At 45.4% G+C, this 72,089-nt stretch overlaps 1 protein-coding gene across 1 annotated transcript; it reads left to right on the top strand.

Moving 5' to 3' along the window:
• Positions 1-1,856: 1,856 nt before the first annotated feature.
• Positions 1,857-48,473, top strand: PROCA1 (protein interacting with cyclin A1). The gene is made up of 4 exons (XM_077480413.1): positions 1,857-2,362; positions 9,133-9,265; positions 24,690-24,824; positions 47,241-48,473. The coding sequence occupies exons 1-4, from the start codon at positions 1,927-1,929 to the stop codon at positions 47,953-47,955; spliced, it is 1,419 nt and encodes a 472-aa protein (XP_077336539.1). The 5' UTR covers positions 1,857-1,926; the 3' UTR covers positions 47,956-48,473.
• Positions 48,474-72,089: the final 23,616 nt, after the last annotated feature.

The following is a 72,089-nucleotide window of genomic DNA, read 5'->3' on the forward strand; positions in this document are numbered from 1 at the left end:
CCTAATAAAGTGGCCGGTCAGTGTATATAGTGAGAGAAGAGGGAAGTCACTGGTGACATATAACAAAAAAAAAAAACCTTTAAAATGAAAAACCTGATTTAGACTCAACTCCCTCTTTCGTGTGTAAAAATGAAAAAAAGATCAAATAATAAGCTCTCTGGACTAAATGCAAAAATGTTCCTTTAGGGCCGGTTCACACAGCGAGGCGATGCGAGGCGACACGGCTCGCCTCGCCTCGCTCCCGCAAGTCGCCCCCGTTCTGTACAATGGAACCGTTCTGAGAGGAGCGACTCGAGTCGCTCCGACTCAGAAAAAAGGTTCCTGTACTACTTCTGGGCGACTTCGGGGGCGACTTGCATTGACTTCTATACAGAAGTCCTCTGCAAGTCGCCGCTGAGGTCCCCGCAGGTCGCGGCGAGGCAAGTCGGAGACGCCTCGCCGCGCCTCGCTGTGTGAACCGGCCCTTATTACATTATATATCAAAGTTAAAACCACACCAAAAACACCACCAATACATAAACACACATTAAAACATGCGCCTGTCTCTCTCAAGAGATGATCATCCCTACACATAATATCTCATCCTGTATTATACTCTATTAATAAGGTTATAATGGTAAAAGTTTGAGTCATCCTGTGGTGATTTTCCAGATGGAAACAGTGTCATGCACTGAGCCAGTCAACCAGCAAACAAGTCCAAGGTATAAACATCTGCTGAGTGTGCAATCCTCAAAAAGGAAAACAAAATCCCAGAGTTTAATAATGGTATTAACAGGAAAGCCCTATAGGGTACACCAATGCCCTCAAGGTGCTCATAGGGCACTGTGGTCTAGAACGTGTGTATTTCCTTTAAATATAGAGATCCAGAACTTTTCCGTGCATTTTGATCTTGTAGTGAGTTATTTACTAAAGGAAAATCCAATTTGCGCTGCAAGTGCACTTGGAAGTAAACTCGCTGTAAACTCATGTCCTAGGGGGACATGCAAGGAAAATAAAAAAATGCATTTTAGCTTGCACATGATTGGATGATAAAATCAGCAGATCTACTCCTCAGATTTACAGCGACTGAACTTCCAAGTGCACTTTCAGTGCAAAGTGGATTTGCCTCTTGTAAGTAACCCCCATAGACTTCAAGTGCTTTTGTGTAAGTTTTTTAACCTTAAGAACAGTTCTCCTTTAAACTCATCCTCCTCCTCTCTCTTCCCACATAGGAGCTCTAGAAACTACACATGCAAAAAATGCCACACTTTAAAAAAATAAGCATGCAAAAAATGCCTGTAGAAAGTACTTTTGATATGCACTTACTAGGTGTGAAGGGAGGCTCATGAAGATGAGAGGAGCAGGAGGAATTCTGTAGTCCAAATGAGAAGTGAGTAGTCTAAGGTGACAACGCTACTCCTCCATAGATATGGTACAGTGAGCGTTGTCACTCTAGGACAGAGATTAGGTTACCAACAACTAATGCAGCTACCACAGGATTTGTAACATTGTTGTTATTGGGTTTAGATACATAGGGCAATCGTTCCACAAAAATTCTGACTGCTACAAAATCAGAATAACACATTTACATCACTATGAGTAACCAGTAGTAGGTGTGTCCAGCTTTCCATTCACTTACTGCATAGCTCAAGATCTCTCTATACAATAGGCAACACATTGAATAGATGAAAGGAGATAGTTTTCCTATTATTAATAAAGAATAGCAGGGGGTGTCCTCAAGAAGGGGATGCTTGTGACTGGCTAGTGCTGTGCAAAGGATCAGTCTGTGGAGTGCTATGAGTAGAAGTAGTGAAGTTTGATGTTGCCAGTCTGGCACCTCCTCCTGGTTTTCATTTGTGTGAAGATCAGACCACCTCATAAGGCCCCTGATAAATGCTGCATGCTCAGGCTGCTGTCTCCTTCTTGTGGTGCTGAACTGAGCCAGACATGAAGGAGATCCTGACTCTTCTACTAAGCTGCATCACTTGTAGAGGGCTGGGGTTAAAGAGCAGCCTTCATGTACAGGACTGTGCACTGCTCTCTGTCCAGGGACATCACACCCACTATCAGGTAACAGATGGCCAGGAGCTGGTGACCTCCACCTGGGACACCAGGAGCCAACTGGTATCATGTTCTGTGGACCAGGATGATGGGACAGTCAGTTCTTTCCTTACCCAGTGCAGCAGGCAAGATGATGTGTTGTACAGTAGCTATGGGGGCTTTGCTGAAGCCAGGATGGCATGCTTATACTACCTGCAATCAAATCAGCCTGTAAGAAGAATAGAATTAAATGATCAACATGCAAGAGTCAAGAGGGGCTTTACCTATCCAGGGACCCTGTGGTGTGGAGCTGGGAATAATGCAGACAAAGAAACTGATCTAGGTAAGAGCAAAGCAATATAATATACCAATTTCAATATAATGTACCAATTTCTATAAATGTACCAATTTCTAGCTAACCTTTAGACAAGCCTTTCTCCGCCAGGGTTCCTCCAGAGTTGCTACAGGTTCCTTGAGCAATGAGCAACTTCTGCCTCTCAGATGAGTAACTCCTGACATCAATGATCATTTTAGCTATCTGTAAGCTTCCTATGACCATGAATAAAAAGAATATTAATCCCACAGATCATCACTCTTATGTATTGTGAGGTGTATATATAGTAATTATTTGCAGGGCTTCCCTGAGCCCAGAAACGTATTTTAAGGGTTCCCCCATGTTGAGAGGGTTCAGAAAGGCTGGACTGGACAGAAAAATTACCTGGTATATATATATATAGGAAGGTTGAAGATGGTTCTAAGAATTCAGTGACTGCTAAATTCAGAAGACTGAATCTTGGCAGGTCTAGGCAATTGATTTTTCAACAGTAAAAGTGGAGGCGTTGTCCTTAGCAACCAAAGAATGTCCTTATGTCATTTCCCCAAAGCAGAATAATTGGCTGATTACAACATACAGTCACCTGCATCAAAATCTAACAGTTCAAATATTTTTTAAACATTTTTTTTAAGACATTAAAGCTTTTATTTCAGATTTATTGAACCAGACAATAAGTATCCTTTACTATTTTTTTGTTTTCTTCCAAGAGCATTTGAATGAATTTCTTTGCAAACAGAAAAGTGCTGAATCATAAAGTTTTGTACTGCTGGAAAGCACACCCTCAGCATACCGTGAAAGTGACACCACAAGACTTTCCTTTCACTGGCTTATTGGCAATCTCAGACAAACTTTTTTGAATGTTTCAGTAGGTGTAATTTAGGAACCGCTAGAAATATGTTTGTGTTGCCCATAGCAACCAGATTTTGTCATAGAAGAATGAGATGGGGTGCTACAGAAGGAACTGATATGATCCGCTGTTCTCCGTTTTAATATTCAAAAAAACCCTACATTTTAAACAAAGTCCTTGTCTAGTTTTGCCCTGTGTTCTAATTTATTATGACGTGATAATTAGTTACAGTTCAATAATATGGAAACTGAACTGTCAAAACCTGGTGATGGTACATATTCGTTGAAGACAAGTTGTCACCAAGAAACCTTGAATAGGACTGCTGTCAGTTGAGGACATTAAAGTTGAAGTAAAGGCAAAAACTTTTTTTTTTTCATTTTGGATAGAGTAAGGGAGAGTTAGAACTCATGTAAGGTTTATTTTTGCCATCTGTGTCCCATTGAGGAGATTTCCCTTCACTTCCTGTCCCATAGCTAAAAAAGTGAAAGAAAATCCCTCTAAAGTGAGGGAATTCCTGGTTGTCACCAGGGTCACCGGAACTATTGTCCCCAATGGAAGATGTACCCTCTATTTATGTTTTGGTGACACTTTTGGCTATAACAGTAAACAGAACAAAAAAAAACGGCAATAAAAACCTGACAGGTGCCCTAATCCCTCTACACTATATCCAAAACTGAATTAAAAAAAAAGTTTCGCCTTAAGTCATACTTTATGGAAAATGCTCTATAATTTTCAGACAGTGTAAAGCTTTCTCAATGACATTCAGAAATGAAATCTAAAAGTACAGAAGCTAGTCATTTGCTATGAAAAAAATGAAAAAAAAGAAAAACACTGAAAATAACTCTGTTATTATTGACAGATTTATAAGGGAGCAAAAGAGATTATTGCCCTGGACCCCTGCCAGATGGGGCCCCTCTTTTTACAAAAATATTCTAGTTAAAAAAAATGTGTTTCTTTTATTAACATTTTCCTTGCAAAGCAATATTTTGCCCATAATCATCTTTTAAGGTTTTCACACTAGACTGGTAAATTCTCTGTTATAAAAAAAAGTTATGCCTACAACTGTGTTTGTGTGTATGTCAACAACTGGATTGTGATTAGCGGTGTGCAGTGTCGGCTTCCTGGCGGAATTGGGCAGGAGGGTTAGGACTAGGATCCCGAACACAGCTGACCCCATCTCTACTAATAGGGATGAGTTGGGTGTGTTCAAGTCATAGTCCGAACCCATGTGAGTGAGCCCACCAGGAAGCTGTCACTGTACTGGGCCAATCATCTGCAGTCCCCTGCCCCACAACCACACGTATACACCCTATGTATATGTGCAGCTGTAGGGCAACAAAAGCCCCAGCTGCAGATGATTGTCCCAGCACAGGCTACAGCTTCCTGGCAGACTTGCTCACATGGGTTCAACCTAGGATTGGACAAAATGCCCAAGTTTTACGACGGTAAAGCAGCGCTTTACCATCGTCTTTGCGGTGCTCATTTAGTGCTTTTAACCCCCACTAGCGGACAAATAGAGCGTTAAAAGTGCAGATGACGAGGCACTTTGCAGGCGCTTCGGCGGCGCTGCCCATTGATTTCAATGTGAATACGCACATTGCAGCAGATGCGTGAAGTGTAATGAACAAGTAATGGCACTGCTGTGTATCTGTGGTGTGTATGTAGAGCCTTTTAAAAATTTGCATAGAGTAAGGAAAGGGTTAACACTAGTGTTATGTTTGCTGTCTGTATCCCAGAACAAAGTTTGCGGAGGAAACCGACAACTGTCCCTCCTTTACCAGTCATGAATTTTAGGTTATGCGATGCAGTATCTTCCAGTTGGAAGAGGGCTATTTTAGGTCTTAATTTATGTTGATAGTTTGAAACTTAAGTGACAGTTGGTTGCACTGGGGCACAGTCATGTTGCACAAATTGTCCAAAATGTCTTTTTATGCTAACGCCTTCAGAGTTCCCTACTGGAACTAAGGGGCCAAGGCCAACCCCTGAAAAACAACCCCACACCATAGTCCCCCCTCCATCAAATGATTTGGACCAGTGCACAAAGCAAGGTCCATAAAGACATGGATGAGCAAGTTTGGAGTGGAGGAACTTGACTGGCCTGCAGAGAGTCCTGACCTCAACCCAATAGAAAACCTTTGGGATGAATTAAAAAGGAGACTGCGAGCCAGGTCTTCTTGTCCAACATCAGTGCCTGACCTCACAAATGCACTTCTGCAGGAATGGTCAAACATTCCCATAGGCACACTCCTAAACCTTGTGGACAGCCTGTTTCTTGTCCATCCTGCTTATTTTTATTGCATTCCCTTGTCTTTGTCTAATTTTTTGTAGTGTATGTATGATAAGCCTTTGCAATCAGGTTGTTTAAACGATGGAGGTATGCTGCGGTGGAAAAACCAATCATGGTTCCTTTAAATTTGTGATTCCTCCCATGGTCCTCCCCTAAAAAAAAACGCATTTGTCACATTACCTGAAGAAGGGCCACGCCCCAATATGCGTAGTCAAGATGACAGAAATCTTTCCTCTCTACTCTACTCAGCTAGCTCTCCTTCCTGTTGTGCTCCAAGCTTCGTTTTGGACCTGCGTTCCCTGATCGTATGATGTCACGTTCGGATGTTCCCGTCCACCAGCTCTGGTCGATGGCTGCCCCCTGGCTGCCTCTCAGTCACTCCTTTGCTTCCTGGCTGCCCCATCATTCCCCCACACATCATTGGGGATCCAATCGAGGCTCCACACTGTCCATCCGGCTCTGCACACACTGGCTTCCCTCTTCCTAGTGACATCCAGGAACACATGAAGGTTTTGCCATCACAGCACTGCCTCACCAAGCCAGTCCACCACCGGCTGTTGCTTAAAGAAGAGTTCCGCCAATTTTTTTTTTTTAAGTCTGACTTTTAAAATATGGACACTTACATGTCCAGGGCGCCCGCGATGTCGGCACTTGAAGCCGATCTGTCCCTCGGCTCTCAGGTGGAGGCGCCACCATTTTTGGTAAGGGAATCAGGAAGTGAAGCCTTGCGGCTTCACAGCCTGGTTCCCTACTGCACATGCGTGAGTTGCGCTACGCATCCTTACCGATCCCGGCTGTCTTCTGGGACCTGTGTGTCTCCCAAAAGACAGCGGGGGGGAGGGAGGAGGGGCTGGACATGGCATAGATCGTCGTGGAGCCTGCAGTGATCTATGTCCAGAAGTGGGAGTAAATACCTGGATTAGACAGGTATCTGCTCCCCCTCCCCCCTAAAAGGTGCCAAATGTGACACCGGAGGGGGGGAGGTATCTGAAAAGCGGAAGTTCCATTTTTGGGTGGAACTCCGCTTTAAGGTACTGTCACAGTGAGGAGCACACTTTGCAGTTGTTCCATCTATGCAAGGAGCTGTCTAGATAATTGTTCATCCAATCATATGTTATTATTCGGCACATGCTTTTATCTCATTGAACATTTTAATTATTTGACTGTTTGTCCTTTCAAGTCCCGATCAGCGCTTTCAATTGTGGTTGCTCCTGAATGTGTTTACTTGTATTCATACCCCTCCTGTTGTGCTCATCCACACAGCTGCTCTTTGGGCTCCTGCAGGACATTCACAAGGTTCTTGATGCAACAGATGTCCCAGTTTCCTGGCGCCAGATTGTTTTTGTCTGTTCATTGCCAGAAGAGTTGAAGCTGTTATAGCTGCAAAGGGTGGGCCAACACAATACTGAACTCTACGGACTAAAGCCCCATTCACACTATTAGATTTTCTGCAGATTTTTGTCTTCAGATTTACCAAAACCATGTAGTGGAAGGGCCTGCCTGAATTTATACAAATTGAAATCCTTACGGTTTGACCTCATATTATATAGTTTTGGTAAATCCGAAGACAAAAATCTGCAGAAAATCTAATAATGTGTATGGAGTCTAAAGGCCCGTACACACGGTCAGAAAATCTGAGGATAAATTTCATCTGATGAACGATCTCCCTATTATCTGATCATTAGTCGGCTGCTTTTGACAGCCGATTGCGAATTTTCGGCAGACAAAAACTGGATGTGCAGGCTTGAAAATTTTTGTCTGATGTGACCACAACGTCCAATTTTCCTTTCATTAGTACAGTTTTCTGACCAAAAAAAAAATCTGAAGAGTAAGACTAGGAATGCTCAGAAATGAAAGAACACATACAAAACAACACATTGCGTCACTTCTGACGTTGAATTCTGTCGTCAGAAAATGTAATGATGGTGAGTACCCTCTTCACTTTCGATTTGAGACATCAAACAAAAAGGCAGGTGTCCCAATACTTTTGACAATATAGTGTGTATATATATATATATATATATATATATATATATATATATATATAGATAGATAGATAGATAGATAGATAGATAGATATACACTGAGCAAAATTATAAACTCAACACTTTTGTGTTTGCCCCTATTTATCGTGAGCTGAACGCAAAGATCTACGACTTTTTCATTGTACATAAAAGGCCCTTTTCTCTCAACTATTCACAAATCTGTATAAATCTGTGTTAGTGAGCACTTCTCCTTTGCCAAGATAATCCATCCACCTCACAGGTGTGGCATATCAAGATGCTGATTAGACAGCATGATTATTGCACAGGTCTGCCTTAGGCTGGTCATAATAAAAGGCCACTCTAAAATGTCCAGTTTTATCACACAGCACAATGCCACAGATGTCACAAGTTTTGAGAGAGCATGCATATGGCATGTTGACTGCAGGGATGTCCACCAGAGCTGTTGCCCTTGAATTGAATGTTAATTTCTCTATCAAAAGCCGTTTCCAGAGGCGTTTCAGAGAATTTGGCAGTGCATCCAACTGGCCTCACAACCGCAGACCACGTGTAACCACACAAGCCCAGGACCTCCACATCCAGCATCTTCACCACCAAGATCGTCTGAGACCAGCCACCCAGACAGCTGCTGTAGCAATTGGTTTGCATAACCAAAGAATTTCTGCAGAAACTGTCAGAAACCGTCTCAGGGAAGCTCATCTGGATACTTGTCATCCTCATCTGGGTCTCGGCCTGACTGCAGTTCGTCAAATGCTCCCATTCGATGGCGTCTGGCACTTTGGAAAGGTGTTCTCTTCACAGATGAATCCCGGTTTTCACTGTACAGGGCAGATGGCCGACAGCATGTATGGCGTTGTGTGGGTGAGCAGTTTGCTGATGTCAATGTCTTGGATCGAGTGGCCCATGGTGGCGGTGGGGTTATGGTATGGGCAGACGTATGCTATGGACCAAGAACATAGGTGCATTTTATTGATGGCATTTTGAAAGCATACAGATACCGTGATGAGACCCTGAGGCCCATTGTTGTGCCATTCATCCACAACCATCACCTCATGTTGTAGCATGATAATGCACGGCCCCATGTTGCAAGGATCTGAAGGAAGCTGAAAACATCTCAGCTCTTTATTGGCCAGCATTCTCACTGCACATGTCACCCATTGAGCATGTTTGGGATGCTCTGGATCAGCATATACGACAGCGTGTTCCAGTTCCTACCAATATCCAGAAACGTTGCACGGCCATTGCAGTAAAACCTGCACATTTTAGAGTGGCCTTTTATTGTGGCCAGCCTAAGGCACACCTGTGCAATAATCATGCTAATCAGCATCTTGATATGCCACACCTGGGAGGTGGATGGATTATCTCGGGAAAGGAGAAGTGCTCATTAACACAGATTTGTGAACAATATTTGAGAGAACTAGGCCTTTTGTGTACATAGAAAAAGTCGTAGATCTTTGCGTTCAGCTCATGATAAATAGGGGCATACACAAAAGTGTTGCGTTCATAATTTTACTCAGTGTGTGTGTTTGTGTGTATATATATATATATATATATATATATATATATATATATATATTTGTATTTTTTTTGTATTTTATATATTTATATATTTTTGTGCGTGTGTGTGTGTGTATATTTTCAGGTGAACACAGAGAAACAGACTCGTGCTGCCGGACACATGACCACTGTGAGCACGTCATCCACCCTTTAACCTCCAACTATGGCCACTGGAACCTCCGCTGGCACACTCTCAGTCACTGCCAGTGTGACAACAAGTAAGTTTCTTATTTGTCATTGTTGGGGTGACTGGCAGGGACTGGTATTTGTATTAAGAAGTTTTGTTGACATATAGAATTGTAAAAATGTTATAACAAGTGGTCCCTGCTAAATCGGTAGAAGTCCTATGACACCTGTAATACTGACAAAGATAATGCTACAAAATCCTTCAAGTGGAAGAAAAATATATGGATGGTCTTTGTGACCAGAAGTACAGTGTTGTACAAGGACACGGCTTCTCTGGGCACAAATAGAATATATAACACAACTCCACGTTATTAAAGCGGAGTTCCAGCCACAACATTATTTTTTTTTAAGTCAGCATAAATAAATAAAAATAAAATAAATACTGTAGCTGCTGACTTTTAATAAGGACAGTTACCTGTCCAGGGAGCCGGCAGTGTCGTATGTCGCACAGTCATGTGGCACTTTCTGAATGGCCACCTCGTCTTCTGGATGCACACAGGTCCCAGAAGGCAGCAGTGGGGAAGGAGGAGGGCTCGCTGCAGAAGAGGAAATTACATAGTTTGCCACAGCCCAGCTGGGAGGAAATACACCTTTTGTTATTCATAAAAGGTAAGAAAAAAAAATATATCCAAAAAACGAGGGGTGGTCTTTTGTTTAAGACCTTCTTGTAAAGTTGGGTGGAACTCCGCTTTAACAATAAGTAACATATCAGTACTTCCTTCACAGTTTAACTGACCAGGACACATCACAAGTACACTTTCATTGCTGTTACAAGGGAAAGAATTGTTCTCGATTTAGGACAAAAGTCATCCAGCCAAGAGTCCAGTCCATCACCCTTGCAATTACAATGATTGCACATTTTTATCATGTGTTTGGAATTGACGCTGTTGTTTTTTACTGATTATGGAAAAATTCACTGATATTGTCTCACCAGTGTATAGAATGAGCCACACTGTACCCAAACAATAAAAGCTTGTCCTTGGTAACATGATTTCTTTCATCTAAAACCTCTTAAGCAGTTTCACAAATAATCTAATAAGCCTAAACCAGAACAAATTCAACAATTGAGTGTGATCTGACACCTGTAATTGGGAGTCTGATACTGTCAGTTACTGTAATTTGCACATGAGTTTTGCCTTTTTTTTTTTTTTTTGCACTGGCTTGAATTAGCCAGGTCATTTTAATAATCAACTCCACTGTACTTAAACGTTAGTTTTTTTTATGTGGATCATTTTCACAGAGGACAAGCAATGCTGCATTTTCATGTTTTATGGGTTCTTGTGCATTCTTTGTTGAAATCCATAGAACATTTTTAGCAAACAATGGTATCTTTTGCTAAACAAAACTCACTGTGAGTTGGTTATGCCTATTGCAGCGCTACTTCCATAGGAGCCACAGGAATTACTGTCCAAATCTTCCTAAACAGACACACAACAGGCTCATTCATTCCTTCACTAAGGACCAGTCTAGGGGATGTTGTTTTTTTATTTTTGGAGAACTTGGATAGGGATTAAGGAAGTGGTGAAATACTCCAAAGATAAGAAATATGTACTGAGGACTTGGTTTTCCTTTAGGACAAGCTATGATGAAGTCTGGGCTTGTAACAAATAGTAGACTTCAGCTTAAAGGAGGAGTACAGCCAAAGCTTGTTTGGCTGTACTTCTCTTGTGGACTACAGGAGTGCAGTTCATTCTGCACTCCTCTGACCCATTTTCAGCTGAAGCCCGCTGTCGGCTGACATCACAGAGCCAGTCCAGGCTCAGGCAGGATCATGACAGTGAAGTCAGGTTCCACCCACATGCCTGGATTGGCACCCGGCTCAGCGAGCCGCTGAGAGGTTGAGGTGGCCACTCTCTCCACAGCCCAGAACTCCAGTGAGTAAGGCGGGGGCAGAGCAGACAGCAATGACTGACAGTCACCAGCTGCTCAGGAAGCCTTGAGATCTGAGCGAGCGGTGGTGTTAGATCACTCAGTTCTTGGTGTTAGAGCCGGTGAAGGACAGATGCAGCATCGGACCAATGAAGCATCCAGCTAGGCAAATATCATTTTAAAATGTTAAAAAAAAGTCTATACTTCTCTTTTAAATAGAAGTGGAGACATTAGAGCAAAGTCCCTTTAAGTAGGAAAGTGACTGGACACAGTTCTTCAGGACACCAGCCAGTGTCCCCTTTAATAGACCCACAACTGACTATAACAAGGCACCAGAGGGGTTGGCTAAAACACAAGGTCCCCAAGATCTCTCAAAGACTGTACCCATAAGGCCTAAGGACAGATGGAGCCCCCTTCCAATCTGCCAAGCGATGCCCCCCTGTGATACCAGACTGATGTATGGCAGACGGCTCACCTCAGTTAGCTTCTTCCAAGCACCTGGGTCTCGGCATTCTTTACTCAGTTTGCCCACCTGAGGTCTCCTCATGGTAGCTTGTGCCTGAGAGGGCAGCGTGCCCCCCTCAGGCTGGACTCTTCCACTCTGGGGCTTTGGACTCCTGTCTACCCTCCTCCACGTACCCTTCCATAAGGACCCTAAACTTGCATTGCTCCATTGTCTTAAACTTGCATTGCTCTTAGGAGTGAGAACACCCCTTCTTTGGAAAGAGGGCTTTGATGAAGACCTGGTGGGCTTTGTGTCCTAAGACTTGCTCCAAAAAGAAGGGTTTTGACCTTCCTCCTGTGACATATTTTATGAATTGGTCAAGTGCCTCCCACAAAAGATGTCTGCCTTTAAAGGGTGTACGTGTGAGGTGCTTTTTGGAGGCAACTTCAGCTGACCAGATGTTCAGCCTCAAGATTCTGCACATGTGAATGGAAATAAGGACCAATCTGTAAATGCATCTTATTACATGTTTTAGGGCAATGATGGAAAACCTTGGCACCTCAGATGTTTTGGAACTTAATTTCCCATGATGCTCAACTACACTGCAGAGTGTATGAGCATCTTGGAAAATGTAGTTCCAAAACATCTTGGGTGCCAAGGTTTGCCATCACTGTTCTAGGGCTTCTGCACAAAAGAGTAGAGCTGAAGGTAGTTGCTTCATTAAAGCATGGTCCTGGAACACAGGATCCTTTTGGTTGTTCATTAACCTAGTCCAGTTAGCTGAAATTTGATATAAGGAAATGGCTGCAAGAGCTGGCTCCAGGGCTGGGCCTGTAAAAGTAAAGCTTAGACACATCTCAAACTTTCTGTCTGCAGAATTATTCAATTGGTAGAGTGAGATGTTTGTTTTAAGACAGAGACTGCAGGATCAATTACAGGAATGGATTACTCTTTAGTGAACTATACTTTCCACTGGTTAGAGTTTGGCAAATATTTTTGGAGGGGTGAAAAACTTTTCTGGAATAATTTAATCATCGTAGATTACTAGTTTTATTGTTTCACGAACAGGGAAAATCTTAATAGGATTTGTATGCCAAAGGGGCATGGTGGGACAGAGGAAAATCAAGAACTACAAAGTTGAGGGTTTTGTGCAGGGCAGGAGTGAGCTTATCCACATTAGCAAGCATGTTGTATTAAACTCCTGCTTCTGGTGTAAAAGCGTGAAGGGGAGAAAAATCTTCTACAGTTTCTGCTAACACTGCTTCTATATCCTTCTTCATTCCCTTCAGTGTCTGACTTCTATAGGGCATATCAGGATTGACTCGGGGGCAGATAGAGGGGCTGGAAAAGGGGCTTGGAATTTAGTAGTCCTAGACAGAAATGGCTGTATTAAAGTCATAAATTGCCCAAGGAAATGTGACATAGATGCTTTTGACAGTGTTAGGTGTGACCTCAACAAGTCACCTATTTGTCAGGTTATGTTACCGTTTCCCAATTGTTAGTTAGAGTTCTTATCCAAGCAAAGAGACACAGAGATATTATTCAGTATTTCTGCTCAGAAGTCCGTCGTTAACTCTGACTGTCTCTGACTGACTGTGGCTCTGAGCTCTTTATTACTTCTCTTTTATAGACAGAAAAGAGCAAACATCAGCAAATGTAAAAAAAACAACATTTTCAAAGTAAAGACAATTCTCCGGGTGTTATCAGCTGATAAGACAATCTTCTGGGCGTAGACTGCTTTTTAGGGCTGATGCGGCCTCTTCTTGATGAGTACGTGACAATAGATGACGAATCCTTATTTTACAGAGAAGGATAGAAAAATACATGTATTTAGTATGACATACGGTCAACCATTTTGTTTAGACACCCCTTAATCCTTACATTTCCCCCTTTGACATCACCCCTCCCTCTTGCCCTGGGTCCACCTGAACAAGTTCTAGTCAGCCTATATCCAGAGTACTCTCCCTGACCGCGAGTTGTCAGAGGGGTATACACCCATCCCCCTGGACAGTACCAACATCTAAAATTCAGGAAGAGTGGCTTTTCTGACAGATGGGTGATGTCAAGAAACTAAATCTACCTATCTTCACAAAAGTTCCATCTTTTCCGCATCATTTACCTTGGCTTTCTTGCAAAAGCACATGAGCAGTTTAAAGCATGCATAAAAGAAAAATACGAATAAGAGCACCACTATAATCGTCATTGCTGCCTTCTTAACCCAAGAGAATAACCCTGAGAAACTTAAAGTTCCACCAAACGGATCCCAGTCGCGACCAATATTTCGGGCCTTCTCTTGTAAATTCTTTACTTCCGTACGGTGTTGTGCAATGATGTCATAATAGTCAGGTACCTCAATGCTGGTGTTATGTATCCAAGTACAGCACTCATAGTCCTCAGTAGTTTCACAGAGTCCTGTCAGTGCTGCACTCATACTTTCAATTGCTAATTCATGTAATTCTAATTGTTGTCTGATGGCTCTGGTCTCCAGATTTAACTTAGTAATGTCATCAGAGTTTTTCTCCAAAACATCATTAATAATTCCTGTATAGTTATTTAGTCTTTTCATTAAGTCTATACCCCATCCTGTCCAGGACGGGAACCAAGCCCATGCCATGTCCTTCTTCAGGAATATTTCTCTTTTACTACGATACCTGAGGGGATATCTAGGATGCATGCTAGCTTCTAATAGGTGATCACCTCGTTCATCACCTACTACTCCCATTACTGGTACTAAACTTGCGAGGTAGCACCATCCCTGAGCTCTTCTAGGTATCCAAGTATAACATTTATCCTCACAACAGATGTATATATTGTTTCCCAGTGCTACTGATCTTGAACTGATATCATTTCTATAACGAGAGGTGTATCCATAGAGGGATAAGTTGGATACTAACCACCTAACATTATTATCCACAATGTTAGTGAGGAAGTCAGATAATGTCTGGTGTGTGCTGGAATTACTGGGATAGAAGCTTCCATTTAATACGACAATGGACAAATTAAACTTGCTGTCTTGGCATTCTCCATTTCCTCCCGTTGTGTTCCCTAGGTTGAAACACCAATCAGGGGAAAAGGCGAGACCATTTGACTTAAACATTACTGTCTCACTGGTATTTGTTTTAATTATGTTAATGCTACTGTTAGCAAGATCAGTATAGTTTATAGGAACTGCCATCAGTGGTATACTTGCTGTGCTGGGGTGTAATTTGCTACAAATCCAACATTTCTCATATCCTGACTTCTGGGCATAAGCATATTTAAACTTCAGTAATAACATTTTTTTAGAAAATCCTTCATCCTTGTGTATTTTATTCTGTGAGGTAACCAAACTATTAGCCAGAATTACTGAAACAATAAAAAGATACATGTTGTCATTTGCCAACTGGCTCCTTTTTACAATGAGAAGCGTGGATCCAGGTAGGTTTCCCTTCCAATTTCACTGAGGTTGCTGTAATCAATAGCACCTGGAAAGGACCTTCAAACCTTGGTTCCAGTGTCTTTCTGGTATGTTTCTTTACATACACATAGTCTCCTGGTTGTAGATCGTGTGTACCTGTGACAGAATTAGGGTCTGGAAGAGAAGAATACACACTCTTGTGGATTTTAGTCAGACGCTGTTGCAACTGTATTACATACGTAGTTAAACTATCACATTGTAATTGCATACTTTGAGGAAAATATAAACCTAATCTAGGTGCACTTCCAAACAGTATTTCATATGGGGATAACCCTGTTTTTCCTGTTGGGGTGTACCTAATAGAGAACAAAGCTAAAGCTAGGCACTCAGGCCATGGTTTATTTAACTCTTGCATAGCTTTTTGTATTTTCAGCTTGATTGTACCATTTACTCTTTCTACTGATCCTGAACTCTGTGGGTGGTAAGGAGTATGAAAACTTTGTTGAACCCCTAACATTGCCATCACATTTTGCATTATTTCTCCCGTGAAATGTGTCCCCCTATCTGATTCTATTGTTTCTGGGAGACCAAACCTAGGTATCAGCTCAGTAATCAGTTTCTTGGCGGTGGCTTTTGCCGTAGCTGATTTCACAGGATAACTTTCTGGCCAGCCTGAAAATAAGCAGATGCACACGAGAACAAATTCAAAGGGGCCGCTCTTAGGCATTTGTATGTAGTCAATCTGCAGTCTCTGAAAGGGATATTGGGCCCGGACCTGATGTTTACGTGGGGTTTTCACTCTCTGTCCTGGGTTATTAATCAGACAGATTTGGCATGCAGCACAGTAGTTCCTTGCAGTACTACTGAATCCAGGGGCTAGCCATCCTTGGCTTACAATCCTATACATAGAATTGGAGCTGACATGAGTGGGTAAGTGAACAGCCGCTGCCATTGCTGGGTATAGAGAACCGGGTAGACATATTTTGTCTCCTTCTCTCCATACATTGTCAAGGCCTGGTGCAGCTCCCTCCTTAACCCAACGGTCCTTCTCAATAGCCCCTGCTTGTTCCTGTAGTTCCATTAGCTGCTGCCATGTGGTTTCGGGCATACTCACCTGTACCGTGGCTAAGGTCTCAGGGCTTACTTCCCCTAGAGCTGCCTTCTTTGCAGTTAAATCTGCAAATGCGTTTCCTTTTGCCTCAGTTGTTTTTGCGCTCGTGTGTGCCGCTATCTTCATGATGGCTACTCTTATAACCTTTTGAAGATTGTTCAGGACTCTTTTGATTCCTTCACCATGTTTAACAGGTGTGCCTGCTGCTGTAAGGTAACCTCTAGCTTTCCATATGTGGCCATAATCATGTGCAACACCGTAGGCGTATGCGGAATCAGTGTAAATGTTCCCTTCTTGTCCCTCTAAGTGTTCTAGGGCTTTCTCTAGAGCGGTTAGTTCCGCTTCTTGTGCCGACATGTGTGCTGGTAGTGACTTTGCCTCAATTACCTGTGTGTCCGTTACCACAGCATAACCTGTGTGATATTTACCTTTGTCATCGGCAAATCTACTACCATCTATGTACAGTGTGTGTTCTGCATTTGCAATGGGTATGTCTGTGACATGTGGGAACCCCGTGGTTTCTTGTTCCATAAGTTGGAAACAATCGTGTTCATCAGATGTTATGTCATGAAATGAAAGTGTGTCAGAATCCTGAGTATCTTGTGCTGTATCTACACCATTATCATCATTACTCCCCCCTGTCAAATCTGTCTGTAATGGTAAAAGCTGTGCTAAGTTAAAAGAAGTGCATCGCTGAAAGGTAACATTGGGGGGTAGGAGCAAGGTGCATTGTAGACGCAGCTGCCTTGCCATTGATATGTGTTTTGGTTGGACCTGTGATAAGATGGCGTGTATGTCATGTGTGGTATGTACCACTACAGGATTGTCTAAGACAATTTCTGAGGATTTGTCAATGATAATTGACACTGCTGCAACTGCTCGTACACAGGACGGTGATCCTCTAGAGACAGGATCGAGGGCCGCCGAGAAGTATGCTACCGGCCTTTGTTTGATGTGTTGTTGTGTCAACACCCCTGTTGCGTGTCCCGTGATTTCAGCAATGTACAAATGAAATGTTTTGGTATAATCAGGGATCCCGATCGCAGGTGCCGAAATTAGTAACCTTTTTAAGGTGCTAAAAGATTCATGACCTGCTTCTGTGAGTACATAGGGTACTATTTTCAAGCAATCATATAATGGCTGCATCAGAGAACTGGCATGTGGTATCCATTGTCTACAATATGATACCATTCCCAGAAACATACGAAGTTGCTTAAAGTTGCGTGGGATATTCATTTGTCTTATGGCCTGGACTCGGTCTTCAGTGAGATGTCGAGTACCCTGGGATATACAGTGGCCCAAAAAGACAACCTTTTTCTGACATACCTGTAACTTAGTTCTATTCACCTTGCACCCTTTTTCAGCCAGGAATTGTAACAATGAGAGAGTGGCTTTTAAACAAGTATCGTTATCCGGACAACATAACAATAGGTCATCTACATATTGCAACAATACACAAGTATCAGGTGGTTGCCATTCCCTATTTTTACTTTTTAAGGTTTAGTCAGTGGGGCATCAGTCAGGAGTCCGTCATAACCACTTATGGGTATGGTGTCACGGGACGTCATGTGTGGAGGGACTACTGAATCAGACAACAGACTGCGTGACGCTCCTGTGTCAACCAAACAAGGAATATGTTTACCTTCCACCTTCATCAACATGTGGAGCATTTTGTTCTCTGATTCAGCTAGGACTGGGGCAAGTCATGCGGTCGGATCGTCCCTATCATTGGTACGCCTCTGTCTGTAGTCCCTCGTGTCTCTGTCCGTGTTTCCTTCCTGTTCGTCTTTTATCCTTTTCCTACAGTCTCTTTTTATATGTCCCACCTTGTTGCAGTAATAACAGGTAAGAGGTTTACGGGAGGAATTCCCTCCTTCATTGACCCGGGCAACAGTGTTAACTCCCGGTGTCCTTCTGGGTTTAGTTTCTGCTAAATCAGCCTCTATGCCTTGTGCTTTCTGCAACAATGTTCCTCTGTCCCGTATGGCTCTCCATTCGGGAGTACATGCCTTCAGTTTGTCACCTATTTGGGGTACTAGTCCTTCCATAAACTGTCGATTGAAAGCCCTAATGGTGACGGGTAAGGCTAAATCTAGACCTTCGTCAGCCATCATGCTTTCCATGTTGAGGTAAAATTCTGTAACAGTCTGACCTGGGGCCTGTTTTATGGGCGCTGTCGAACCCCTTTCCTGCTGTTTCCCTTGGCAAAATTCTCTTAACTGAGCAATAAACAGGGGTCTAGAATCTATATGACGAGGATGTATTCCTGGTGGATCTGCCGCTGGATCCCCTTGTGGTCTATGTGGAGCAATTTCATTCATAAATTGATTAAACATCGTTAGTGTCATTTTATGTCTACATATATCTTCCCCATCTTGCCAAGTTGCTTCATGTGTGTCTAGTAATTGTGTCACGAATCTACAGAATGCGGCAGGTTTTGCTACGGGATCAGGAGCATTCTGTATTAATGCCATAAGAGTGTCAGCCGACCAAGGTGTCCATGTCCTCAGAACGACTTGTCGGGTCACTGTAGGTGGCTGTCCTGCTTGACCCGCATTTGGATTATTTACTTGTATTACCCTAGTCCGACTATGGACTGGAGCTACGGGCTCTGGTCTTTGAGCGCCGCAATGCACACATTCCTGTGCCCAGTCTGGGTTCTGGATACCGCATACTCGGCATACCCATCCTCTTCCTCTTAAGGAAGGATAAAGTTTTGGTCTTTCATTACCTGGTGTGGTAGTGTTATAAGGAGGTGGAGTATCTCCCGTATTTACCCTATCGCCGGGAGCAGAAGGAAGACTTTTGTGTCGGACCTTCATATCCCATCCACCCTTTTCCTGACAATACTCCCATCCCTCCTCTTCAGCCCTGTTGGAAACCTTAATTAAACATTGTATTTGTGATACCCATCTGTTCTGCAATATCTCTCCCTGTCTGTCTTTCTTTATTTCTTCCCAACCTTCTACACTTAATCCATTTTCTCCATCCATCCCCAATTTCTTGAGAATCCTATTTGTGCCCTGTGCCTTATCCTTCCCATACAACATTGTAATTATGTCTTTAACAGCATAACATTTCTGAGATTCCTCCTGGGGTTTACCATGTGTCTGGCCCATTTTGACAGTCCTGCCTAGGTGGCGTTTGGATCACTTACTAAGTGTCTCGTTGCCTTCTCCTCCTAGGGTGCCAAAATATTAAAAACCTCTCCTGGATGAGATTTCTGAAATCGAATTACCTTATATGCTAGCCAACTGACAAATATTATGACCAGACTGACGGCTACAACATATACAAGCATTCCCTTTTGGTGGCCAAACACATATGACTAGGTCTCCGGGACTTTGTGGAGACCTTATTTCCGTCCCATTACCATGGAATCTCTCAGCATTCGTTTCTTATTCCTGCTTTATCGAGGCAGTCAGGACTTATACTTTCAACCCGTTTTTAGGCTCATGAATCAAAAAGCGTATATCAAACTTAAGTGTCGGACCCCCAAAGTACTCTTACGAGTTAAGGGCGCATTCCGTTACCCATTGGGATGATATATGTTTCAATTCACACCATACAAACAGGGCTTATCTCATTCACAACAGACAGATGACAAGTAGACAGACAAGAAACAACGGTAACATAAGCCAAAATATTAAGTTCAAGACCCACTTACTACAGAGGTTGGTTTTTACCTGAAGAACAATTCAGACAGATCAGGTGGGCACAAATCTAAGAAGCACAGAGTTTATAAGAAAATAAAGCTTTTCTTACCTGCGCAGGATTTGTCTGTGGTTCTTTGATGTGCCCAGCCTCTTTGTTCCGTCCTTATGTTCGTTCGCCTCTTGTAGTTTCTTCAGCGAGTCCGTGTTCGCGGCGCCAGAAATGTTAGGTGTGACCTCAACAAGTCACCTATTTGTCAGGTTATGTTACCGTTTCCCAATTGTTAGTTAGAGTTCTTATCCAAGCAAAGAGACACAGAGATATTATTCAGTATTTCTGCTCAGAAGTCCGTCGTTAACTCTGACTGTCTCTGACTGACTGTGGCTCTGAGCTCTTTATTACTTCTCTTTTATAGACAGAAAAGAGCAAACATCAGCAAATGTAAAAAAAACAACATTTTCAAAGTAAAGACAATTCTCCGGGTGTTATCAGCTGATAAGACAATCTTCTGGGCGTAGACTGCTTTTTAGGGCTGATGCGGCCTCTTCTTGATGAGTACGTGACAATAGATGACGAATCCTTATTTTACAGAGAAGGATAGAAAAATACATGTATTTAGTATGACATACGGTCAACCATTTTGTTTAGACACCCCTTAATCCTTACAACAGCTAGGCCAATTTTTGCATGCCTGAGATATAGCTAGAATCAGAGATGCAGAGGTCAGTGTTGAAATTGTTTCCTGTTTCCAGTGCAAGGGAATCTTCATCACTCTGAGGTCGAATGTTGTGTTGCCTGAGGTTTAGCCTTGGCTCCCTTTTGTCTGTTTTCTGTCATAGCTACAGTACATGTGAGGGTATTCCCCTATGGGTTGCTCACAGATTAGGGTCTGGAATAAAGGGTAAACATGTCCAGAAGGGGTACAGAGCAACCTGGATTTAGACCTTCATGTAGCAAATACTCATTGTCACGTATCAGATAAGACCAGAACTGTGTGGACTGCAACAGAGGAAACCCAAACGTGTATAAGTGAAATATGATTTATTAAAGAAAGTGAATAATATAAATACAACCACACAGTGCAATAAACCAACCAACAAAGAACCCCAAACAACAACAGACAGATATGTACAATAAATGGGAAATGCAAGGACCGTAAACGGTAGGCAGGCCAGGGTCATACACAGAGGATCAGCAAATAAACAAGGGCAGTCCAGAATCAGAGTCACAAGCCAGGCCAAGGTCATACACGGGGAGATCAGTAAATGGGGTAAGGAACACAGGACAGGGAGAGGATGGACGGATCAGACTGCAGGACAGGGATAATGGTAACAGGTGGGACAGGGTAGGGACCAGGACAGGGAAACAGGATCAGAACCACGGGTCACAGGTTCAGGGCACAGGAATAGGTTCAGAATCAGGATCGCCAGCAGCAGGTCAGGGCACAAGGAACAATACCAAGGCGAGGTGTGTGTGCACCTGCCGGGTATTTATAATGGCTGCTGTCAGTCATGTGACGCCTGACTGTAGAAGGCAATACCTGCTCCACACTGCCAGGATCCCTCCGCTGGTGGACACCAGTACTGCGAACCAAAGATTACATAATTCCAGCAGGAGACACCTGCTGGTGGATCGCAGTACTGCATGCCAAATGATTGATATTACCAGCGGAGGGAACCCTTCCTGACACTCATAGCGAAATTGAAGGAGGAAATGCCTGAGTACCCTATAAGAGCTATGGGTAGAAATGACAGTAAAGTGTGTGACAAGTGGTGTGATGTAACACCTAGTTATCTACCTGAGATTGAGCTCTGAGTGGTTGAATTTTAGCAGCAAGTTTAAAAAGATTTTATTGTAAAATTAATATATTCCAAACATAGCCCCTGTTTTCACAGTAGCAGTCAGAGATAAAGGGTGCCCCTGTCTTACCTGTCCACAATGCTGGACTGTATATAAATTCCATGGTTCTCCCATCAAGGTTGGGATACCCCAAAGGTGTCTTCAGGGTCTGGGTTGTACCCAGGTGAACCCCAGTGCAAGATCCAGTGACCAAAGCAATATAACAGGCTGTCCCCGCAGTGTGGGGTCCAGGTACAGCTCCCAAGGTTTTACCGTTCTTACAGTGTGCATTTTCCATTGATCCAAAATTGTATTTGATTTATTTCTGATGAGGATTAGGTGAGTTTTTTTTTTGGGTGTGTATCTGCCATTAAAACGTAGTACCAATAATAATGCACCAAATAATACTTATACCACGTGTTGTTGCGTGCATTAATGTGCTTGAAACTGTATATATGTGCACAAGTATAACTGGGCCCTAAAGGAAACCTGTACTGAAAGAAATATTTGCACTAGTTGATTACTTACTACTGAAAGTGTTTGGAGAATGGCACTTTCTGCTTTGGACAACTTAGTCTTCTTAACTACTTGCCGCCCAGCCGATGCCGCTATACGGCAGCTAGTCAGCTGGATTGCGCGGTTCGTTTAAGAGCTATAGAGCCGGAGCTGATTTGCGTGGGCTGGCGGCCACAATGTCTGCCGCCCCCCCCGTGATTGCTCCTCAGAGAGGCAGAACGGGAATCTGTTAGGGTCATAGTAGATAATAGGCTCATCAATGGCATGCAATGCCAAGCTGCTAATAACAAAACAAACACAATATTGGCATGCATTAAAAAGGGGATCAACTCCAGAGATAAAATGGTAATTCTCCTGCCCTACAAGACTCTGGTCTGGCCGCATCTGGAGTATGCTACTCAGTTCTGGGCACCAGTCCTCAGGAAGGATATACTGGAAATGGAGCGAGTTAAAGAAGGGCAACAAAGCTAAAAAAGGATTTGGATGATATTAGTTATGAGGAAAGGTTGCGACCGCTGAACTTATTCTCTCTGGAGAAGAGACGCTTGAGAGGGGATATGATTTCAATATACAAATACCATACTGGTGACCCCACAATAGGGATAAAACTTTTTCACAAAAGGGAGTTTAACAAGAGTGGCCACTCATTATAATTAGAAGAATAGTTTTAATCTTAAACTACGTAGAGGGTTCTTTACTGTAAGAGCGGCAAGGATGTAGAATTCCCTTTCACAGGTGGTGGTCTCAGCCGATCTGTCTGCCGCAATGTTGCAGTCTTGCTAAAAATCACTGATCACCGGCATTACTAGTAAAAAAATAATAATAATAATAAAAATGACAAATCTATTCCTTATTTTGTAGACACTATAACTTTTGAGAAAACAAATCAATATATGCCTATTGCACTTCTACAATATGTAGTAGAATACATATTGGCCTAAACTGATGAAGAAATTTGTTTTTTTAAATTTTTTGAGGGGATATTTATTATAGCAAAAAGTAAAAAATATTGTTGTTTTTTTTTTTTCAAAATTGTCGCTCTTGTTTTGTTTATAGCGCAAAAAATAAAAACCGCAGAGGCAATCAAACACCACCAAAGGAAAGCTCTATTTGGACATCAATTTTGTTTGGGTACAATGTTGCATGACCGCGCAACTGTCAGTTAAAGTGACGCAGTGCCGTATAGCAAAAAGTGGCCTGGTCATGAAGGGGGTAAATCCTTCCGGGGCTGAAGTGGTTAAGGACATTTAAAATTAACAGGCTTACTGGAAGAATTACAGTAACAGTTGAAAATAAAGAAAAGTAAAGCCTAAAAACAAAGCTAATGCAAATATCGCATCTAATAACTGGTAAGCTGCAATATATTAAAGTGGTTGTACACCCTTACATATGCCCAGTAAAGTGAATGGCTTCAGGTGATACACAGAAGTGAAACAAAGCCTCCTACATAAGTTGTACCTGTTTATCTGATTCCATTTAAGTCCAGAATTTATATAGCTTGTCTGGGTTTCCAGAAAACAGGGTGGAGAGCTGAAATTACACACTGCAGAGCTCAGGGAGAAGAGCTCTGATAGCTGATTGGAGGAACAAAGAAGAAGATGGGACTGACACCTGGGGGAGGTTTACTAAAACTAGAGCACTCAGAATCTGGTGCAGCTGTGCAGTTAATCAATCAGCTTCTCACTTCAGCTTGTTCTATTAAGCTTCGACAATAAAATCTGGAAGCTGATTGATTTCTATGCAATGCTGCACCATAATTTGCACTCTCCAGTTTTAGTAAATTTTCCCCTTAGTGCTCTTAATAGAGACAAATACACACTATAGAGGGATAAACTTTGTTCAATTTTCATGTTTGAGATTTACGACAATTTTGATTCATTTTTGGGGTTAATATGGCACGAAGCCTGTTGTTATCTATGCAATTGACAGTGAATAAGTAAATGAAACTTTGCACTTAAGCCCCATACACACTATCAGATTGTCTGCTGATTTTTTACTTCAGGTTTACCAAAACCATGTAGTAGAAGGGCCTGCCTGATTGCATACACATTGAAACCCCTAAGGTTTGACCTCATATTATATGGTTTTGGTAAATCTGATGGAAAAAATCAGCAGACAATCTGATAGTGTGTATGGGGCTTTAAAGTGTATGGGCCCTTTCACACAGGCTTTCCAATCTGTCAGTTTTTCAGGTGGACCTGATCGGATGCTCCATTCACCCCATGGAGCAGTGAATGTCAACGGTGACATGTCTGCTGACACCCGCTGCTATATGATCCAATCCTCTCTGTGAAATCCAGACAGATGGACACCCTATTTTTCATCTGCCTGTAGGATCGGATCAGATGGGGTGGTATAAAAACGGACAGGCGGTCCGTTTTTACCTGATTTCCTCATAGAGGAGAGCGGGGTTTTGACAGGTCTGTCTCTGCACAATGAGCGAAGACAGACCTGTTATCCGCCTACTTAGCGGGGATCAGTGGATCGATTCCCCCGCTGAGCTAGTGGAGTCCGCTGGGCAAACAAGCCCATGTGAAAGGACCCTATGGAAGAGCTTGTGCCTGCTTGCAACGACAGCTTTACCACTCCATTATTGTAATATTGATTGTTATGTTTTTCTCCTAGGTTTAAAGACTGCCTTCGAAAAGTCAATGATACAGCTTCACGGGTGGTGGGGCAGGCTTTCTTTAATGTAATTAAGGTGCAGTGCTTTGAGTTAACCTACAAGGAGCAATGTGCAAAAAGGACCTGGTATGGATGGTAAGTACAGTGAAAGCAGCCATTTTTTTTTGTCAACACATATAGGTATGTCAGTGTTATACTGCCCATGTAAAACTAGTACACTGCCTGAGCTAGCCCACAGACCTTGGTAAAGACAGGATGGCAAAAGTCATAAGTCACAATTTAAAAGCATTATTCACCTTTACCCACTTGTCTACCAGAGCCATTTTTTTCAGGTTTTGCACGTGTTAAAATGTACATTTTAGGCCTGGAAATTTGTGAATACATTATATATAAATCTGAAAGCAGAGACCCTGCAGAATAAATTGTTGATAGTTGCAACTTATGTTGCATGATATGGAGGCATGTTTATCAAATACACATTTTCAGTAAAAATTACACTAAAGCAAATTTTAGTGCACACAAACAATATATTACCCATATTTGTGGTGAAATATAAAAGTTGAATTTTGATGCATAAATAAATTCCAAACATGTCAAGCTTTAAAGCAGAACTCCGAGATTGGCAAAAAAAATCCTCCATTAGTACACCCCCCTACAAAAAACATTAAACTGTTATTACATTTGTAAAATTCCCTACCAATGAGGAGAAAAGTCTTATTGAATTTTCAGGAAATCCTCATGTACACTGCTGATGGTAAAAGGACATTTAGGAGTAGTTGGGCATTTTTTTTCAGCTGCTCCAGAACTCTCCTCTGTTATCTTATCAGTACATGTACACAAGGTTGTTTATAGTAGTTTTTCGACAGTTGAGTTTAGAAGCATTTTTTGAAACGCAAAAAAAATGGGTTCAAACGGATGTTCAGAGGCATTTCAAATGCCTGTAACAGCCTGTAAACACAGCTAAACACGGTAACTTGCATTTAGCAGCATTTTTCATTTAAACAAAAAAATAATTTTTTTTTTTTTTTTTTTTTTACAAACGCTTCTAGATGCAAACGTGGCTAAACTTGGCATGTAAATGCATTCAGGAGAGGTTAAACAATGTCCCGTGTACGTGAAGCCTTAAGCCGCGTACACACGGGCGGACTGTCTGGCCTACTTAGTCCGCCGAAACACATTTCAGCGGACAGTCCGCTCGTGTGTGGGCTTCAGCTGACTTTTTCAGCCTGCAGTCTGGCGGACTAAGTATTTCGGAATTTCCGTAATACTGTCCGTCCGACTCGCATTTCGGCGGACAATCCGCCCGTGTGTGTGCCAGTCCGCCGTACTTTTGAAATGAGCGGACTTTTCCCGCCCGGAGAAAAGTCCGCTCATTTCGAGCGGGTATCCAGGTAGGCGGGGCCCGCGAAGGAGACGTCGCTGGCCCCGCCGCCTGGTATGGACTTAAAGGGGACCCCCAACGCCGAAAAAAATTGGGTCCCCCCCAAGTCCACAACAGACCCTTGTCCGAGCACGCTACCCGGCCGGCCAGGAAAGGGGGGCGAGCGAGCGCCCCCCCTCCTGAGCCGTACCAGGCCGCATGCCCTCAACATGGGGGGGTGCCTTGGGGAAGGGGGGGCTGCGCGGCCCCCCCACCCCAAAGCACCTTGTCCCCATGTTGATGAGGACAAGGGCCTCTTACCGACAACCCTGGCCGTTGGTTGTCGGGGTCTGCGGGCAGGGGGCTTATCGGAATCCGGGAGCCCCCTTTAATAAGGGGGCCCCCGGATACCGGCCCCCACCCTATGTGAATGAGTATGGGGTACAATGTACCCCTACCCATTCACCTGTAAAATAAAAGTAAAAAAAAAACACAACACACGAGATAAAATACTTTATTGCACAGCTCCGGGGGTCTTCCGTCTTCGGGGGTCTTCTCACCGGACTCCTCCGCTATCTTCTTGTAGCTCTTTTACTAGCGGAGGAGTCCGGCTTTCTCCCTCGCCGCCGGCCTCTTCTCCCGACTTCGGGGGTCTTGTCCCCCTCTTCGGTTCTTCTGCCGGGCCACCGCGCCTTCTTATAGCTCTTTTACAGGCGGTGGCCCGGTCTTCTGTCGCCGCCGTCGCCGCCGCCTTCCGTTCTTCTTCTTCTTCTTCTTCTTCTTCTCCTTCTTCTCCAGGAGATGTTGCCTCGACGATCTCTCCGGCCGGAATGCCAGGGACGCACTGCGCGGCCACTTATATAGGGACAAGGGGCGGTATCACATGGCTTTATGTCACATGGGTTGGTGTCACATGGTGACCCCGCCCCCTTACGATGTCATAGTCCCCATGTGACATCAACCCATGTGACCAACCCATGTGACATAAAGCCATGTGACACCGCCCCTTGTCCCTATATAAGTGGCCGCGCAGTGCGTCCCTGGCATTCCGGCCGGAGAGATCGTTGAGGCAACATCTCCTGGAGAAGAAGAAGAAGAAGAAGAAGAAGAACGGCAGGCGGCGGCGACAGAAGAACCGAAGAGGGGGACAAGACCCCCGAAGTCGGGAGAAGAGGCCGGCGGCGAGGAAGAAAGCTAGTAAAAGAGCTACAAGAAGATAGCGGAGGAGTCCGGCGAGAAGACCCCCGAAGACGGAAGACCCCCGGAGCTGTGCAATAAAGTATTTTATCTCGTGTGTTGTGGTTTTTTTTTGTACTTTTATTTTACAGGTGAATGGGTAGGGATACATTGTACCCCATACTCATTCACATAGGGTGGGGGGCCGGTATCCGGGGGCCCCCTTATTAAAGGGGGCTCCCGGATTCCGATAAGCCCCCCGCCCGCAGACCCCGACAACCAACGGCCAGGGTTGTCGGGAAGAGGCCCTTGTCCTCATCAACATGGGGACAAGGTGCTTTGGGGTGGGGGCGCTCGCTCACCCCCCTTTCCTGGCCGGCCGGGTAGCGTGCTCGTACAAGGGTCTGTTGTGGACTTCGGGGGGACCCCCACGCCGATTTTTTTCGGCGTTGGGGTTCCCCTTTAAGTCCATTCCAGGCGGCGGGGTCAGCGACGTCTCCTTCGCGGGCCCCGCCTACCTGGAGACGCGCTCGAAATGAGCGGACTTTCCTCCGCGTGTGTGGGCGAGTCCGTTCATTTCAAAAGTAGGGCGGATAGTATGGCGGACTTAGTACGCCGTATTAGTCCGCTCAAAAAGTGGTGTGTGTGGTCAAGTCCGTTCATTCGAAAGTATGACGGACTGTCCGTCGGATTGTCTGATGGACTAAGTTGGCCAGACAGTCCGCCCGTGTGTACGCGGCTTTAGAAGAGGGATTACATTATATCCTCTCCTCTCTCTACAGTATAATCAAACTACACTTCCCATCATGCTTTGAGAAATGCAGTGAATGTGGGATGATACACTAGGCCTGTACATATTAAATGTGAACACTTCTTAACAGAGGGTCCTCCTCTACTACTGTGACCTGGGACACCTTCAAGGCTTTCACCAGAGGGCAATATATCTCTTCTATTGTGGTATCCGGAGAGAGCCAGCTGCTGTCACTGTTGACCTACAGGCTGCCGTGCAATCTCAGTCAGACATCTACGCCGCCGACCCCTCGGATACACATTATGACTCCCTCAATGCAGCAAAACGCAGGCTACACCTTCACCTCACCGAAGTAACTAGACTAGACCTTTACAGGAATAGGCAATGGTTCTTTGAGCAGGGAGACCGGAACGGTCACCTACTGGCAATGCTGGCACAACATGACAAACCCTTGACGGTGATCCCCAGCGTGGTGTCCCCTTCTGGAGAATCAGTCTCCTCCCTGCCAGATGTACTGGAGGCATTCTGCAAATACTACACCTCCCTCTATAGCTCAGTACTACCACCAGATTTACAGCCACGGGACCTTGCACCCTGGCTGGACCCCTTGGCATTTGGTTGGCTTTCTGATAAAGAGAGAGAATCCCTAGTGAGGCCGATTACCCCGGAGGAGGTACTGAAATCGATGGGGTCCTTCCCTACTGGGAGGTCTCCAGGCCCGGATGGACTCCCCATCGAGTTCTATAAGACTCATGGGGACCTACTGGCCCCCAAATTAGCTCAACTGTTTACCCATTGTTTGGCTGATGATGCCCTTCCGGCTTCCATGAGTCATGCCCACGTCATTCTCATCCACAAAGCACCCCATCCTGTGCCTCCTACAGACCTATCGCCCTACTTAATATGGATTTCAAGATTCTCACCAAATTACTGACGATGAGACTACAGCCCCTACTCCCCTCCGTTATAGAGACTGACCAAACTGGTTTCATGGCCAATAGAGCAACAGACATAAACTTGAGACGCCTGTTCACTAACATACATGCGCAGCATCTTAATGAAGGGTCCAGGGTGGGGGCCTCTCTCGACATTAAAAAGGCCTTTGACACGGTCGAGTGGCCTTTTCTCTGGGAGATCCCCCGACTAATGGGGTTCCCTCTGGTCTTCATTGAGTGGATTAAGGTCCTTTACTGTGACCCCACCTCCGCCATTAAGCTGGAGGGGGGGCCTGTCACAGTCCTTCTGTCTGTGCAGAGGTACGCAGCAGGGCTGCCCTCTCTCCCCAGTCCTATTTGCCATTGTGATGGAGCCACTTGTAGAAGCCCTCCACACCTCCCCCTGCGTTAGGGGGCTGCGGATTTTCCTCAATGATGCGGGTCCATCGCTTGAGGGAGCCCTACAGATCCTCAACTCCTTTTCCTGTGTCGCGGGCCTCAGAGTTAACTGGACAAAATCTCTTCTGTGCCACATAGACCTAGCGGCCCATGTCACAACTCCTCCTAATATTCCCCTCCAATGGGTCGAGACCTTTAAATACCTGGGGGTAGTGGTCTCCAGAGAGGCCTCCGACTACTTACCCCTGAACCTCTCCCCGGTAGTTCAGGAGGCTCAGCAGCGACTCATTGCCACTTTCATTGATGGGATGTATAAATTTGTTTAAAATGAAATTATTACCCAAGTTCACATACTTATTTCGCCACTCTCCACAGTGTATACCCAAATCTTTTTTCACACGTCTACACCGCCTTCTCGCCTCTTTCCTGCGGGGATCCCAGTCCCCCAGATACAGCTGGACCACACTGATACGCCCGATCTCTCAGGGTGGCTTGGCGTATCCGGATCTATACAAGTACTATTTAGGCACCCAACTAGTTACGACTTGTGGCTTAATCCGGACATCTCCAATCCAGCCACCCAGATTGAGACAGCAGTGCTGGGATCCCTTGAGGCGCTAAAATTTTTACTCTTTCGAGGCCCCCAGGCCCCCTACCCACTGACACCCTCCATGCGCACCATATTGCGTGCATGGGGGACAGGTCTAAAAATTGAAAAATACCCTAAACAGGCAATGTCACCCAATGCCCCCCTCTGGCGAAACCCAACCCTAGAGCACATCTACAAATTACCTGAGCCCCATGCCTGGATCAAATTTAACATAAAAACGGTGTCACAGATTGTTTTCAACCAATCCCTAGTTCTGTTCTCCAAACTGAATTCTGACTTTAATGTACCACGGTCCTACTTTTTTCGATACTGTCAACTCTCCCATGCCTTCGGTTGCCAATTCTCCAACTCTCCTCCTCAACTGATCCAGTCTTTACTAGAGGACCTCCTTAGGTCTGATTGTGCAAAAAAACCCACCTCTCAATTGTTCTCACATCTAACTATCCCCTCTCTCCCGGCGTTGGAAATATTAAGAACTAAATGGTCCTGTGACATATCCGATCTTGACAACGACGACTGGGAAGACATTTGGGATTTCCCTTTTAACTCCCTGGTCTCTCTGAGAAACCGCCTGATCCAATTCAAGATGGTTCACTGGGCATACTTTACCCCCCCACAGATTATACAAAATGAACCCCAACTCCCCTCCCGGGTGTTGGAGATGTGGTGGGATCCCTGGGGACTTCACCCATATCTTCTGGACCTGCCCAGCAATTACCAGTTATTGGAAGGAGATTCTAGACTTTATCACGCAGATCACCTCTGTGCCACTACAACCAACAATGGCAATCTGCATACTAGGCCTGATTGAGCAACTAGTCCCTATGGTGGCAGGACGTACGCTCATGGGACTCCTATTGTTTTATGCCCACAAAGCCATAGCTCTCAGTTGGCGCAAACCAACCTCCCCTCCTCTCTCCCTGTGGAAAAAACTCATCAAAAATAGCCTACTTCTGTATAAAGACACATACGCCAATAGAGGCTGCCCCAACAAGTATGTCAAAGTCTGGTCTAAATGGTTGGCAGATCCCTCCTCTGCTTTGGTGGTCTCCTAGTAGAACCTGCACAAAATGGCTCTCAAGTGGGTGCCAACTGTTCACATTGAATATAACAGTTATTACACCCTCATATACAAATGTGGACTACAGTATCTAGAGACCCGGGGAGCTGCGCTGCTGTACAAACAATCACAATCTATGATATATACCTGCTATCCATGTATGACATAACTACATGAGGTCCCCACGGGGATCCCATTGTTGCCATGTAAGACCACTGTATCTTTAATTGTCTGTTTTTTTTTTCTTTTTCTTTTTTGTTCTGTTTATTGCAAATCAATAAAAAGATGTTTTAAAAAAAAAATGTGAACACTTCAAATAAATCACACCCCAGCATTCCACACAGCAGGATAGGTAGGTTACAGCCTTATACATGCAAAGCATGTTTGTGCTCTCCCTCTCCAGCCACAGCAGGAGATAAGCATATATTGTCCACATGTACAGCCTCATTATTGTCCAAATGTACAGCCTTATCAGTGTCCACATGTACAGCCTTATCAGTGTCCACATGTACAGCCTTATCAGTGTCCACATGTACAGCCTCAGCTCTGTCCACATGTACCGCCTCATTATTGTCCAAATGTACAACCTCATTGTCCACATGTAGAGCCTCAGCACTGTCCACATGTAGAGCCTCAGCACTGTCCACATGTAGAGCCTCAGCACTGTCCACATGTAGAGCCTCAGCACTGTCCACATGTATAGCAAAGATCATTAGGAGACACCGACCGGCTGGCCGGATGACAGAGCAGAGATCTCCAGCTGTGACAGATCCTGTATATGAAACACCGATCGCCCTAAAGTTCTGCCTCCTGGACTGTCTTTGTGATAGTGCACTGTTCCAATGCAGGTCCAGGAAGCAGGATTGTTTGGCAATCAGTGTTTCATATACAAGATCTGTCACAGCCGGCATTTTTTTTCTAGATAAAAAATGCTGCTCCACCAATGATACAGCAGGGTAGGTCACCCTAGGTGTTGGATATTGGATATGGAATTGGATATGCTGGCAGGATCAGCAGATAAAAAAAAAGCCTGAACAAAAAAAAAAAAAATCACATCTAAGGACTGTAAAAAAAAAAAGTAATTTTGATTGTAAATTCCAAATCCTGGAGTACAGTACAGGACACGTGCTGAATAATCATAGACTCCATGTTATAGGCTGGTACTTTTAGGTGATTGGACGCTGGCAAACTTTTAAGGGCATGCCCCTGAACATACACCCTATAACCCTATCCCACTTTGTGAGTACTCAGTTTTGTAGTAAGCAGTACAGAGAAACACAGGAATAGAAGGGAAATGTTGATTTTGGAAGAAAAATGTTTTTATGTTGACTGTACAATACAGGACAAAGGCTGCCTTTTAATACACCCTGGGACGCCGATGCAAAGAATGAGAAGGGTTGGCAACAACTAGACAATCAGAACCATGACAATAGGCCCAACAACAAAGATCAGAGTTTTGTCCTGAGGCAGCCTGAAGTATCTCAATTGTTTTGGGACGTTTGCAGATAACTGAAAGGGAGATCAATCCTTTAGAAGTATTTAACAAATATAGAAAATGGTAGGACTTTTAAGCCACTATTCAGTAACAACTTTACTAATAATAAAATTTTTTAATTCATGGGTAAAGTAAAACAGTTTTCAGAGTAGTCAGGAAACAACAATACACATTAGAGCACTGGTAAACCTTTCGGGCCATACAGACCACTGAACTCACAATTCTGAATCCCGCGGACCACTAACATGCCTTATACACAGTGCTCCAGCTCTCTCCCCGGATCACACTGCTGCCTTATACATACAATACTCTGGTGCTCTGGCCCCCACTCCCCATTCACTGTTGCCATCACACTGTTGCCTTACATAAACTCATCATTGGATCTCACCTCCTTATCCAGCCATGTGCTCAAGCTCTGTGCTCCCTCTCATGGTCTGTGATCAGCTGCCACTGGAAGTCCCATCCTTCTTCACTGCCCGCTCTCTGCACTACTCCCGGTGCTTCCCTCTAAGTTCACAGTAGCTGGAACTACAGAGATGGCATTGAGAACAACACTGGAAACAAAATTGGATGGTATACATGCAGCACAACAATGATTTGCAGCAGAACCCCTGGGGCCACCAAAACCTTCCACGGACCATTGGTTGGCAACTACTGCTTTAGAATATACAAGCTGCAGTTAAATCAGGTCAGCAGCTGTAGCATATTAGAACTGTCCAAGTAAATCAGCATATTCAACGTTTAGCAAAAACAACCTATCCGTGGTAGGTATTGAATTATGCAGCAATAAGAGAAACCAAGACAGATGCATCAAAATTGTCCAGATCCCTCAGGGAAGGAGTTTATCTATGACCAAGTTAATAGGGCTCAGCATGAGGGTATCCAGCCACTGAGCCAATAGCTTCTCAAATTTATCAAGACACCCTCTACCTTTACCTGTTGGTAAATTTAGCGGTCTAATCTAAGCGTCTCTACCATTTATTTTCTCCATTTTGCCAGTAATGGTGGTTCTGACGATTTTTCAATATTCTATTATCACTTTACAAGCTTGGAACAGGGCATGGTGCATCATGTGACCCATTGATTTGTGGACAAGCCAAGTCTATCCTAGGGATGTTTCTGCCGAGTAGAATGAAAATGTCAGCATTTTTGTCAAGAATTGGTATGTGGTCAGCTATACCACCCAAGTGAGTGGGGTGTGAAGCAGCTGCAGGATTAGGGATCTCAGTCTCTGTTGGTTGGAATCTGTATGCACTTGATGAAAATGGGCAATGGTATTTCTACATTGCCATTCAGAGGAGCTAATACAGGACCAGTGCATACCTCCCAACCTTCCCTGATTCGCCAGGACCGTCCTGGAAATTGTCCCTTGTCCCAGTGAATCAGGATTGAGTCCCGGATCGGCCATGGCGTGTGCGGGGTGTCTAGGTTCCCACACGCCACGGGCAACAATGTGAATGGCAGCCACCATCTCTCCTCGCCGGTCTGGCTGCCTCTGTCACCTACCTGTGCACAGTGCAGAGTGGAGCACACTGAACCCACCCCCTCCTCCTGCTGTAATGTTTTATTTTCCTGTACAGCGGAGGAGAGGGGAGCATGCACTCCACTCTGGAAGAACGGCAATCTGTCACTGTGCAAGTGACATTTGTTGAGTTTAAGTTTGGCCACACCCATATTTTGCAGTGGCGCATGTAGCACACCACAAATTACTTCCTCAAGTGTCCCTCATTCCAAAGTTAAAAAGTTGGGAGGTATGCCAATGGCTCTCCTGCCTGAAATTTCTGTAATGCCAGCACAGATGCCCAGGATGTATGGTAAGACATCTCCTGTTATGTTTAACAGGTTCAAAAAGCTTTGATCTTGCAAGAGATCCATCAAGCCCCATACATACTATCAGATTTTCTTCTGATTTTTTTCCTTCAGATTTACCAAAATCATATAATATGAGGTCAAACCTTAGGAGTTTTAATTTGTATGCAATCAGGCAGGCCCTTGCACTACAGCAGAAAATCTGATAGTGTATGGGGCTTACTGTGATCACTTGAATATTATACAGCCTTGCAGCCCTTTCAGATTGGCTCTTGGAGGATACATGAACTAAGAATATTTTGTCACAGAGTCCATCTTTACTGTACAAGTATGTGCTTTCCCCACCATGCTTTGCCTTAGGAGGATTACCTGTGAACAGTATGAGACTGTCTTGAAATGGATGAAGCACTTGCACATGATCATAATTCACATTCTATGCCCTTAATAGTAGCCTAAAGCCCCATACACACTATCATATTTTCTGCTGATTTTTCCTTCTGATTTACCAAAACCATATAATATGAGGTCAAACCTTAGGAGTTTCAATTTGTATGCAATCAGGCAGGCCCTTTCACTACATGGTTTTGGTAAATCTGAAGGAATAAATCAGCAGAAAATCTGATAGTGTGTATGGGGCTTTACAGTTTTTAGCATAGTAGTAGTAGTAGGAACCACAGAATTTAATGCAAACCCCAAAGTTCTATAAAAGCTTTTTGCATTTTTGTAGGGAATTCTTTGTGAAGCCAATTTCCTAAGCAGGTTTGGTTAGTTATGTATGGGACATTGGTTTATTTGGGTTCTCGATTTTCTCGAATTTAGTCTTTTTTCAAGGACTGAAGTAGGTGCAGGTAAAATATCAGTCCTTTTCACAGACACCAGACCACTGCGGTCTATATGTGAAATGCGTGAGCTTTCAGGCCTTGGAGAAGGTGGACTGAAAGGGTTGAATTCCTCATAGGATCAATTTTAGAACCTGCAATTTTCCTGATGAACTTGCAGAAGAAGGAAAAGGAAGGAAAGGGAAGCTTTATTTTATTTCTTGTACGTTGTTCCAAATGATGCACATTTTTCCTGTATACGATGAGGTCATTTGGACATTATTGGGTTAACCCGATGAGCAGTATCTAGGAAACTGACGCCAGGTAGGTGAGTATCAGCTTTGGCACGACCACTAAGCTCTTGCAATATTAGATTGTCTGGTGTACTGAGGGAAAAGTAGGCAGATTATCTTGAGAGGTGGTATGAGCAGTGTACTGACCTTGGTTGAAGGATACAGCTACTCTGACTGCGAGCTAAAGTTATCGTTGACCATGTGAGGAATGTGATGCAACAGAGTGTGTGCTACTGTTAAGTCCTTTACTTTCGTTAGCAGCTTGCTCTAAAACTTTTAACCTTGACATGGCTGTGGCTGACGTGTTTGCATTGTTTCTTTAAAGCTTCCACCTCTGCTCTCTTGCATGCAGCTTCTTCCATCACTGCTCTCTTGTGTGCTGCTTCTATGACTTCTGCTTTTATCTTTGCTATCTTGCCTACAGTTTCTGTTTTCACCTCTGCTTTCCTTCAAGCAAAGGCTCACTGAATTTTAGAAGCTTCAGCATCTGCATGGGCTTTAATTTGTTTTAGGCTGCATGTGGAAGAAGTTAATTGTAGAGAATTTGCAGATCTTGAGTAGCATCTTGTAGAGGTAGAGTGATGAAATTAAGGCTGTGGCCATACACGGTTTGAATCGCAGACGGTTCAGTGGGAACCGGCCGAGATTCAAACCATTATGGGCAGGCTGAATATACCAAGTTAATTGATCAATCTGAGTACAATCAGCCTGCTGAATTCACTTGCTGAGCAGCGCGTTTACATGCAGGTTGGGAACATGCAATTTTGCATGTTCCCGATCCACACTAATGTGACCTGGCCCTAAATGAAGTTGTGTGATTCTCACTTCTGACTTTGTAATAGTAAACTGTCTTTCTAGATTAAGTGCATCAAATCCTTTTAATCTGCACAATTTTTAAAATAATTTCTTATGCACATATGGTGTGAACAAGTCCTAATTATTACTGTGACTCTTCAGTGTTGTACCTGTTTAGGTGGATGTATTTTAGGTAGAACTAAAGGCAACACTTTTTTTTTCCATTTTGGATAGAGTAAGGGAGGGTTATGAGTTTTGATTTGTCCCATTGTGCAGATCTCCCTTTATTTTCTGCCCCATAGCCAAAGCAGGAAGTGATAAAGAAAGGTAATTCATAGTTGTCATCAGAACTAGTGTCTCCATTGTAAAATATCCCCATTATTCCTGCTCTGGGGACAGCCCAAAATTTAGTATTTTCTTTTACTTTTCTTGATAATGGCAAAGAGTGAATCTCCCTAACGAGGGCACAGACAGCAATAAAAACCTGACAGATGTTCTATAGGGGTGTTGAAAATAATCGTCTAATTGATCGTCTAATTGATGCATAGCGATTCAGCCTTAAATGATTCTGCATCAATGAGAGAGTGGCTGAATCGTGATTGCATCAATTATGTCATCAGCCCCTGTCAGAGTCCTCCTCTCTATGTCTTATCTGTGTATATCCAGTGCTGATCACACAGAGTGGGGATCTTTCATTGTTACACGGGGCTTGAATCTGAAACGCCCAGTGGCCAGTGTAACAAAGTCCCGGCTCCTATGATAGACGACACACTTGATCCAATGCTGGGAAATTGAATCAGTGTGACTTGTATCATAGGAGGCGGGACTTTGTTGACAGTGGCCACCAGGATGTTCAAATCCATGCTACAGCGAGAGATCCCCTCTCTGTGTGATTTGGGCACTGATGAGGCTGCCTTGATGGGAAATGGTAGGCTGCACTGATAGGCTGTAATGATGGGTTTTTGATGAAAACCATGGACTGTAAATCATGATGGAATTGTGAGACCAGTGAAAATGCACTCTAGTGTTCTAATCCCTCTCCACTTCTAGACTTAAAGCGGTTCTTCACCCTAAAGGGGAAGTTCCACTAATCTGATCCCTCCCCCCCTCCGGTGCCACAATCGGCACCTTTCAGGGGGGCGGAGGTGCAGTTACCTGGATAATCCAGGTATCTGCACCCACTTCCGGGCAGACCGCCGCAGACGCCCCGCCCCCCGCCCCCCCCCCCCCTGTGTGGGAAACACACAGTTCCCAGGACACCGCGGGGGACCAGAAGAGACGCGCAGCGCGACTCGCGCATGTGCAGTAGGGAACCGGGCAGTGAAGCCGCGATGCTTCACTTCCCGATTCCCTGACAGAGGATGGCGGCGGGGGCAGCAGCGAGACGAGCGATAGCTCGTCATCTGCCGCCGACATCGCTGGACCCTGGGACAGGTAAGTGTGATTTTATTAAAAGTCAGCAGCTGCAATATTAGTAGCTGCTGGCTTTTAATATTTTTTTTTTAGGTGCAGAACCGCTTTAAAATTAAGTTTTGCATTTAGTTACTGTACATGTTAAAGCACAGTCTTTGATAACTCTCATTGTCAGCAAATTGTAATAGTACTGTGCTTTCGACAGCCGGATTCACTTTTTCATCAGACAAAAGCTGGATGTGCAGATTATAAAATTTTTGTCGGATGTGAACGCAACATCTGTTTTTTGTTTCATCAGTATGGTTTTTGTACGAAAAAAAATCATAAGAGCAAGACTATGCATGCTCAGAAACAAAAAAGAATACATACGAAACTATTCAACATGTTATGTCACCTCTTCACTTTTGACATGAGAATAGCATGCTACAAAAATTGGATGTTCTGTTGTCCAAAAATCAAAGGATATGTACGAGGCTTTAGCTGAGACGGTATTATAAGCAGAAATCAGAATGGCATGTGGTAATGTAGGCAGCTTATACTGTATACATGTATGATGCACAAACTGACTTCAAGAACCATTCCATTAGAAAACACTGGAGTACTGCTGTCTTGTAAGCTGTGGGATGTTGTGCTGCCATTTATAGGCTTGTGTGGAAAAAGCTGCACTGTCCTACCATGCTGTATATTCAGTGTAGTGATGGACGAACTTCCGACGGGACGTTTCGCGAACGCGAAACGCGAACGGGCACAAACGTTCGCGAAAACGACCGTTCGCCGCGGGCTCCATTGACTTCAATGGGAGGCGAATTTCGCAAACCTTTAGGTCGAATTTGCGGCCACGGGGTAATTATTAGGGGGTAGCACGTAGTCCCACCACCTGGACAATAGCATAATACATGTATGAGGTGAATTTGGGATCGATAACTACAAGCATTTTTTTTTTATTTGGGAAATTGTTCTGACAATTCAGGACTATGGAGCTAATGAAGGCAATGGAGGAGAGGGAAGGTCAGGGACCAGGGTAGGCAAACAAGAGGGTGCAGGAGATACAGAGCACTGACAGCAGCACCGTAATACAGAGCACTGACATCAGCACCGTGACATACAGCGCTGACAGCAGCTCCGTGACATACAGCGCTGACAGCAGCTCCGTGACATACAGCGCTGACAGCAGCTCCGTGACATACAGCGCTGACAGCAGCTCCGTGACATACAGCGCTGACAGCAGCTCCGTGACATACAGCGCTGACAGCAGCACCGTGACATACAGCGCTGACAGCAGCTCCGTGACATACAGCGCTGACAGCAGCTCCGTGACATACAGCGCTGACAGCAGCTCCGTGACATACAGCACTGACAGCAGCTCCGTGACATACAGCGCTGACAGCAGCTCCGTGACATACAGCGCTGACAGCAGCACCGTGACATACAGCGCTGACAGCAGCTCCGTGACATACAGCGCTGACAGCAGCTCCGTGACATACAGCGCTGACAGCAGCTCCGTGACATACAGCACTGACAGCAGCTCCGTGACATACAGCGCTGACAGCAGCTCCGTGACATACAGCGCTGACAGCAGCACCGTGACATACAGCGCTGACAGCAGCTCCGTGACATACAGCGCTGACAGCAGCTCCGTGACATACAGCGCTGACAGCAGCTCCGTGACATACAGCGCTGACAGCAGCTCCGTGACATACAGCGCTGACAGCAGCTCCGTGACATACAGCGCTGACAGCAGCTCCGTGACATACAGCGCTGACAGCAGCTCCGTGACATACAGCGCTGACAGCAGCACCGTAAGCAGCCCCAGGAGGAAGTCAGCACAGCACAGGGATGGTGTGATCCCCTCATAATAAGAACCCCCAGGAGGAAGTCAGCACAGCACAGGGATGGTGGGAGCCCCTCATAATAAGAACCCCCAGGAGGAAGTCAGCACAGCACAGGGATGGTGGGAGCCCCTCATAATAAGAACACCCAGGAGGAAGTCAGCACAGCACAGGGATGGTGGGAACCCCTCATAATAAGCAGCCCCAGTAGAAATATGACACCGCTCAACCTCTTCAAAGAGGAGGGTAGGGGCATATAGTACGGTGTGCTTTTTTGGGTCAGGGAAGTGAGCCAAATGAATTAAGAAGGTCTGTGTGCTTGATTCCAAAAATTGTTTATAGACATATACATGGTCTACTGATCACATGTGTTGAATTCCTCCGAGATCCATGCCTCATTCATTTTTAGAAATGTGAGGTAGTTAACACTGTCGTGAGCTAGGCGAGTACGCTTATCGGTCACAATCCCCCCTGCTGCGCTGAACGTCCTTTCGGACAGGACACTGGATGAGGGGCAAGCCAACAGTTCGATTGCAAATTGGGCAAGCTCTGGCCAGAGGTCAAGCCTGCCCACCCAGTAGTCTAGGGGTTCATCACTCCTCAGAGCGTCCACATCGGCCGTTAACCCAATGTAGTCGGACACCTGACGGTCTAGGCGTTCCCTGATGCTGGATCCGGATGACACCTGTCGATGGGTCGGCTGAAAGAATGACCTCATATCCGAAGTCACCAACACATCTTCAAACCGGCCTCTTCTTGCAGGCGCTGTTGGATTGGTACCCGCAAATCCTTCTCTGGGAGTGGGAATTGCTCCTCTGCCAGCGCACGCAAAAGCAGAATGCAGCATTTCTCGAAGCAAGGCCTGGAAGTGCTGCATTCTGACAGCCCTCTGCGACGGCGGTAACATTTCCGCCATTTTGTGTTTGTACCGGGGATCTAAGTACGTTGCCACCCAGTACTGGTCCTTGACCCTCATGCTTTTTATACGGGGGTCCCTATTAAAACACTGGAGCATGAAGGCCCCCATTTGCACTCAAGCGGAAGGTATGTGGTGGTGGTGGTGTTGTTGGTGGTAGTGTCTTTGGGGGTGCACATAGCAGAGAGTGAAGAAGAGGGTGCAGATCGAGAGGATGAGGAGGGTGCAGAAGAATAAGGCTGAGTGAGCCACTCAACCAAGTCTGGTGCGTCCTTTAAAGTAATTGAACGCACCTTCTGCAACTTCCCACTTTGGCTCAAGGCTGTTGCTCCTGCCCTACCCCTACCACCCCTGCGGAAGGGCCTGCCTCTTCCTCTGCCTGTCATTTTTTAAATCACCCTGTGACAAAACTCTTAGTCCCTATACCGCTGAAGGACTGCTGCAGTATAGGGCAGCGGTCAGCAGTAGTGCACGTCAACCCTATGTATTGTGGACCGATAGCGGTCCTTACAGAACAGCAGACTGTACTGCACTCAGGCCTATGTACCGTAGCACCCTATACCAAGTTACCAGTCCTTATAAAAACTTTTGTGGACCAAGCAGGTTGTGTGTTAGTGATTAGCAGACTGTACGTCAGTCCCTATACCAATGAAGGACTGCTGCAGTATAGGGCAGCGGTCAGCAGTAGTGCACGGCAACCCTATGTATTGTGGACCGATAGCGGTCCTTACAGAACAGCAGACTGTACTGCACTCAGGCCTATGTACCGTAGCACCCTATACCAAGTTACCAGTCCTTATAAGAACTTTTGTGGACCAAGCAGGTTGTGTGTTAGTGATTAGCAGACTGTACGTCAGTCCCTATACCAATGAAGGACTGCTGCAGTATAGGGCAGCGGTCAGCAGTAGTGCACGTCAACCCTATGTATTGTGGACCGATAGCGGTCCTTACAGAACAGCAGACTGTACTGCACTCAGGCCTATGTACCGTAGCACCCTATACCAAGTTACCAGTCCTTATAAAAACTTTTGTGGACCAAGCAGGTTGTGTGTTAGTGATTAGCAGACTGTACGTCAGTCCCTATACCAATGAAGGACTGCTGCAGTATAGGGCAGCGGTCAGCAGTAGTGCACGGCAACCCTATGTATTGTGGACCGATAGCGGTCCTTACAGAACAGCAGACTGTAACGCACTCAGGCCTATGTACCGTAGCACCCTATACCAAGTTACCAGTCCTTATAAGAACTTTTGTGGACCAAGCAGGTTGTGTGTTAGTGATTAGCAGACTGTACGTCAGTCCCTATACCAATGAAGGACTGCTGCAGTATAGGGCAGCGGTCAGCAGTAGTGCACGGCAACCCTATGTATTGTGGACCGATAGCGGTCCTTACAGAACAGCAGACTGTAACGCACTCAGGCCTATGTACCGTAGCACCCTATACCAAGTTACCAGTCCTTATAAGAACTTTTGTGGACCAAGCAGGTTGTGTGTTAGTGTTTAGCAGACTGTGCGTCAGTCCCTATACCGCTGAAGGACTGCTGCAGTATAGGGCAGCGGTCAGCAGTAGTGCACGGCAACCCTATGTATTGTGGACCGATAGCGGTCCTTACAGAACAGCAGACTGTAACGCACTCAGGCCTATGTACCGTAGCACCCTATACCAAGTTACCAGTCCTTATAAGAACTTTTGTGGACCAAGCAGGTTGTGTGTTAGTGTTTAGCAGACTGTGCGTCAGTCCCTATACCGCTGAAGGACTGCTGCAGTATAGGGCAGCGGTCAGCAGTAGTGCACGGCAACCCTATGTATTGTGGACCGATAGCGGTCCTTACAGAACAGCAGACTGTAACGCACTCAGGCCTATGTACCGTAGCACCCTATACCAAGTTACCAGTCCTTATAAGAACTTTTGTGGACCAAGCAGGTTGTGTGTTAGTGATTAGCAGACTGTACGTCAGTCCCTATACCAATGAAGGACTGCTGCAGTATAGGGCAGCGGTCAGCAGTAGTGCACGGCAACCCTATGTATTGTGGACCGATAGCGGTCCTTACAGAACAGCAGACTGTAACGCACTCAGGCCTATGTACCGTAGCACCCTATACCAAGTTACCAGTCCTTATAAGAACTTTTGTGGACCAAGCAGGTTGTGTGTTAGTGTTTAGCAGACTGTGCGTCAGTCCCTATACCGCTGAAGGACTGCTGCAGTATAGGGCAGCGGTCAGCAGTAGTGCACGGCAACCCTATGTATTGTGGACCGATAGCGGTCCTTACAGAACAGCAGACTGTAACGCACTCAGGCCTATGTACCGTAGCACCCTATACCAAGTTACCAGTCCTTATAAGAACTTTTGTGGACCAAGCAGGTTGTGTGTTAGTGATTAGCAGACTGTACGTCAGTCCCTATACCAATGAAGGACTGCTGCAGTATAGGGCAGCGGTCAGCAGTAGTGCACGGCAACCCTATGTATTGTGGACCGATAGCGGTCCTTACAGAACAGCAGACTGTAACGCACTCAGGCCTATGTACCGTAGCACCCTATACCAAGTTACCAGTCCTTATAAGAACTTTTGTGGACCAAGCAGGTTGTGTGTTAGTGATTAGCAGACTGTACGTCAGTCCCTATACCAATGAAGGACTGCTGCAGTATAGGGCAGCGGTCAGCAGTAGTGCACGGCAACCCTATGTATTGTGGACCGATAGCGGTCCTTACAGAACAGCAGACTGTAACGCACTCAGGCCTATGTACCGTAGCACCCTATACCAAGTTACCAGTCCTTATAAGAACTTTTGTGGACCAAGCAGGTTGTGTGTTAGTGTTTAGCAGACTGTGCGTCAGTCCCTATACCGCTGAAGGACTGCTGCAGTATAGGGCAGCGGTCAGCAGTAGTGCACGGCAACCCTATGTATTGTGGACCGATAGCGGTCCTTACAGAACAGCAGACTGTAACGCACTCAGGCCTATGTACCGTAGCACCCTATACCAAGTTACCAGTCCTTATAAGAACTTTTGTGGACCAAGCAGGTTGTGTGTTAGTGATTAGCAGACTGTACGTCAGTCCCTATACCAATGAAGGACTGCTGCAGTATAGGGCAGCGGTCAGCAGTAGTGCACGGCAACCCTATGTATTGTGGACCGATAGCGGTCCTTACAGAACAGCAGACTGTAACGCACTCAGGCCTATGTACCGTAGCACCCTATACCAAGTTACCAGTCCTTATAAGAACTTTTGTGGACCAAGCAGGTTGTGTGTTAGTGATTAGCAGACTGTACGTCAGTCCCTATACCAATGAAGGACTGCTGCAGTATAGGGCAGCGGTCAGCAGTAGTGCACGGCAACCCTATGTATTGTGGACCGATAGCGGTCCTTACAGAACAGCAGACTGTAACGCACTCAGGCCTATGTACCGTAGCACCCTATACCAAGTTACCAGTCCTTATAAGAACTTTTGTGGACCAAGCAGGTTGTGTGTTAGTGATTAGCAGACTGTACGTCAGTCCCTATACCAATGAAGGACTGCTGCAGTATAGGGCAGCGGTCAGCAGTAGTGCACGGCAACCCTATGTATTGTGGACCGATAGCGGTCCTTACAGAACAGCAGACTGTAACGCACTCAGGCCTATGTACCGTAGCACCCTATACCAAGTTACCAGTCCTTATAAGAACTTTTGTGGACCAAGCAGGTTGTGTATTAGTGTTTAGCAGACTGTGCGTCAGTCCCTATACCGCTGAAGGACTGCTGCAGTATAGGGCAGCGGTCAGCAGTAGTGCACGGCAACCCTATGTATTGTGGACCGATAGCAGTCCTTACAGAACAGCAGACTGTACTGCACTCAGGCCTATGTACCGTAGCACCCTATACCAAGTTACCAGTCCTTATAAGAACTTTTGTGGACCAAGCAGGTTGTGTATTAGTGTTTAGCAGACTGTGCGTCAGTCCCTATACCGCTGAAGGACTGCTGCAGTATAGGGCAGCGGTCAGCAGTAGTGCACGGCAACCCTATCTATTGTGGACCGATAGCGGTCCTTACAGAACAGCAGACTGTACCGCACCCAAGCCTATGTACCGTAGCACCCTAGACAGACCAAGTTACCAGTCCTGATAAAGAGCTTTGTGGAACAAGTGAGTTGTGAATGATTAGCAGACTGCAGCAGAAGGGCAGCAGTCAAGTATAATATTCTTTCTATATTTGGAAGAAAGAATATTATACGTGTACAAGCCTATTACCGTACCACTGATACCAGTCCTGAAAAGAACCTTTGTGGAACTAATAGTAACAGCAAGTCTTTAAAATTATCCTCACTGCCTGACACACTGCTTCCTGCCTGTCCCTATACAAATTGGCAAAAAAGAGTAGGCTGGAACGATTAGCTGGAACAGCTCTTTTGTGGACCTGATAGTAACAGCTAATGATGATGATGATGATGATGATGAAGAAAGACTAATCTGGCTGAGCTGTCCCTAAAATAGCAGCATACAGCGCTCTGTCCCTTTATCTAAACTGACAAAAGAAACTCAGGCTGCTGACCTAACACCTATACCAGTCCTGAAAAGAACTTTTGTGTACCAAATAGCTAGCGTTTTCTCTGTCCCTACTCCACACAGGATCCTTTCCCTACAGTGACAGAAGAAAGAATGTAAAATGGCCACCGGATCGGGTGTATTTATAGGTTAGGGGGAATGTCCAAGTGTCCATGAGCTGTCATGTCTCAATTGGTTGTCCTGTAACACATGATAAACGTGTCACGAAAGGTTAAAGTTCTTGTATACATTAAACACGTAAGTCCGCCGGGGCGAACGACGGAAAAAGGCGTTCGAACCCGCGGACGGCGAAAGTCGGAAATTCGCCGCGAAACGACCGCCGGGCGAACCGTTCGGCCATCACTAATTCAGTGTCCCCACAACAACTCACAGTATATTCCACCGAATCAACTGAGTCTTAACTGGTATAACAAAACGCACAACTCCTTCCACAAACGAACATGCCAAAAAATGCAAAACAACTGGTCTCTGAAAAATGATTGCCAAGGCCGAAATCTGACCCTTCATCAAACCCAAAGTCAATCCCTGATAGACTCCAGATTGGAGAAATGTCAGGATGCAGCCACAACAAACTTACAAGGAAAAAGTCCTTGTCAGAACTAAAGAAAGCCACAATTATGCAACTAATTAATACTGAAGTGCTCCAAGATATAAAGTGCAGTAAAATTCACAATTTATGAAACTAATTAATATTTTACACATCCATGTGTATAAATCAATGATCCTTCTTATCCAAATACATCAGTACATCCACAAATATAAGTATAAATACTTAAAATGATTATCTCTAAGTTCATAGATAATTATCATGTAGTCCACAAACCCAGTGCTGGTAAGGTGTCTATATAAGTTCAATTGTGATAAATCCAAAGTGCAAAAAAAGTTGCTTTTTTGAGCTTCCATGCTTGTGTCCCCTTTAAAAATAAAAATTGCAATGAGCGCAGTTGTATGCAGGGCTCTCTCTCCAAAAAAATGGCCTGCAGATTTTCCCAACTTCTCAGGAAGCTTAATCTCTTCTCATATACGCACAGGCCAGTAGGGAACCACAAAAACTAAACCAACTATGTTCCCACTCATTCCATTATAACCACATGTAAAACACAGACCAGGAAGAGATCCATTGTGTAAAAATATTTTATTAAAGTGAATGTAAACCCTCACGTATACCCAGTGAAGTGAAGAGCCCCAGATGATACACAGAGATGAAACACATCTCCCTACATAAGTTTTACTTGTAAATCTGCTGTTTTTCCCTTTCTATATTCTGTAGACCGTGCACATTGTGTTACAAATCTTTCTTCCTGTTTCAGCAGTGGGAGGGGAGTCTGGGCATACACTGTGTGTGAGCTGATTGGAGGAAAGACCCCTCCACATAGGCAAAGGAACAAAGAAACTTGCAGAGCTGCAGTCAGAGATAGTTTAGCAGAGAGCTGGTCTATTAAAAGTTTCTTCCCCGACACAAATTTCCAGCTGCTGTTATCTCCTGTGTCGGAGAGCTTGTCCGAAGTCATCTTGCTGATAGAGGAACGGAGCAGCAGAAAGACATGGCACTTAGGGCTTTGGAGAGAGATAAGAAAACACTACAGATATATGTGCCTAGGTCAGATTTCACTATTGGTGTTTACATCCACTTTAACCTAAAACCCCACAAATAAAATTGCAATTTCACAGCAATATGTGCCTGAGCCTTGCACTTAAATCAGCCTCTCTAGAGGGAGCGCCACAGCTCTGCAATGTGTTCCACAGTGAGCAAACATGACGTCACATCCCCCAAGCATTTTGACCTATCCAGGTCTAGCAGTACAGGCTGGAGGTATTAAGGACTTGAGCTTCACTTAAACATATAGCTCCCACTGCTCTCATTGTCCCTGTGAGCCCAGGAAGTGAGAGTAGCAGTGCTGCAGCCAGGACAGCGCTGGAGCAGTGAGAGGAGTCAAGTAAGTGTTTACAGTGAGGGGTTGGAGGGAACACTTAGTAGGGCATTTGCATTTTTATTTTTACCTTAATACCTTAATGCACGTTAAGGTAAAAAAAATAAAAAATAAAATGAAATTGGAACCACTATAATTAAATACATTGAAGGATTTTTGAATGATTATGTAAAAGTTTTTTTTCTCTTTTTTACTCTTTACTTTGCCTATACTTCTCTTTTAACCAAATCAGGGGGAAGACATTACAACACAATGTTTATATCACAACAATCGCAATGATGCAAGTAGGAGTAGGAGTATAATATATTTTTTTTATAAATTTAGTTAAAATTATAACTGTAAAAAATCTAATCAAAATTCACTGTTTATTACAAATGAGATTATAATGTACATCATCTATATGTATGGCTATTTTCAGGTGTGAGAAGTATGTCAATATAACAGTGGCTGTTCCAAAGGACTCAGGCCTGTATGATTATGGAGGAAATCTTATTGACAAACCAACTCTAACAAAGGAAGAAATAGATTCCACTAAACCACCATCAGCAGATCTGTCACCCAAGCCACCAACTCTGGGGCAAGTCATGAAAACTACTGAAGACCTGCTGAAGATCATGATGACCATAAGTCCAGGCACCTCACCTGACCAGTCCAAAGTGGATGACACCACCACTGGAAAGAAGAAAGATAAAATAAAGAAAGAAAGGAAAAATAAAAAGGGAAAGGGCCTCAAAGGTAAAAGAAAAAATCAGTCTAAAAAGGAGAAAGTTGACTCTCCAGCTAAAGACATATTGCGTGAGAACACTGTAAAGGATGAGAAGGCTGTGCCAGAGAACCAGCCACTTGACATCTTGGATGTAGAATCTAAGCAGGATGCATTCAATGATGTCCTCAATGATGAGCCCATCAAAAACAGTGATGCTAAAACACCTACATCAATAACCCCTACCTACGAAAAAGAAGAACTGAAAGATAAGATAACATCACCTCCACCAGTATCTAGACCTTCCACCAGGAAAACCCAAAGGAAAAACAGGCAGGAACGAAAGGGGAGACGAGAGAGAAAGAAGAAACCCAAGACAGAATCTTGTGGTCTTTCAAACACACACTGCACAGTGTTATCTAATCCTTAATATGCTATATTTCTGCATACAAATGCTGGTAAATAGGCTAAATTCCAGGGAAGTGTGCAAAAATAATGACATTAATCACTTTGCTGCTAAATATTCTGCCATAATCAATACTTTTCTTTTCCCCTGCATTGCATAAGGGTAAATACGATCTGCTGTGTGTGTGTGTGCAACAAACTACATTAATGCCAATGAGCTGGAACTGCATTCCTGTATGATTTGGTGTTACTGTGTCAAACAATTGTAATTTATTTCCTGCCTTCATTTTCTCCAAAGGCTACATTCACAAAGCATGGTTTTACATGTGTTACTGTTAATTGCTATGGATATAGCAAGCAGGATTGTTGAACACACTGTACAAAAGCCCTGAGAGGTGAATGTACCCAACATAGCTATAGGATTGTGTGTTACACACAGGAAGGCGTATATAACACTCAATCGCAACTCTACATTTGATAAATACCTGATATATACAGTACATACGCCACTAAAATAAATGTTAAGTCTTGCTTGAACTAAAATGGATGTTGTGGAATTTTTTATATGGGCGCATCTTGTTTTTATATTACCAGTTGAAGAGCAGGCCTTTTCTGACACTTTTTGTTTACAAGTAAAAATCTTTAATTTGCTAGAAAATTACTTAGAACTCCCAAACATTATATTTAAGATTTTTTAGCAGAGGCACTAGAGAATAAAATGGTGGTTGTTGCAACTTTTTGTGGCACATGGCATTTGCACAGCAATTTTTCAAACACAATTTTTTAATAAAAATACACTTTAATGAATTTCAATGCAAAAAAACACAACACAATCAAATCTTTTGGTAAAATAAAAACAATTGTTATGCTGAGTAAATAGATAGCCAACAAGTCATGCTTTAAAATTGAACACGCTTGTGAAGTGGCGACAAACTACAATCTCCACAGGCGAAGCTTTTAAAATGTTTACAGGTGAAGTCTAGAGCTAGAATTATTACTCATGCTGTAACGGTCGTGGCGATACCTCAGATGTGTAGTGTGAACACAATGAGTCAGTATCCTCTCTCACAGCGTGGGAAGACAACGGAGGTATTAATGGTGAACTGATCCATCTCAACACACAATTGAAGAAAAGCTCACTAAAACAAAAGTGAGGACCCTCCTGACACAAAAGAGACCATCAAGAAAAAAAATGTAATTTAAATTAAATTTTGTATAGATATAAAAAAAAAAAACATTATAAAATACCTTATGGAAAAATTCCCCCAGGGAATAAAATAGGATTTTTGTACTCACCGTAAAATCCTTTTCTCTGAAGTTCACTGACTGACACAGCTCCTTTATTCTTGACCTTCAGGAGAGGACCAGGCAAAACATGTTAACATGTACAACAAACAGAACTTTCTAGTTCCGCCAAAGGGGCGATCCCTTCAGTAACAACCCCCCAGCCTGCTTCCTGTAGCCTCAGTACATCAACAAGCACTATAACGTAATCAATAGGAGGGGAGGGTGGACCAAAGACTAATCTTCTTACACCCCTCATGGAATTCATTGCAATACACACCTTAAATTCCAAAAACTTCCTAGCGCTCGAGGATTTTAACCTCTGGGCAAACGATCCCCAAGACCCTATTGCGACCGCCTGCATCAACCAACTGGAAGAACTGGGTCTCCAGCAACTGATAAAGACTCCCACACATAGGTCAGGGCACACCCTGGACCTCATCTTCAAACAAAATATTGACATCGACATACTCGACAACATGACATTACCGTGGATGGACCACCACGCCATCAAATTCTAAATCTCCTCCAATACCGCCCCACGAAAACTGGAAACCTGCAACAACAATGCATCCTACAACCTCCAAAGTTTTCTCTGACCCCAATTACCGTGGACACCACTAAAAACATAATCAAAAAACTTTGAGACAGTACATCACCAATTGACATCATCCCCACAAAACTCCTGAAAGAATGTTCCGACATCGTGGCTCCCACTATAACGCACCTCATAAACCAGTCATTTAAAGAAGAGATTATTCCCTCAAACAAGACATTGTGAAGCCCCTGCTAAAGAAACATAACCTCGACCCTCAGGACCCAAACAACCGTAGGCCGATAACAAGCCTCAACACCATCTCCAAGATCATGGAGAAAGCGGTAGTACAACAGATACAACACCACCTGGATACACACAAACTCCTGGACCCGCTGCAATCAGGCTTCCGCCCGAGCCATGGAACAGAAATAGCACTCCTCAAGATATGGGAACGACGCCCTTGAAGCAGCAGATGACGGAGAATCATGTCTCCTGGTACTGTTGGACCTCAGTGCAGCATTTGATACAGTGGACCACAATACTCTACTCATCCGCCTCACAGAAGTAGCAGGGGTCACAGGCTCAGATCTTCAATGGTTCGCATCCTGCCTAGGAAATTGTTCACAGACAGTGAAACTAGGAGAATTCACCTCTGAAACCCAGGCAGTCGCTTGCGGAGTCCCTCAAGGTTCGCCCTTGTCGCCAGTCCTCTTCAACATATACATCCGCCCACTCCTCAAAATCATCAGATTATCAGACCTCTGCTTCCACTCATACGACGACGACACTCAACTTTACTTCCGTATCACCGGACAAAGAGACCATCATCAACAACTAGAAAATTGCCTCATTTTGATAGAAGACTGGATGACCACTAACTCCCTCAAACTCAACAAATCAAAAACAGAGCTTCTTATCCTACACGCAAACCATAATTCCCAAACCAAGACCCCCTGGACACCACCCACCATCTTTGGGCAGGCCATCTCCCCAAAGACCAAGGCCAAGAGTCTCGGGGTCACTTTTGACTCACAAATGTCAATGGATGCTCAAATAGGAGCAGTAGTCAGTGTTTCTCACCATCTGCTCCGCCTGCTAGGCAGACTCATCCCCTTCATCCCAAAGAAGGACAAAGCAGTGGTAGTTGGAACAGTCAATAATTCACGACTTGACTACGCAAACTCCCTTTACATAGGATTACCCCAATATCAACTTGCGCGCTTACAACTTATCCAAAACACGGCAGCAAGGCTGATAACAGGAAAAAAAACCTGGGAATCAATCTCCCCTTCCCTGAGGAGCCTACATTGGCTAACCGTAAAGAATCCGATCACAGTCAAGACCCTCTGCCTCACCCACAAATGCATGCATGGAGATGCTCCTCAATACCTACTTGAGAAAATAAAACACTACACACCCAACTGCAGTCTTCGATCCTCTAACAAAAACTTCCTCGTTCCCAAATCCCAGTACAAATTAAATGGGGAATGGAGATTCGCTGTTCAAGGACCACGGCTATGGAACGCTCTACCAACCAACATCCGTTTGGAAGAAAACCACCAGATCTTCAGAAAAAAACTCAAGATCTTCCTCTTCTAGAAGCTGGACATCAAAGCTCATCACAGCACCTTGAGGCAATTCAGTTCGCTTTGTGCGCTATACAAATTTATTCATTTATTCACCCCAGCCGGTCAGGCTGGCGTCCGTTGTGATCACTGTCCAATGTAGAGGTAGGAACGACTTCCCGGACCAAATTGCCAGGGATCTCAGCCACCAGAGCAGGGAGTCCCTGACTGACTGGCTCACCCGAATCTGCCAATCCAGCGATAACAAAGATTTGTCCCATTTTGTCAAGATCTCCTTCTGCAAGACTCTGGTATGAAACTGGGCGTACGGCACTGCCTCGAAGGAGGCCACCATGAGCCCAGGACTCTCATGCAGAAGCGTATCGACAACCACCTGCGGTTCATCAACTGCTTTACCATGGCTCTGAGAGTCTGCAGCTTGTCTGAAGGGAGAAACACTCTCGCTTCCATGGAGTCCAGCAGTAAGCCTAGGTACTCCAAATGCTGAGTCGGTATAAGCACTGACTTTTTTAGGTTCCACAGCCACCCAAAATCCTACAGGGTTTGCATGATGATCACCACATCCTCCTTTAATTCTGAGGCGGAAGATGCTCTCAGGAGGAGATCGTCTAGGTAACTTATGATCGCAATCCCACGTTGTCGCAACAATGCCAAAACTGGAGCCAATAACTTGGTAAAGACTCGGGGGGCTGATGCCAAGCCAAAAGGGAGAGCCACAAACTGGTAGTGGGCGTCCCCAACTGCGAATCACAGAAACCTCTGATGCCGGAGGCATATGGGTATGTGCAGGTATGCATCCTGGATGTCCAAAGACGCCAGGGAGTCCCTTTGATGGAGTGCAGTGACAGTGCAGGTCCAAGATTGGGCTTGTGTGTAATGTTCCTATTATGAATAATTGAAACACGTGGCGCTAAAACCACGTGTATATTGCACCACTAAATACTATACTGCAAAAATATATCAATTTTTTTTAAATAAATTTTCATGAAAGAAATATTAATGATTAATAAATAATAATTAAACCATAAAAAATTAATTGAAAATATAACCCAGTGAGTAAGTGATAATTTGCACCATACACTCAATCACTCCTCAAGGAGTGTTGCAAAACATATACAGTGTTATACAATGTTGCAAATGTTTTTTCCAAAACATCATTCCTTCACCGCACCGCTGTGAAATGTGATTCCTCTCCCCCTTATGTGAATTAACTCACCGACTATATCAGCCTCACACTCAACGTGTTTGGCTAAAAAGCGCTTTCTAAACCCTTTTTTGCAGGGATGTAGATGACAGGCATGCAATCCTTCATTTCAGCAGGATAAGAGCTGGCCCCCTTGACAATTTCATAAAAGTGCTCTCATGAAATTAAAAAAAAATGCTCCCATAGCGTGATACCGTTAAAAAACTTTTAATCACACACAAGAAGATCCTCTCAAATTGCACTCACAATTAAAAACTTGTAATCACGCCAAATAAATCAAGCCACAGCACACTTTAACGCAGCTGATTGCTGAAGCATTGGTGGTCTCAGCGGACCCAGGGGATGCGGGGCACACTTATCGAATCTCTCACCACTCCTTGGCCTCGCCAGCACCTTAGTAAAGATAGACGTGAGATATCCGATGTTTCCTCTCACTCTCAATCACCCAGTAGCCACGCCCCTGGTGAAAGATTCGATAAGTGTGTCCTGCATGCCCTGGGTCCGCTGAGACCACCAATGCTTCGGCAATCAGCTGTGTTAAAGTGTGTGAGTGTCTTTCAATTATTCATAATAGGAATATTACACACAAGTTTATATATTTTTAAGTGGCAGCTTAGAGGGGAGGGGATTTTGTTTGAGCGCAGTGGTAAATACACAGTTGATAGGGCAATAGTGATTGTATTATTGATTTGCCAAGATTGGACTTACTCCTTCCTTTTTGGGGACTGCAAACAGATTGGAGTAGAACCCCTGGAACCTTTCCGACTCTGGAACAGGTACTATCCCCCTGCGACTTAACAGGTCCCTTACTGCCCCCATGGGGCCTCCTGGCGAGCCGTGAGTAAGGGGAGAATCTGTTTGGTGGCCAAGTGAGGAGCTCTATCTTGTAGCCAGAGGAAATCAGTTCGCAGACCCATTGGTCAGACAGTCAAGAGGCCCACGGGGCTGCAAACTCCCGAAGAGATGGGCGGGGGCAAACCTTCATGCGGTAGCACTTTTCCTCTCAGGCTTGTTAGGCTTGCGGTTCCAGGGAAGCTTTTGTCCTTCAGAGGTAGTCCCGTCGGGCTGGGGACATTTAGGCGAAGCCCCGGGCGGACAGAAAAGCCGTTTATGAGCAGAAAATGAGGGCCCTTGCCTACGCCGTGGTTCCTTAGGCCGCATACACACGGGCGGACTGTCTGCCCAACTTAGTCCGCTGAACAGTGTTTCAGCGGACAATCCGCTCGTGTGTGGGCTTCAGCGGACTTTTTCAGCGGACAGTCTGACGAACAAAGTCTTACGGAATTTCCGTAAGACAGTCCGTTCAAACTTGGTTTTGTCCGTCCAAACTTGGTTTCAGCGGACAGTCCGCTCGTGTGTAGTCAAGTTGGACGGACTAAGTATGGCGCATGCTCAGAAAGGGTTTACACGGTCGAAGGTTGCATTGCAGTGTATAGGACGTCGTTTTTCTAGTCCCGTCGTACGTGCTGTACACGTCATCACGCACGCTTTCAGCGGACTGTCTGCTCATCGTGTGTGGTCAAGTCCGTTCATGCTAATTTTGAATGGACTGTCTGTCGGATTGTCTGCCGAACTTAGTTGGGCAGACAATCTGCCCGTGTGTACGCGGCCTTAGTCTTCCTGGTCTGTGGGAGTAAGGTACTCTTCCCACCTGTGGCATTCTTAATGATGTCATCCAACGAGGCTCCAACAAGGCTCCAAAGAGCCGCTCACCAAGGAAGGGTAGATCCGTCAGGGCTTTCTTAGATGCCTGGTCCGCAGACCTGCATTTTAGCCAAATCAGGCACCTCAGCACCACTGCTGACTAGGGATGAGCTTCGTGTTCGAGTCGAACGTACGTTCGACTCGAACATTGGCTGTTCGTCCGTTTGTCGAAATCCGAACTCTTGGTCCGTTCGCGTCAAAATTCGTGTGGCGCGCACGGCCCACAATGCACTGCGATGGCGCAGTGCATTGCTGGCTCATGATTGGCCAAGCATGCACTGTGACCCCGCATGCTTGGCCAATCGCAGCGCCAGCAGCGAGGAGAGCCATGATTGGCCACAGGCAGGATGCCTGTGGCCAATCATAGCTCAGGCTGTGTAGTGCACGCCCCACACTATATAAGGCCGCCTTTGAGGCGGCCTCGTGTAGTGTGTTGGCATCTGAAGCAGTGGGTGTTCTGTTTACCTTCAACACAGTTACACACCGATCGTTTTTGGCTGATTTCCTATCTTGCTCTTGTGTAGTGGTTATTGTCTGTGCCCTGACCGCAGTATACACCACTATATTCACCTCACCTATATAGCTAGTGATCTATCTTTAATAATAGAGCTTGCAGTCAGTAGTGTTAGGAGATAGTGCGTGCTGTCTGCGTGCTCTGTACCCAGTACATACCGCTATAATCCACCTACATAGCTGTTCTCTATTTGAGCCCAATTGGCATCTGCAGGAGTTATTGGAAGTTGTGTGTGCCTCCAGCACAGCACAGTATACATCCGTATATACCCCTTTATCTCTGCTGTTTTCTGGTTATTGTCTGCGTGCCCTGACCGCAGTATACACCGTGATATTCACCTCACCTATATAGCTAGTGGTCCATCTTTAGTAATAGAGCTTGCAGTCAGTAGTGTTAGGAGATAGTGCGTGCTGTCTGCGTGCTCTGTACCCAGTACATACCGCTATAATCCACCTACATAGCTGTTCTCTATTTGAGCCCAATTGCCATCTGCAGGAGTTATTGGAAGTTGTGTGTGCCTCCAGCACAGCACAGTATACATCTGTATATACCCCTTTATCTCTGCTGTTTTCTGGTTATTGTCTGCGTGCCCTGACCGCAGTATACACCGCGATATTCACCTCAGCCTAAGGCCCAATTTTTCTGCCCCTGTTTAACAGGGGCGTTTAAGTACAATTTTTGATGCAATGCTTTGCAGCAGGGCTAATTCCTGCAATAAAACTAGAGTATATGGAAGAGGTTGCAGTGTGGTGGCACCAGCAGCAGTGCCTAAGGCCAAATTTTTCTGCCCCTGTTTAACAGGGACATGTAATTACAATTCTTGATATAATATTTCACAGGAGGGCCCCTTCCTGTGCCCACCCAGAGTAACGGTGAGGACTTATAGTGTTGTGGCACCAGCACCACAACCACCAAAGGTCAATTTTTCTACCACTGTTCAACAATGGCATGTAATTACAATTCTTGATATAATCGTTCACAGCAGGGCACTCCAGCGCCCACCAAGAGTCACTTTGAGGGCTTACAATGTTGTGGCAAAACCAACACCTTGTTCCGCCATTTCTGCAGAGCATATAGGGCAGGCCCCTACTTTCAAACATCCAACTTACAAACATCAGACAGCAGCAAGTGAGATGAAAAAAGATGGACGACAAAACAAATTATACAGGGGTGATAACCCTTCCCTATGTTTTCCAAAAAGCTTAAAAATAGTTTTTTTGACTGGAGCTACACTTTAAAAATGTACCAGTTGAAAATTACAAACAGATTCAACTTAACACAACAAACCTACACAGTCCCTGTCTTGTTTGCACCGCCTGTATACTGCTGTTCTGAGTATATAGGGCCTGGGGGCCACACGCATTTCCTTTTTTTAATATGGGTACAGGGTTCCCCTTAATATGCGTACAAGACCCAAATAGGCTGGTAATGGGCAGGGAGGGCTACCCATGCCATTTTTCTCAATGATTTTCAACCATATTGCAGGAACCAGATATAACATTAAAACCGCAAGCAGTTTTAAATGGTGTTATTTCCGTTTAATGTCATTTTGTGCAGGGACTGTTCTAAACACGGGAAACACGTGGCACTTCACAGGCATACTACAGACACCCCCCAGGCACCATATTTAAAGGAATATTTCACTTTTTTTTTTCACTTTAATTGTCATTAAAATCAGTGCTCCCGCCAAAACGGCAGTTTTTAAAACTTTTTTTTGCATTGACCCATGTCCCCTGAGGCAGGAGTCAGGTCCCCAAACCCTTTTTAGGACAGTATCTTGCATATTAGCCGTTAAAATGAGCACTTTCCATTTCGAACGTTCGAGTCCCATAGACTTCAATGGGGTTCTAACGTTCGTAACGAATGTGGGGTCCGTTCGAAAGTTCTGGTGTGAACCGAACCGGGGGGTGTTCGGCTCATCCCTACTGCTGACACTGAAGCCCTGGATAACAGAGGGAGGGTATCCAGGGCCACGTCACAAATGTACTTAAGGCCTTGCACTAACTGGTCTGCTAGTTCCACGCAGACAGGAGAAGCCTGTTGCTCCCCCAATTCACGGTGCAAAAGTTTTGCCCACTCAGTAAGTGCCTGCGATACAAGTGCAGAGGCCAGTACTGGTCGCATTGCTGACCCCACAACTGTAAACAAGGAGCCACTGCCTCGGCCTTCCTGTCAATGGGGCCCTTAAATGCAAGAGTCCCCTCTACCGGGATTGTGGTTACTTTATTTAACCTGGATACTGGGGGGTCCACAACCGGAGGAGCCGACCATTTTTTGAGAAGGCTCTCCTCAAAGGGATAACGCACCGCCATACTTTTTGGGACCGAAAAGGTCAGTTGTGGTCTTCCCAAATCCTTGTATATGAACTTATCGAAATAAGTCAGATATGGAAACACCTTAGGTGCACTGGCTGGCTTACGGAACCCAAAAGGGACTGCTACATCAGCAGAGGGATCTGCTGTATCCTGAATCTTCAGGGTATCACGCACAGCTATGATAAGTGCTCCAACGAGCGATTTGTCACGCGCGGACCCGGACGGGGACTCATCCTCACTGTTCGATCAGTCCTGGTCAGCGTCATCTGAAACAACAGAGCAGGGGCCACCAGTCTCAGCGGGGCCCGAGTCTGCATCAGAGCTCTCCCCTGAGGACGGGGAGGCAGGAGCCACTTTTTACCACCTTTGCGCCCATGCACCGCCTCCATGTTGGCAACTAATGTGTCAAGGACCGCAGACAAAGCGTCCAGAGGCATTGCACTGTTTGCAAATGAGCCGGAGAAAGAAACACCAGTTTCTGAAGCCATGCTGACCCACCCTGTCTGTCACCTGTTGGGGACCTAGAACAGGTGTATAGTCCCACCCTCCTAGCTGCTGCAGGCTGAGGGGCCCCCACGGCAGGACTCACCACCCTGACTGAATTCTGCGCCATTCAGCTAGTAGTGCCTGTGTCCTGTGTCAGCTCCCAGGTGTCTGTGTGAAGAAACCGTGCTGTTCTGAGCCTCAGGGACCAGCGCTGGGCATAAAAACCATGCTGGACTACAACAAAATGGCCGCTGAGCGTCCAGTATAAAGGACATAATCACTGGGAAAATGGCTGCCAAACTATAGTAAAATGGTTCCTGACCATGCTTCTCCCTGAGTCACACCAAACATGGCTGCCAAACAACTGTACACAGAGAGGGACAGTGAAAAAAGACAGAGAAAATGGTGACAGAACAGCTCTATGGTGATCAGCATGTGCAGACCTCCAGACACCCAGCGGGGAGACAACAGACACCCAGGGGCACAGCCACCCAAGCGAAGCCCCCACCTAAGGTGAGAGCCCCCCAGGGGACCCCTATCTATATGGCACACACACCACTCAGCAGCCCATGCAGCTTCCCCCACAGTGGTGGAAGGGAGATAGGGACAGAGAGAGAGGAGAGGGACCCCCGAATCGACCTCCCAGGGAATGCCCAGTTGCTAAGCCCCCCCCCCCCCCCCCCGGGGCAGGGAGAGCTGTATTTTATATCTGGATGAGCTGGGGACATTCCATCACAGACCCACCCCTCGATGCGTACGGGTACGGCTGCTGGCCACGGCACACTGTGACTCAGACATCAATAGCCCGGTCATATGTGTGCCCCAGAGCATTGCGCTCACCGCCCCTGGAGCCTGAGGGGCATGTCGTGGCAGACCCAGTGCAAAGCTATGGTCTGCACACGCTCAATGGCCAGGCTGGGGAGACTACAAGGATAAGAGTATCCAGCCTGTCACCCAGCCGGCTGTTGATAGTAGATCACAAAAGGAAAACCTCTGCAAAAAATGCCAGAACCGATGGTCCCGCAGGGTTCCTAGGTCCATCTCCTTCACCAGGCAGAAAAAAACTGAGGCTGCAGGAAGCAGGCTGGGGGGTTGTTACTGAAGGGACTGCCCCTTGGGCAGAACTAGAAAGTTCTGTTTTTTTTTGTACATGTTAACATGTTCTGCCTAGTCCACTCCTGAAAGTGGCATAACAACCCAATGGTCAAGAATAAAAGGAGCTGTGTCAGTCAGTGAACGAAAGAGGAATACCTTTCCCCCCCCCTTTTTTTTTTACAAGTGATCACATTCCCTCTGTTCTCAGGGGCATAAGAGCTGAGAGGAGGAAAAGCAGCAACACATTAAGCTTCCCAGTAAACGGCTGTGCAGTGGTTGTGTGTCAGGACAAGTCTGATCATTGGAGGAGAGTACATTGATTTCCCAGCATAGCTAGAGAGCTGACCACGATGTATTCTGCTGCTTAGTGTGGTTAGTTTATAATTGGAAAGCAAGGGGACTAGCAGGAACACCAGGGATTTCACATAAAGGAATCAATACAAAAAGAACAGTATACTTTCTCATACAAGCACATGGTACAACAGACGCATATCAGGAATTTGAAGTGTTGGGGTAGCAAGCGATTTAACCATAAACTCTTCTAAGTTCAGGACAACAAAAAAGGGTAGTTTTAAAGCCCAATCCTTGGAAGCCAAACATTCTTTGATAACAGTCGAATTTATTCATGGGGTAGATGGCACAAAATACAGCAGAAATGATGACATAGCAAAGCAGTTCCAGGCATATTATCAGAAATGTTACAACCTGAACATGTATCCTCTAGTTGAACAAGTAAATTGCAACAGAACATCATAGACAATTTCATAAAACAAGGCCCTCAGCCCTTAGTCCAGCACTAGAGGACCCTTTTACCAGAATTACTTCTAATGTCATGCACACATGATCGGAAATTCGGCCAGCAATAGACTGATGAGAGCTTTTCATCGGAAAATGTGACCGTGTGTAGGCTCCATCTGACTTCTGCTTGTGGAATTTCGAAGAGCAAAAGATTGAGAGCATGTTCTCAATTTTTCAGACGAAAAAAGTTTCAATCAGAAATTTCAATCGTCTGTGGCAATTCCGACGTGCAAAATTCTGACACATGCTCGGAAACAATTTGACGCATGCTCGGAAGCATTGAACTTCATTTTCTCGGCTTGTCACAGTGTTGTATGTCACCATGTTCTTGACTGTTGGAATTTGGTGTGACTGTGTGTAGGCAACACAAGCTTGAGCGGAATTCCATTGGAAAAACCATCCAAGGCTTTTCCAACGAGAATTCCGATTGTGTGTACGCGGCATTACTGCTATCAAACAATTGGAATCAGAAAATTTTTTTAGTTAGGTACTTGCACCCAAATATATTATAAGCTCTAACTCTTTGCAAAACATAGATTTACCTCCACTAGAAGCCTGCATAGCAGTAATACCAAAGGAGAAAGGCACCACACAATGCAATTACAGGCCTATGTCACTACTAAATGAGCATGACAAATTATACATAGATCATGATAAACTGCCTTTTACCCCACTGAATTCTTGGGTGAATTTACACTAAGCCCTTGTACACACGGTCGGAGATTCCGACAACCAAATCCGTCGGATTTTGTCTGACGGATCTTGTCCGAAACTGTTGCATACACACAGTCGGACAAAGTTGTCGGAAAATCCGATCTTTTAGAACGTGATGACGTAATTTCGTTACGATGGGACTACGTTCAGGCTAGTAGCCAATAGTGATGAACGAACTTCCGACGGGACGTTTCGCAAACGCGGACCGCGAACGAGGCCGATAGTTCGCGAACCGGAACGTTCACGGCGGGCCCCATTGACTTCAATGAGAGGCGAACTTCGCAAACCTATAGGTCAAATTTGCAGCCACAAAATAATTATTAGCTGTGCAAACATAGTCCCACCACATGGCCAATGACATAACACATGTATGAGGTGAATCTGGGATCGACAACTACAAACATTCTTTTTTTATATGGGAAATTGTTGTGACAATTCAGGACTGTGGAGCGCATGAAGGCAATGGAGGAGAGGGAAGGTCAGGGACCAGGGTAGGCAAAGAAGAGGGTGCAGGAGATGATCACCAGCAGCGTGATAGAGTCATCTGACAGCAGCACCGTGATACAGAGCACTGACATCAGCAGCGTGACATACAGCAATGACACCTGCACCGTGATAGAGTCATCTGACAACAGCACCATGATAGAGAGCACTGACATCAGCAGCGTGACATAAAGCACTCACACCAGCACCATGATATACAGCACTGACAGCAGCACCGTGATAGAGAGCACTGACATCAGCAGCGTGACATAAAGCACTCACACCAGCACCGTGATATACAGCACTGACAGCAGCACCGTGATAGAGAGCACTGACATCAGCAGCGTGACATAAAGCACTCACACCAGCACTGTGATATACAGCACTGACAGCAGCACCGTGATAGAGAGCACTGACATCAGCACCTTGACATAATGAGCATAGCACAGGGATGGTGGGAGCACCTCAAAATATGCACAGCAGAGGTACAGCCCCAGGAGGAAGTCAGCACAGCACAGGGATGGTGGGAGCCCCTCATAATGAGTATAGCACAGGGATGGTGGGAGCACCTCAAAATATGCACAGCAGAGGTACAGCCCCAGGACGGAGTAAGTTAGCACAGCACAGGGATGGTGGGAGCCCCTCATAATGAGCATAGCACAGGGATGGTAGGAGCACCTCAAAATATGCACAGCAGAGGTACAGCCCCAGAAGGAAGTCAGCACAGCACAGGGATGGTGGGAGCCCCTCATAATATGCACAGCAGAGGTACAGCCCCAGGAGGATGTCAGCACAGCACAGGGATGGTGGGAGCCCCTCATAATAAGCAGCCCCAGTAGAAATATGACACCCCTAAACCTCTTCAAAGAGGAGGGTATGGGCATATAGTACGGTGTGCTTTTTTTGGACAAGGAAGTGAGCCAAATGAAGAAAGAAGGTCTGTGTGCTTGATTAAAAAAATTGTTTATAGACATATACATGGTCTACTGGTCACATGTGTTGAATTCCTCCGAGATCCATGCCTCATTCATTTTTAGAAATGTGAGGTAGTTAACACTGTCGTGAGCTAGGCGAGTACGCTTATCGGTCACGATCCCTCCTGCTGCGCTGAACGTCCTTTCGGACAGGACACTGGATGAGGGGCAAGCCAACAGTTCCATTGCAAATTGGGCAAGATCTGGCCAGAGGTCAAGCCTGCCCACCCAGTAGTCCAGGGGTTCATCACTCCTCAGAGCGTCCACATACTAACCCGATGTAACCCGATGTAGTCGGACACCTGACGGTCTAGGCGTTCCCTGATGCTGGATCCGGATGACACCTGTCGATGGGTCGGCTGAAAGAATGAACGCATATCCCAAGTCACCAACACATCTTCAAACCGGCCTCTTCTTGCAGGCGCTGTTGGATTGGTACCCACAACTCCTTCTCTGGGAGTGGGAATTGCTCCTCTGCCAGCGCACACAAAAGCAGAATGCAGCATTTCTCGAAGCAAGGCCTGGAAGTGCTGCATTCTGACAGCCCTCTGCGGCGGCGGTAACATTTCCGCCATTTTGTGTTTGTACCGGGGGGTCTAAGTACATTGCCACCCAGTATTGGTCCTTGACCCTTATGCTTTTTATACGGGGGTCCCTATTAAAACACTGGAGCATGAAGGCCCCCATTTGCACTAAAGTGGAAGCGGTGTGGTGGCCTGGCTCCTGCTCATCATCCAGGATAATGTCATCCTCTTCATTCTCCTCTCCCCATCCACGCACAACAGGGATCCCAGAAAGGTTTAAAGCATGCTCTTCTTGCTCCTCCCCATCCGCCCCGGCACCATCCTCCTCTGACTCCTCTTCAGACTCCTATTGTTCACTTGTCTCAGATAGAGTAGCCCCCCTAGGAATTCATCCAGCATTGCGACTTCCTCATCTTCCCGCTCCTGCTCCTCCACAGCTTTATCAATGACACGACGCAATGCACGCTCCATAAAGAAGGCATAAGGTACCATGTCACTGATGGCGCCATGGCTGCGACTGACCAGTTTGGTGATCTCCTCAAATGGCCGCAGAAGTCTGCATGCATCGTGCATGAGCAGCCACTGGTGCAGTGAAAAAACCCCCAGCTCCCCAGAACCGGTTCTGCTGCAGAGTTCATACAGGTAGACGTTAACTGCACGTTTCTGCTGGAGCAGCCTATCAAGCATATAGAAGGTTGAGTTCCATCGCATCGGGCAATCGCAAATAAGACATCTGACCGGCAGATTGTGTCGCCGCTGAATGTCAGCAAGGCGAGCCATTGCCGTGTAAGATCTTCTGAAATGGGCCGAGATTTTCCTTGCCTGCCGCAAGATGTCCTGGACCCCAGGGTATTTGACAACGAATTGCTGCACGACCAAGTTTAAGACGTGTGCCATGCATGGCACGTGCGTGATTTTTCCCTGTTTCAATGTGCTAAGCAGATTGGCACCGTTGTCACACACCACTTTACCAACTGTCAAATTGAGCGGTGTTAGCCACTGATCTGCCTGTGAACGCAAAGCTGAAAGGAGTGCCGGGCCAGTGTGGCTCTTGGCTTCCAGGCACAACAGACGCAGCACGGCATGGCAACGTCTCACCTGGCATGTCAAATAGGTTCTGGGGAGCTTGGGCGGCGCAGCGGAAGAGACGCTAGCAGCGGAAAAGAAGGAGTCAGCCAAGGAGGAGAGGGAGGAGGATGGAGTAGGAGGAAGAGGAGAAGAAGAGTCAGGCCTGCATGCAATCCGTGGCGGTAAAACCAAATCTACACGGGTGCCACGGGTTACATGCTTGACGGCCGTCAGAAGGTTCACCCAGTGGGCAGTAAAAGTGATATACCTTCCCTGCCCGTGTTTGCTAGACCACGTGTCTGTGGTCAGATGTATCTTGGCACCGACATTGTGTGCCAGAGATACATTCACTTGCCGCTGAACATGGCCATATAGCTCTGGGATGCCCTTCTCTGAGAAATACTTCCTTCCTGGGACCTTCCATTGTGGTGTTCCAATGGCCACAAATTTTCAAAAAAGGCCTCCGAGTCCACCAGTTTATACGGCAGTAGTTGGCGGGCTATGAGTTCTGACAAGCCAGCCGTCAACCGTTGGGCAAGAGGGTTATTGCTCCCATGGAGCCACCAACGTATCTGACGCATCCTGCCCAAGGATCCCTTGTCCTGGACATGAACCTCTGCACCTTTTGGTTGAGCCGAGAGGCCAGGAGATCCACATATGGTGTACCACACCGTAGGCAAAGAAGCCTGAACACTTCCGGATGCAATGACCACTCTCCTGGGTCCAGCATCTGTCGACTTAGATAGTCCGCCTGGCATTTTTCTACTCCCGGGATGTATATGGACAAACAGGGCCGGTACATGCTGCTCTGCCCATCGAAAGATGTTAGCGACCTCTTATGCTGCATCCGACCTTCTTATTCCTCCCAGATGGTTGGCATATGCCACCGCTGTGGCGTTGTCTGACTGGATCCTGATCGGATGTCCTCGTAGTCTCATTGACCATGTGGAGAGGCCTAGCCTGATCGCTCGAAGTTCGAGCACATTGATTGGCAACTGGGACTCCTCCCTCAACCAGAGGCCCTGGGTCCACTGTACTCCCAGTACTCCACCTCAGCCGGTCAGGCTGGCGTCCGTTGTGGTCACTGTCCAATGAATAGATAGGAACGACTTCCCGGACTGAAGGGCCAGAGATCTCAGCCACCAGAGAAGAGAGTCCCTGACTAACTGGCTCACCTGAATCTGGCAATCCAGTGATAACAGAGATTTGTCCCATTTTGCCAATATCTCCTTCTGCAAGACTCTGGTGTGAAATTGGGCATACAGTACCGACTCGAAGGAGGCCACCATGAGGCCCAGGACTCGCATGCAGAAGCACAGCGACGACCACCTGCTGTTCATCTACAGCTTCACCAGGGCTCTGAGAGTCTGCAGTTTATCTGAATGGAGAAACACTCTCACTTCCACGGAGTCCAGCAGTAAGCCTAGGTACTCCAGCGGTTGCGTCGGCACAAGAACCAACATTTTGAGGTTCAACACCCCCCAAATTCCTGCAGGGTTTGCATGATGATCGCCACATCCTCCCTTAATTCTGAGGCGGAAGCTGCTCTCAGAAGGAGATCGTCTAGGTCAGTGGTCCCCAACCTTTTTGGCACTGGGGACCCGGCTGCGTGGAAGAAAATTGTGCCAAGGCCCATCGGGGGGTTGGGGTGTACGCACACGCGCAGGGGGGTAAGGGGTCAATTAATTGTGGCAATAGCTGGTGTTCTGCTGTTGGTACTTCAATCATCATGGCACCATGGTTGGTATGGGGTCAGAATGATTGAAGCGCATTATTTCTTATATTACATTGTAATATAAATGAAATAATTCAACTCATCATAATGCAGAATCAGTGGGAGTCCTGCCTGCCACCAGATGAGGAATGCCACTTACCACGCTGTCTGCCACCAGTTGAGGAATGCCACGCTGCCTGCCACCAGTTGAGGAATGTCCTTTGCCACATCACCTGCCTGTGCCACCAGATGAGGAATGTCACTTGCCACATCACCTGCCTGTGCCACCAGATGAGGAATGTCACTTGCCACATCACCTGCCTGTGCCACCAGATAAGGATTGTCACTGCATTGGTGACTCTAGTTCAGTGGTCTTTCTTAAATGAGGGCAGGAGAGCAGAGATGTGGAGCGGGCAGTGAGAGATGATGTCATCTCTGTGCTCCCCACAGCACCTCCATCATACCGCACGTTGTGAGGGCGGAAGATCGGTGATACTAGGCAGGTGGAGAGAGATGTCATGTCCGCTCGCCAGCCCACTTCTCTTATTTGCCACACGCTTTCCTCTCTGATCCACCGGTGCCTTACAACCCTCCAACCGGCTGCAAAGACACTACGGCCCAGTAGTAGGCTGCGGCCTGGGGGTTGATGACCCCTGGTCTAGGTAACCCACAATTGCGATCCCACATTGTCGCAACAATGACAGAATTGGAGCCAATACCTTGGTAAAGACTTGGTGTGCTGAAGCCAAGCCAAAGGAGAGAGCCACAAACTGGTGGTGATCTTCCCCTACTGCAAATTGCAGAAACCTCTGATGCCTGAGGCATATAGGTATATGCAAGTATGTGTCCTGGATGTCCAAAGACGCCAGGAAGTCCCCCTGATGGAGTGCAGCGACTACGGAGCAAACTGATTCCATTCTGAATCTCTGTACTTTCACAAAGCAATTGAAGGCTTTCAGGTCCAAAATTGGACATACCCCTTCCTTTTTGTGGACTACAGATTGGAATAGAACCCCTGAAACCTTTCCATTTCTGGAACATGCACTATGACCCCACGGCTGAGCAGGTTCCCTTACTGCCCCAAACAGGGCCTGCCGGCCAGCCGGGAGTGAGGGTATGCTGGAGGGGAAAAATCTGGTGGCCAAGAGAGGAACTCTATCTTGTAGCCCGATGAAATCAGTTTGCAGACCCATTGGTTGGACAGCCGAGAGACCCAACGGGCTGAAAACTCCCAAAGGCGACCCCCCACCCGAGTGACGGGCGGGGACAAACCTTCATGCAGTAGCACTTTTGCTCGCTGGCTTGTTAGACTTGCGAGTCCAGGGACGCTTCTGTCCCTCAGTAGTCGCCCTGTCAGACTGGGAGTGTTTTGCTGAAGCCCCGGGCTGATGAAAAAGCCTCTTTTGAGTGGAAAACAAGGGCCCTTGCCTGCGGCATAGCTCCTTACTCTTCCTGGACTGTGGGAGCAAGGTGCTCTTCCCACCTGTTACATTCTTAATAACGTCATCCAGCGAGGCTCCAAATAAGGAAGGTTAGTTCCATCAAGGATTATTTAGATGCCTGGTCCACAGACCAGAATTTCAGCCAAATCAGGTGCCGCAGCACCACTGCTGAAATTAATGCCCTGGAGAACAAAGGAAGCATATCCAGGGCCACGTCCATACTTAAGGCCGTGCACTAACTGGTCTGCTAGTTCCACGCGGTTAACATGGTGGCAGACAACAAATAAATACATAGAGTGTTGCAATATGACAGTGGGGCAGGGCCAGGCGATGAATCAATCAAACAAAAGAGGCATAACCTGGTGCCTGTCCACCTGAACCTTTTAATCTTAATACAAGATGATGTAAGCTCTCAGTGTAAGCCCAATGTGAACTACAGTGCATTGCAAACACAAAAGCAAAACCTCCAGCCACATCCCAACAGGGATGGATCGAGGAGGACACATATATAATAGCAGTGTAAAAAAAATGAATTAATGAAAAATTACAAAGAAAATTATTTATATGAAGTGATAAGTAGTGTGCAAAATCCAAATCATGGGATGTGAATGGATATACCTCAATATAAATGTATGTGAAAAAATGTGTATGTGGTCATAATAAATGCTGAACTGTAAAATCGAAATTAAATTATGGGATTGTAAATATAAACATGGTTAAATAACCAAGCATGTATAAACTGTGAAAAAGTGATTCAAAATATAAAAATGATTGAAAGATGTGAACATGAAGTACATAAACGTGTGTACAATCGAAAGGATCAAAAGCATTAATATGCACACAGTGGCGGATGCAAAAACATCCAAACGCCCGCCGCAGCACATATATATATGTGCATGCAGCGGTGCATGTGAAAATATGTAAGTATCTAAAGCGCATCCGAACGCCCGCTGCAGCCCATGTATATATTTTTTTGTTTAATAAATGTTTATTGAAGGAAAAAAAAACAGGGAATACAAACGAGATTAAAACATGAACCTAAACAAGACAAGGTAATATAGATTCTGTGGGTAGAGTCTAGGGCATTAAAGGCTGGAAAGAACGCTCATAGACCCAAAAGTGCATTATAAAACCAGTGGCATACTCCTTGCAACAAGGTATTTGAATAAATTGCACTCAGCAATGCTTTTGAAAACCCTAATGAAAACCCTTATGTTTACGTTCAAGTTGGGGAAAGAGTGCATGGTTCCCAGAAGAAATGTAGAAAAGAAGGAGGGAAAAGAAGAAGAGATAGGGGGATAGGGGAGGAGGAGCTGGTTTGCATGGAGCACAGTTAAGAATATGTCACTGTACAACACAATCTCATGTGAGGTGAGCCAAATAGTAAGGAGAGCCAAATGGCAACCTCAGGGGGTCAACTTTAAGATAATAATAGCAGATAATAATAGTATAATCAACAGACGTGAATTGAGTCTCAGTGGGATTGTGCAATTATCTCCTTATAAGTTGAGGTGTGCTTGAATTCCGTCCACGAGGACCAGGTTAGAGTATGTTGTTGATAAGTGTCCTTGATGCGGTGAGTGATTTCTTCCATGAGATGAACCTCAGAAATTTTTTGAAACCACTTTTTCACTGTTGGAGTTTCTGGCTGACCCCAATGGGTTGGTATGAGTGTTTTGGCCGCGTTGAGCAGGTGAGGGACTATGGAACGTTTATACCTTCCAACAGGTTTCGTGGTGGCATGGAAAAGAATGGTCCATGGGTCTGAAGGGAGAGAGACAGTGGATATTTGATGTATAAGTCGGATAATGCTAGACCAGAAGCGGCTGATATACAAACACGACCACCATATGTGCGCGTGTGTTGCTTTGCTCCTACAATTCCTCCAACACAACGGGGAATTGGTGGGGAACATCTGATGGAGTTTTGCTGGTGTATAGTGCCATCTGGTTAGCAATTTACAATTGACCTCAGCCATCTTTGATGCAATTGTGGAGATATGGGTCAGCTGCAGGACCAGGTCTGACTCCCACCTGGCGAGGAAGAGAGGGTGCGTGTCCCCTTGAAGTTTGATGAGCGTTTTATAGAACAACGAGCCACTGTGTTCTGGTGGATCCGGCGGGTGTAGTATCTCCTCGATATTGTTTAGGTCCTGTATCCCCCTTAGCGGTTGAGGCAACGTTCGGAGAAAACCTTGCAATTGAGTATATCTCCATTAGTCTAGGAACGTAAGTGGCTTGGGGCCAAGAATATCTGTCAAAGGCTTAAGAGCATTTGCTCGGAGAACGCCCATGTACATATATAGTGATGTGTGGTATGTGGACCGGCGAGCTGTGCGTTGTAATGTGGCTATATATAATCCCATAATAAGCTTATAAAAATGACAATGCTGGGATCCCACACAAACCAATCAAGAAAGAGAGGCATACAATTAAGATCTGGTGAAGACCATACACATAGCAATCTCCCTGCATACACCTAAAAGGTTAAAAAAGAAGTCTAACGCAGCAAAGAGTGCTGATTAGATGAGCACCTGGCGCAGGGACAAAATAAGTCAGTCTGAGTCAGAATCAGCCTAAGTTGGAACAATATGACATTATAATAATAATAATACATAATATCGCTATATAACATAACACTAGTATAATATATGTCAAATAGTAAAAACCAGACCTGACAATGTTAGGCATCAGCAAGTTTCAATGTGAAAAAATATAATGTGAAAAAAATGGGGAACTGAAACCACCCGAAGTATGCCTCATACACAATCACAGGCAACCAACTGGCCCATACATCGATTGAATAAGAAAAAGCAAAATTGCATGAAAATTGCAAAGAAGCCTCTGTAAAAATGCCCTAAAAATGAATAAGTACCGGATTTATCGGCGTATAACACGCACTTTTTTCCCCTTAAAAGCAGGGGAAAATCGTGGGTGCGTGTTATACGCCGATCCCCCGAAATTCTGAGCCTCTGGGCAGCTTTCAGCCGCCTTTGGCTCTTCAAGTCGGCTTTCGGCCGCCTTCGGCCATTATTGGCCGCCTTCGGCCATTCTCGGCAGCTTTTGGGCGTTCTCGGCAGCTTTCGGCCGTTCTCGGCAGCTTTCGGCCGCCTTTGGCTCTTCTCGGCGGCTTCCGGCCACCTTCGGCTGTTCTCGCGGCCGAAAGCTGGCGAGAATGGCCGAAGGCTGCCGAGAAGAGCTGAAGGCCCGGCGGCGGCGGCATTTTTAAAAAATAAAAAACAAATAGAAAATAAAATAGACAAGACAGCAATGGGGACAAGACTGCATAAGGCTGCAATGGGGGACAAGACTGCAATGGTGGACAAGACTGCATAAGGCTGCAATGGTGGACAAGGCTGCAATGGTGGACAAGGCTGCATAAGGCTGCAATGGTGGACAAGGCTGCAATGGTGGACAAGGCTGCATAAGGCTGCAATGGTGGACAAGGCTGCAGATGACACTGATGGGCATATAAATGTAAGTTGTTTTTTCCCCCCTTAAACTTCCCTCCTAAAAGTTTTTTTCCTTAAAATTCCCTCCTAAACTTGGGGTGCGTGTTATACGCCGGAGCGTGTTATACGCCGATAAATACGGTAAATGAATGGATCATGTGAACTCAATCAACATACCATATTAAACCCAAGCAGGTAATACCAAGGCCATAAACAAAACTAAACTAGGCTTAACCAAGCAGCAGCAATACCGATGTGGTCTGAATGTGTATGGGACACACAAACCTGTAACATCGGAAAACTAAACAATAAACATCAAGAGTGTGTAGTACCCGTGGAGACATGTTCACACATAAGGGATCAAAGCGCTATCATTAAAAAGCGGCTCAAAAAATAAAAAATTATATATATGCCACAAAACGCCTACAACAAACAAACTCCATATCGTTGGATGACAATTAATGTAACAAAATAAAGGTGACACATAGATCCCCATTCGATGAAGCCTCTAAAACTTTGTGAAAAAACTGCCTGGAAATTGTTAAGCATAAACTAGTGTGTGTAGAAAGTTGATAAGCAGATATATAGAGAGGAATAAATGTTATGCTAAACAATTACATCAATACGCATGAGTCAGATGTCGCTAGCTGAATGTCTGGACTACAAATATATAGTGATGACAATTAAATCCTGACGTTCATGAGGCAATAATACCAAATGTAAAATGTGTACATAAATGATGAAGATGGAGATGAAGACTATGCTCAGCAAGGATGTGACTATAAAGATATGTGTATTGTAAAGTATGTGTGGTTGTTACAAGTTCACATCGGCTGACACAAAGAGCCCTCATAACAAGAAATATAGAAATATATGTGTAAACATCATACATAGGTGCCGTTGCCCACTGATGAGCTGACAAGCAATGTCCCTTAACACAGATATTTTAAGCCAGGCCAAACCCAACAAAAAAGTGCACCCTCAAACATTTGTTTTAACATGAACAAAACAAAACAATTATGACCTACGTTAGGTAAAAACCACAAAACCACAACATAAAAACAAATTTGCATGAAACATAAGAAAAATATATGCAAGGAAGTCAGCCAGATATTGATGCCGTCCGGTCTCCAGTAAGGGGACACTGATAAAAAAAAACACCATAATAGACAAAAAAATTATATAAATATAAGTAAATGTAAGAGCAAAACACAATTTCCTGACAGACTCCATGGCAGCCAACGTGTGGGTTTAGTCCCGCCTCCATTACCCTATAGGACGATACTCCCATAAATCTTTGCTCCCTGCCAGAGGCCGTGTTCTTTTTTTGTCCTCCTCCATAGGACCTAGCATGTGTCTTTTTACCCTGAAGACTTGCATTTTTTTCTGCGTTGCGGACCGGCCAAGTGACTTGGAGTCGCAATATTTCCAATAAGCTCTAGCTACTAGCGGAGTATGGAAAAGGGGCATATGGAAGAGGCTCTGAAGAGGTGTATGCCTGGTCACTGACATGTGAAACCGCGTGTTAGTCGTGAGCCTAGCTACTAGCAGGTGACTATCGCCCCCCCCCAGAAGTCCGGCATGTGTTTGGGGACCTACCTCAGCTGGTTTCCATGTACGGGAGTGGTGAGCTTTATGTTGTCCATGGCAGCCATTCTATGTAGTTTTTTCTGTGTGTTTTTTTGCCTTTGCTCTGTGTCTCTTTTTTCCTCCATACATCGTTTCTGCGGTGTATCTGGCAAGCTGGGTGGCTGGTTTCCTTGCATTCCAGCCGCCCAGCTACTTCCTCGGTCGCCGCTCGATCGTTCTGCGCATGCGCGAGGACGAGGCTTGGTTCGCGCATGCGCGTTGCGGGCTTCGCGCATGCGCACTAGCGTTTTTTGGCGTAATTGATGACGTCATTAAGGCGGCAGTTTTAAAAACGGAGAACAGCTTGCAGAGCCTCTGGGATGCTTGTAAAGCCTGCAGTGCCATTCCTGAGCCCTGATTTTCTTCAGCAATAGGTATGTGTCTATGGGGAAAGGTCAGTTTATCTTTGCTTATCCTAGCTGTTCTCTGTGTTTAATTGGGGCTGTTTTATTCCAGCCCTGATGGATCCCTTGGATGCCTCGCCGCCTGCTAGTGGCCAGCCCTCTCGTAGCAGGTACTTGTTTCCTGGGTTACCTGCCGGGGGGGGACAGTGGAACATTAGGGGATGTTCCGCTAACACTGTTGGTTTCTTCCTTTTCAGCCCTTCTAGGTCTACTCAACGCCGGAGTTCTCACC

This window comes from Lithobates pipiens, unplaced genomic scaffold (genome assembly GCF_037356315.1).
Source record: "Lithobates pipiens isolate NorthernLeopardFrog02 unplaced genomic scaffold, aLitPip1_a1.2 Scaffold_16, whole genome shotgun sequence".
Taxonomy (NCBI): Eukaryota; Metazoa; Chordata; class Amphibia; order Anura; family Ranidae; genus Lithobates; species Lithobates pipiens.

Bases quoted from the DNA above. Each gene is read 5' to 3' on its own strand.
- PROCA1 (XM_077480413.1), top strand. From the start codon at position 1,927: ATGAAGGAGATCCTGACTCTTCTACTAAGCTGCATCACTTGTAGAGGG. The intron at 2,363-9,132 runs GTAAGAGCAAAG...GTATATTTTCAG, and splicing joins AGACAAAGAAACTGATCTAG to GTGAACACAGAGAAACAGAC. The intron at 9,266-24,689 runs GTAAGTTTCTTA...TTTTTCTCCTAG, and splicing joins CACTGCCAGTGTGACAACAA to GTTTAAAGACTGCCTTCGAA.